General features: G+C 32.9%; 3 protein-coding genes across 3 annotated transcripts; all 3 read right to left on the bottom strand.

Moving 5' to 3' along the window:
• Positions 1–21,571: 21,571 nt before the first annotated feature.
• LOC139887608 (uncharacterized) lies at positions 21,572–28,722 on the bottom strand. Its single transcript, XM_071870684.1, has 10 exons — positions 28,666–28,722; positions 27,654–28,580; positions 26,484–27,452; positions 24,470–25,300; positions 24,169–24,315; positions 23,435–23,541; positions 22,831–23,203; positions 22,682–22,753; positions 22,398–22,513; positions 21,572–22,280 (listed from the first exon to the last, which is right to left on the bottom strand). Exons 1-10 carry the CDS (start codon positions 28,720–28,722, stop codon positions 21,878–21,880), a joined length of 4,002 nt encoding a protein of 1,333 aa, XP_071726785.1. The 3' UTR covers positions 21,572–21,877.
• A 1,143-nt stretch (positions 28,723–29,865) lies between these two features.
• Positions 29,866–30,825, bottom strand: LOC139887609 (receptor-like protein kinase HERK 1). The gene has a single exon (XM_071870685.1). It carries the CDS (start codon positions 30,823–30,825, stop codon positions 29,866–29,868), a length of 960 nt encoding a protein of 319 aa, XP_071726786.1.
• A 22,414-nt stretch (positions 30,826–53,239) lies between these two features.
• LOC139887610 (topless-related protein 4-like) lies at positions 53,240–54,919 on the bottom strand (the record flags this gene model as incomplete). The annotated part of the gene is made up of 5 exons (XM_071870686.1): positions 53,240–53,444; positions 53,577–53,743; positions 53,989–54,177; positions 54,677–54,772; positions 54,860–54,919. Coding segments are annotated over 5 exons (717 nt in total), but the record flags the coding sequence as incomplete, so codon positions are not given.
• Positions 54,920–72,089: the final 17,170 nt, after the last annotated feature.

The following is a 72,089-nucleotide window of genomic DNA, read 5'->3' on the forward strand; positions in this document are numbered from 1 at the left end:
TATAATATAATATATAATTAATTCTTAAAATTAATATATATATATATATATATATATATATTATATTTAAAAACCGTCGGCATAAAAAAACAAAGACTTTTGAGTCTCCCCAGCTGGCCATGCGATCGCATGGCCTTGAAGGGCAAAGCCCATGCGATCGCATGAGCCCTTTTTCCAGGCCTGTCCTATAAAGTTCGCGAGTTTTGGACGCAAAAACACACATCTTTTTCTTTTCCTCATTCAACGTATAATATTTATATTTATATTATAAATTTTAATTTTAATTTTAATTTATAATAATAAGGGTGTGTTAGCGAATGTTGTAAGGGTGTAAGTCGAAATTCTGTCCGTGTAACGCTACGCTATTTTTAATCATTGTAAGTTATGTTCAACCTTTTTAATTTAATGTCTCGTAGCTAAGTTATTATTATGCTTATTTAAAATGAAGTAATTATGATGTTGGGCTAATTACTAAAATTGGGTAATTGGACTTTGTACCATAATTGGGGTTTGGACAAAAGAACGACACTTGTGGAAATTAGACTATGGGCTATTAATGGGCTTTATATTTGTTTAACTAAATGATAGTTTGTTAATTTTAATATAAAGATTTACAATTGAACGTCCCTATAAATAACCATATACACTCGATCGAACACGATGGGCGGGATATTTATATGTACGAATAATCGTTCATTTAACCGGACACGGGAATGGATTAATAGCCACTAGAATTATTAAAACAGGGGTGAAATTATGTACAAGGACACTTGGCATAATTGATAACAAATTATTAAAACCTTGGGTTACACTCAGTCGACATCCTGGTGTAATTATTAAACAAAGTATTAAAATCTTGTTACAGTTTAAGTCCCCAATTAGTTGGAATATTTAACTTCGGGTATAAGGATAATTTGACGAGGACACTCGCACTTTATATTTATGACTGATGGACTGTTATGGGCAAAAACCAGACGGACATATTAAATAATCCAGGACAAAGGACAATTAATCCATGGGCATAAAACTAAAATCAACACGTCAAACATCATGATTACGGAAGTTTAAATAAGCATAATTCTTTTATTTCATATTTAATTTCCTTTATTTTATATTTAATTACACTTCTAATTATCGCACTTTTATTTATTGTTATTGTATTTAATTGCAATTTTAATTATCGTACTTTTTAATTATCGCAAGTTTATTTTATCGCACTTTTATTTATCGCAATTTCATTATCGTTATTTACTTTACGCTTTAAATTAAGTCTTTTATTTATTTAATATTTTACATTTTGTTTTAACTACAACTAAAGTTTTAAATTCGACAAACCGGTCATTAAACGGTAAAAACCCCCCTTTATAATAATAATATTACTTATATATATATATTTGTATTTTTATAAAATAAAACTAATATAGCGTTAAGCTTTGATTAAAAGCTTTTCCCTGTGGAACGAACCGGACTTACTAAAAACTATACTACTGTACGATTAGGTACACTGCCTATAAGTGTTGTAGCAAGGTTTAAGTATATCCATTCTATAAATAAATAAATATCTTGTGTAAAATTGTATCGTATTTAATAGTATTTCCTGCTAAAATTTAATAGTATTTTATACCCCTTAGCTTTAACATCAACCGCTTATTTTACATAAAGCATGAAATATAGCACACAATAACTTTGATACAAGATAGTTGTGAAGATAATTCTAGCTAGTACACAAGTCGTTCAGCAAAGGCAATAAAGACACGTAATTCATACGTCCAGAAACAAGTCATGCATTCTGGTTTTACTAGGACTACTTCCCATCCTTGGTCTTGTGGAACATAACCGTTATGGCCGTTGATAAGATAGCGTGTTGTAACGTCGTCAAAGGGATGAGGGTTACGTAATGTCCAACAGTCCCGTAACAATCTAAAAACCTTGTTTCTCACCCCAACTACTGACTCCGTTACTTGTGGAAATGTTTTGTTTAATAGTTGTAGCCCGATGTTCTTGTTCTCACTTTGGTGAGAAGCGAACATTACTAACCCGTAAGCATAACATGCTTCTTTATGTTGCATGTTAGCCGCTTTTTCTAAATCATGAAGTCCTATGTTCGGATACATTGAGTCAAAATAATTTCTTAACCCATTGCGTAAAATAGCACTTGGGTTCCCCGCAATATATGCGTCAAAGTAAACACATCGTAACTTATGGGTTTCCCAATGTGATATCCCTCATCTTTCAAACGAAAGTCTCTTATAAACCAAGGCATTCTTGGAACGTTCTTCGAATGTCTTACAAACTGATTTCGCCGTAAATAGTTGTGCCGAAGAATTCTGACCGACTCTAGACAAGATTTCATCAATCATGTCTCCGGGTAGGTCTCTTAAAATATTGGGTTGTCTACCCATTTTGTGTTTTTATACTGTAAAATAGACAAGAGTTAGATTCATAGAAAAAAATACTTATTAATACAAGCAATTTTTACATATATCATAAAGCATAAGCACACTATATTACATATATTACACCATACGAATACAACTATCCTATTCCGACTCGCTCGTTTCTTCTTCTTCGGTTTTGGTTCGTTTTGCCAAGTTTCTAGGGATATATGATGTTCCCCTAATACTAGCTGTTGTTTTCCACAACGGTTTAGAAAAACCTGGTGGTTTAGAGGTTCCCGGGTCATTGTTACAACTTAAGGACTTCGGGGGTTGACGATACATATAAAGTTCATCGGGGTTGGATTTAGATTTCTCTATTTTTATGCTCTTTCCCTTATTATTTTCTTTTGCCTTTTTAAATTCAGTTGGGGTAATTTCTATAACATCATCGGAATTCTCGTCGGAATCCGATTCATCGGAGAATTGGTAATCCTCCCAATATTTTGCTTCCTTGGCGGAAACACCATTGACCATAATTAACCTTGGTCGGTTGGTTGAGGATTTTCTTTTACTTAACCGTTTTATTATTTCCCCCACCGGTTCTATTTCCTCCTCCGGTTCCTCCTCTTCCGGTTCTGATTCTTCTTCCGGTTCCTCTTCGGGAACTTGTGAATCAGTCCAATATATATTTGACTCTTCGTTATTATTAGGTGAGTCAATGGGATTTGTGCTAAAGGTAGACATCTATCACACAATTTCAAACATGTTAAGAGATTAATATATCACATAATATTCACATGTTAAAAATATATAGTTTCCAACAAAATTTGTTAAGCAATCATTTTTCAAGTAAACACGGTCGAAGTCCAGACTCACTAATGCATCCTAACAAACTCGATAAGACACACTAATGCAAAATTCTGGTTCTCTAAGACCAATGCTCGGATACCAACTGAAATGTCCCGTTCTTATTGATTAAAAACGTTCCATATTAATTGATTTCGTTGCGAGGTTTTGACCTCTATATGAGACGTTTTTCAAAGACTGCATTCATTTTAAAACAAACCATAACCTTTATTTCATAAATAAAGGTTTAAAAAGCTTTATGTATATTATCAAATAATGATAATCTAAAATATCCTGTTTACACACGACCATTACATAATGGTTTACAGTACAAATATATTACATCGAAATCAGTTTCTTGAATGCAGTTTTTACACAATATCATACAAACATGGACTCCAAATCTTGTCCTTATTTTAGTATGCAACAGCGGAAGCTCTTAGTATTCACCTGAGAATAAACATGCTTTAAACGTCAACAAAAATGTTGGTGAGTTATAGGTTTAACCTATATATATCAAATCGTAACAATAGACCACAAGATTTCATATTTCAATACACATCCCATACATAGAGATAAAAATCATTCATATGGTGAACACCTGGTAACCAACATTAACAAGATGCATATATAAGAATATCCCCATCATTCTGGGACACCCTTCGGATATGATATAAATTTCGAAGTACTAAAGCATCCGGTACTTTGGATGGGGTTTGTTAGGCCCAATAGATCTATCTTTAGGATTCGCGTCAATTAGGGTGTCTGTTCCCTAATTCTTAGATTATCAGACTTAATAAAAAGGGGCATATTCGATTTCAATAATTCAACCATATAATGTAGTTTCACGTACTTGTGTCTATTTTGTAAATCATTTATAAAACCTGCATGTATTCTCATCCCAAAAATATTAGATTTTAAAAGTGGGACTATAACTCACTTTCACAGATTTTTACTTCGTCGGGAAGTAAGACTTGGCCACTGGTTGATCCACGAACCTATAACAATATATACATATATATCAAAGTATGTTCAAAATATATTTACAATACTTTTAATACATTTTGATGTTTTAAGTTTATTAAGTCAGCTGTCCTCGTTAGTAACCTACAACAAGTTGTCCACAGTTAGATGTACAGAAATAAATCGATAAATATTATCTTGAATCAATCCACGACCCAGTGTATACGTATCTCAGTATTGATCACAACTCAAACTATATATATATTTTGGAATCAACCTCAACCCTGTATAGCTAACTCCAACATTCACATATAGAGTGTCTATGGTTGTTCCGCAATATATATATAGATGGGTCGACATGATAGGTCGAAACATTGTATACGTGTCTATGGTATCTCAAGATTACATAATATACAATATAAGTTGATTAGGTTATGGTTGGAATAGATTTATTACTAACTTTCACGTAGGTAAAATGAGTAGTTTTTATCAATCTTGTTTTACTCGCCATTTCTTCGTTTCTAATCCGTTTTGAGTGATTCCAGTGGCCACGATTTCGTATTGAACTTAACTTTATGAATCTAAATAGAAAAAGTATAAGTTTGTAGTCGGAAATACAAGTTACAAGTCATTTTTGAAAGAGGTAGTCATTTCCATCGAAAGACGACATCTTGATGACCATTTTGAAAAACATACTTTCACTTTGAGTTTAACCATGATTTTTGGATATAGTTTCATGTTCATAAAAAAAAATCATTTTTCCAGAAGTATAGCTTTTAAATCAAAGTTCTTCTTAGCTTTTAATTATCCCAACCAAAACAGCCCTCGGTTTTACTACGACGGCGTATATCCAGTTTTATGGTGTTTATCGTGTTTCCGGATTTTAAATCATTAAGTTATCATATCATATAGATATAGAATATGTATTTAGTTGATTTTAAAAGTCTAGTTAGAAGGATTAACTTTATTTGCGAACAAGTTTAGAATTAACTAAACTATGTTCTAGTGATTACAAGTTTATAACGTTGAATAAGACAACTTTTTATGTATGAATCGAATGATGTTATGAACATCATTACTACCTCAAGTTCCTTGGATAAACCTACTGGAAATGAGAAAAATGGATCTAGCTTCAAAGGATCCTTGGATGGCTTGAAAGTTCTTGAAGCAGAATCATGACACGAAAACAATTTCAAGTAAGATTTTCACTCGAAATAAGATTGTTATAGTTATAGAAATTGAATTAAAGTTTGAATATGATTATTACCTTGTATTAGAAAGATAACCTACTGTAAGTAACAAAGGTTTCTTGATCTTGGATGATTACCTGGAATGGATTTAGAAAACTTGGAAGTAAACTTGCAATCTTGGAAGTATTCTTGATTTTATGAAACTAGAACTTTTGGAATTTATGAAGAACACTTAGAACTTGAAGATAGAACTTGAGAGAGATCAATTAGATGAAGAAAATTGAAGAATGAAAGTGTTTGTAGGTGTTTTTGGTCATTGGTGTATGGATTAGATATAAAGGATATGTAATTTTGTTTTCATGTAAATAAGTCATGAATGATTACTCATATTTTTGTAATTTTATGAGATATTTCATGCTAGTTGCCAAATGATGGTTCTCACATGTGTTAGGTGACTCACATGGACTGCTAAGAGCTGATCATTGGAGTGTATATACCAATAGTACATACATCTAAAAGTTGTGTATTGTACGAGTACGAATACGGGTGCATACGAGTAGAATTATTGATGAAACTGAACGAGGATGTAATTGTAAGCATTTTTGTTAAGTAGAAGTATTTTGATAAGTGTCTTGAAGTCTTTCAAAAGTGTATGAATACATATTAAAACACTACATGTATATACATTTTAGCCGAGTCGTTAAGTCATCGTTAGTCGTTACATGTAAGTGTTGTTTTGAAACCTTTAGGTTAACGATCTTGTTAAGTGTTGTTAACCCAATGTTTATAATATCAAATGAGATTTTAAATTATTATATTATCATGATATTATGATGTATAAATATCTCTTAATATGATATATATACATTAAATGTCGTTACAACGATAATCGTTACATATATGTCTCGTTTCAAAATCATTAAGTTAGTAGTCTTGTTTTTACATATGTAGTTCATTGTTAATATACTTAATGATATGTTTACTTATCATAATATCATGTTAACTATATATATATATATATATATATATATATATATATATATATATATATATATGTCATCATATAGTTTTTACTAGTTTTAACGTTCGTGAATCACCGTTCAACTTGGGTGGTCAATTGTCTATATGAAACCTATTTCAATTAATCAAGTCTTAACAAGTTTGATTGCTTAACATGTTGGAAACACTTAATCATGTAAATAACAATTTCATTTAATATATATATATATATATATATAAACATGGAAAAGTTCGGGTCACTACATTCGATACCACATTACACGTGACAGGTGGGTTTAAAGTTCGGGCGTTCGATACCACTCTGGGGTTGGTGCTATACTTCATTGTACACTAACGGTTGTTGGGAACACCGATGGGAAATTTGAAGTACCATTCCCTTGTACTATTGGTTAACCATGGTTATGTGTTGTAGTGTAGCATATTATATTGTTCGAATTGTATATGATATTGTTTGTGCTAGCTTGTGGTCTTGGAGATTTAGCGTTATACTTTGCGTTGGTATGCCATATAAATTGCTAGCGTGTATGAGGTAATTGTGTATGTGATTGCAAGTAAGTAGGTTATATATGTATGTGTATAATTATTGCATTCACTAAGCGTTAGCTTACCTCTCGTTGTTTACCTTTTTAGGATCCGGATTGGATAAGGGCAAAGGTATTCGCTTGGATTAGTGGCTCTCGGGGGTTTTAGCTTTTGGAAGTTCAACCAAAATTTGGGTAGTTTAACCCCAAACACCATGCTCTAGGTGTCGTTTGGTACTTAAACTTTTGTGGTCGGAACTTGTATTTTTGAACGAAATTTGTGAAACGGGTCGTTTTGGGCCCGATGTTGTAAAACTAGTTTTTATTGTGGAAATCTATTAGTTTTACTTATATTGATGTATTATGAAAATTGGTTTCGTTGAAAAGTGTCGGGAAGCGGGTTTTCGCTCGTGTGTAAATGAAAACTGATCAGTCCAATTTAGTTCATTTGGACGCCGTCCAAAAGCTTGGGACGCCGTCCTGGTCTTCAATACTGGACGTCGTCCAGATACGCCGTCCAGATACACTGTTTTTTGATCGTGTCTTCAGTACTAGAGAACCCAAATTTAAACCCCCCAACCCGTAAGGTAAAAGTGTATGTTCCCATTTGACCCAAGAAATAAATTTTTTACCCGAACCGCCCCAAAAAAATGAACGTCTTACACTCTTAAGCTTTTTGATCACACATGGCGGGGCACGGAAGAGCGAGAAAAAATACAATGGAAGACTATTCAAAACCGATTTCACAAGTGTCACACGTCCACCATAAGACAACGATCTTGCTTTCCAATCCGAAAGATGAAATGTCCCGTTCATATTGATTATAAACGTTCCATATTAATTGATTTCGTTGCGAGGTTTTGACCTCTATATGAGACGTTTTTCAAAGACTGCATTCATTTTTAAAACAACCATAACCTTTATTTTATCAATAAAGGTTTTAAAAACATTACGTAGATTATCAAATAATGATAATCTAAAATATACTGTTTACACACGACCATTACATAATAGTTTACAATAGAAATATATTACATCGACATATGTTTATTGAATGCAGTTTTTACACAATATCATACAAACATGGACTCCAAATCTTGTCCTTATTTTAGTATGCAACAGCGGAAGCTCTTAGTATTCACCTGAGAATAAACATGCTTTAAACGTCAACAAAAATGTTGGTGAGTTATAGGTTTAACCTATATATATCAAATCGTAACAATAGACCACAAGATTTCATATTTCAATACACATCCCATACATAGAGATAAAAATCATTCATATGGTGAACACCTGGTAACCGACATTAACAAGATGCATATATAAGAATATCCCCATCATTCCGGGACACCCTTCGGATATGATATAAATTTCGAAGTACTAAAGCATCCGGTACTTTGGATGGGGTTTGTTAGGCCCAATAGATCTATCTTTAGGATTCGCGTCAATTAGGGTGTCTGTTCCCTAATTCTTAGATTACCAGACTTAATAAAAAGGGGCATATTCGATTTCGATAATTCAACCATAGAATGTAGTTTCACGTACTTGTGTCTATTTTGTAAATCATTTATAAAACCTGCATGTATTCTCATCCCAAAAATATTAGATTTTAAAAGTGGGACTATAACTCACTTTCACAGATATTTCCTTCCTCGGAAATAAGACTTGGCCACGGATCGATTCACGAACCTATACAAATATGTACATATATATTAAAGTATGATCAAAATATAATTACAACTATTTTTATTATGTTTTAAAGATTTGAGTGTATTAAGTCAGCTGTCCTCGTTAATAACCTACAACTAGTTGTCCACAGTTAGATGTACAGAAATAAATCGATATATATTATCTTGAATCAATCCACGACCCAGTGTATACACGTCTCAGGTTAGATCACAACTCAAAGTATATATATTTTTTGGAATCAACCTCAACCCTGTATAGCTAACTCCAACATTACTGCATATAGAGTGTCTATGGTTGTTCCAAATAATATATATACATGGGTCGATATGATATGTCAAAACATTTGCATACGTGTCTATAGTATCCCAAGATTATATAATATATTAGAATACATGTATAATACAATATAAGTTAGCTAGGATATGATTTGTATAGATTTGTTAAACATTTCCCGTAGCTAAAAAGATCAAAAATATCCAATCTTGTTTTACCCATAACTTCTTCATTTTAAATCCGTTTTGAGTGAATCAAATTGCTATGGTTTCATATTGAACTCTATTTTATGAATCTAAACAGAAAAAGTATAGGTTTATACTCGGAAATATTAGTTACAAGTCGTTTTTGTAAAGGTAGTCATTTCAGTCGAAAGAACAACGTCTAGATGACCATTTTAGAAAACATACTTCCACTTTGAGTTTAACCTTGATATTTTGGATATAGTTTCATGTTCATATGAAAAATTATTTTCCCAGAAGAACAACTTTTAAATCAAAGTTTATCATAGTTTTTAATTATCCAAACCAAAACAGCCCCCGGTTTCACTATGATGGCGTATATCCGATTTTATGGTGTTCATCGTGTTTCCAGGTTTTAAATCATTAAGTTAGCATATCATATAGATATAGAACATGCGTTTAGTTGATTTTAAAAGTCAAGTTAGAAGGATTAACTTTTGTTTGCGAACAAGTTTAGAATTTACTAAACTATGTTCTAGTGATTACAAGTTTAAACCTTCGAATAAGATAGCTTTATATGTATGAATCGAATGATGTTATGGACATCATTACTACCTCAAGTTTTCTGGACAAAACTACTGGAAATGAGAAAAATGGATCTAGCTTCAAAGGATCCTTGGATGGCTTGAAAGTTCTTGAAACAGAATCATGACACGAAAACAGTTCAAGTAAGATTTTCACTCGAAATAAGATTGTTATAGTTGTAGAAATTGAATCAAAGTTTGAATATGAATATTACCTTGAATTAGAAAGATAACCTACTGTAACTAACAAAGGTTCCTTGATCTTAGATGATTACTTGGAATGGATTAGAAAGCTTGGAAGTAGACTTGCAAACTTGGAAGTATTCTTGATTTTTATGAAACTATACTTATGGAATTTATGAAGAACACTTAGAACTTGAAGATGGAACTTAAGAGAGATCAATTAGATGAAGAAAATTGAAGAATGAAAGTGTTTGTAGGTGTTTTTGGTCGTTGGTATATGGATTAGATATAAAGGATATGTAATTTTGTTTTCATGTAAATAAGTCATGAATGATTACTCATATTTTTGTAATTTTATGAGATATTTCATGCTAGTTTCCAAATGATGGTTCTCACATGTTTTAGGTGACTCACATGGGCTGCTAATAGCTGATCATTGGAGTGTATATACCAATAGTACATACATCTAAAAGCTGTGTATTGTACGAGTACGAACACGGGTGCATACGAGTAGAATTGTTGATGAAACTGAACGAGGATGTAATTGTAAGCATTTTTGTTAAGTAGAAGTATTTTGATAAGTGTCTTGAAGTCTTTAAAAAGTGTATGAATACATATTAAAACACTACATGTATATACATTTTAACTAAGTCGTTAAGTCATCGTTAGTCGTTACATGTAAATGTTGTTTTGAAACCTTTAGGTTAACGATCTTGTTAAATGTTGTTAACCCATTGTTTATTATATCAAATGAGATGTTAAATTGTTACATTATCATGATATTATGATATATAATATATCTTATTATGATATATATACAGTTAAATGTCGTTACAACGATAATCGTTACATATATGTCTCGTTTCGAAATCATTAAGTTAGTAGTCTTATTTTTACATATGTAGTTCATTGTTAATACACTTAATGATATATTTACTTATCATTTAACATAATTAACCAAGTGTATCAATATCTTAATATGATTCGTATGTACCTAGTAAGACGTTGTTATAACGATAATCGTTATATATATCGTTTTCGAGTTTCTTAATTTAATAGTCTCATTTTTATGTATATAACTCATTGTTAAAATACCTAATGAGATACTTACTTATAATAAAATCATGTTAACTATATATATAACCATATATATGTCATCGTATAGTTTTTACAAGTTTTAACGTTCGTGAATCACCGGTCAACTTGGGTGGCCAATTGTGTATATGAAACCTATTTCAATTAATCAAGTCTTAACAAGTTTGATTGCTTAACACGTTAGAAACATTTAGTCATGTAAATATCAATCTCAATTAATATATATAAACATGGAAAAGTTCGGGTCACTACAAAAGACGCTTCTCAATTTTGTCTATCACCGATTTCCAACCTTCCATTTTATTCATCTTACCACCAACCGGTAACCCAAGATTGTTAGAAAAAATATTGCAAAAACTCCTCAATCAAACCATTAGCAGAACCATATTAGACCATTCCTAATGGGGCGTCGGTTTATTTAGTCAGATGATGTGGCAGCACATGTGACCAAAACTGACACCAACTGACACTTCTAATGGGGCGTCAGTTTTGACATTTTATGGGCGTTGAAAAAAAAAGCTCACTTTTTTTTTTACCAATCATATTTTAGTAAATTTTATATATTATTAATTTATTTATTTTATCCCCAACTTTCAATCACATTTTACCAAATCACCATACTCAATATTTGACACAAAAAAACTGACACATCGGTTAAAAAATGTCAGTGCCACATTACATCTAGTTTTTACTTTTTGGTCAAAAAGCGTCTAAGTGCCTGTGATATCACAGGAAAGGTTGGGAAGGTCTTACTGTACTTGAGAATTTTTCGTTTTGTTTTCTCATAAGTTTAACATGAACTGATCACGAAATAATAAATCCAAGACTTATTTGCTATGCTTTTATGATCCTTTTGTGATAACAACGTCAAACAAATCCGTGCTACCTATGTGTTTTATTTTTTGATTATATATATTAAAAAAGCGATTAAAACTACCGGCATAGTGTGGGTACAAAATAGAATAATATTTATTTGAAGAAAATTAACTTATTTTATTATTTTTTATCTGAACGCTAGAAATTTTATTAAACAAAAATAGCAAGGAGCTAAGATTACATACAAAGTAAAAGTTTTCAAAGTCACTTAAAAGCCTGAATATGAATGTTTGACTAATGAACTTATTTTATTACTCCGTATTAAAGGTATCAGAAATCACAATATGAATGTTTGGCTCGAGGAGTGATATGTACACAACCCATTTTTGTTATGTAAACAATCATAGTGTTTTACAGTGTTGTACAGTACAACATTGTAAAACATCATGGTTGTGTACATAACAAATGTGAGTTGTGTACATATCATCACCCCTCTTTAAAGCGGAAGAAGTAAAGTCAAACTAGCATAAGTCGTATAAATCTAAATCATGTTTTTCCACACGGCAATATAATTCAAAATTCCATTTCGTAATCAACAGGCCTCATTTATCAAACCTAGACAAGTTAATTTTTTTAGAGGGCAAATAATTTACTAAGATTATTCTGTCTAATTTTGATGCTTGTTTCTGATCATTTTGTCAGTCACCTCAAGATGTATTACTAATGATATTTGAACATGAAAACTCTTAGAATATGATGACTACACTCACTAGGTCATTTTTGAGACTCACATTTGTTAAACTTAAAAGTTATAAACAATATTTTTTTTATTATTATTTTCGTTTTGTTGTGTAGAAAACTATTTGAATAAGATTTTTTTAACACTTTTTCTTTACCTAATTTTTGTACACTTTTTATTTACCTAATCTAAAAACAAAATGAAAAGCCAAAGAGATTTCCATTTGTTAGTTATTATTACAGTAAAAACTAAAATAGAGTAGTTGCTTCCACTCTTGTTTGGGTGAGGTTCCCAATATTAGAAATAAATTTGTATTAGGGAGTTCATATTTTCACTTTAAAGTTTAATAAATCCATTACATTTATGCATTAACAAGTTATACCGTACAATTAGTTAATGCACAAACGTAGTGAATTTATTAAAAATTAAAGTAGATTTATCACTCCCTATTTTAATGTTATTATTATCTCTTCTTTAGCCTTCGACCATTGCCAATACAATAACGAGGAAAATAATCTTGTGTTTCGCTGCGGGGTGGTTTTGATCGGTTAATCGAAGGAGGTGATTTTAGTCAGTTAATGATCGGTTAATCGAACGTAAAAAAAATTAAAGGAATGAAAAAAAGGTTATACATAAAAAAGTATAAAAAACAGTTGTTTCGGATTAATCGGGTCGGGTCAACCTGAGTCAACCTGGTCGGGTTGACCCAACTACTGCTTACAACTCATGATTTATTTTGTATATATGACTATATGAGTAAAAATATATTAATGATAAAAATGTATACATGTTAGGCCACATGCAATCATACTCCCATTTCACTGAAATTCTCTCCTCCACATCAGCGTCACATCAGCACAAACTCTTTAACATTCTTTTCACTAAACACTCACAATCATACACTCCATTTTCAACTTTAACCAATTTTAAATTATTACTTAAATACAATAAATAAATACAAATAACATTTTATTAAATAAAATTAAAACATTATATTATTAAAAATAATAATAAAATAAATAAATTGTTATAATTCAGTAGGCTTATAACTACCTTTAGTGGTTCTTGACTGTAGAAGGTATATAGAGATAGAGATACTGTAAAACGGAGAAAACAAAGGTTGAACAAAAGGTATGAGTAATTGGTTTTTTATTTATAGAAAAATGTACAATGAGAGTTTGGTGGCATTTGGAATCTAGAGAGAGAGAGAGTGTTTTTGTTAACCAAAAAATACATACAATAAACTCTAACTCAACACACCTATTTATACTCAAAAAATATACTATGCAATATATATAATAATAATAAAATTATCATCCAATTATTACTTTTATAACACTCCCCCTTGGATGATAATTTTATTAGTGAATAACTAGTACTGCCTCGTTAAAAACCTTGCTAAAGAAAACCCTTTGGGATAAAACTTTAGCTAAGGGAAAAAGAGTGCAGCATAGAGTTGACTCCCCCTCAAGTAGGCAACGCCTGAGTTGTTACATCTTCTGAACATGCCTCATGCCAATATTATGAACGTGTGTTCTGAAAATAGCAGTTGGAAGTGCTTTGGTGAAAAGGTCAGCAGAGTTTTTGCTGGACTGAACATATCTCATTTTAATCTGGTTGTCCTTAATGAGATTTTGAGTGTATGAGAAGAATCTAGGGGGTATGTGTTTTGTTCGGTCACTTTTGATATACCCTTCTTTCATCTGTGTTATGCAAGCTACATTATCTTCATAGATAGTTGTTGAACTTTTATTGCGTTCTAGTCCACAAGAATCAGTAATGAGTTGTGTCATTGATCTCAACCAAAAACATTCCCGACTGGCTTCATGTAATGCAATTACTTCGGCATGATTTGATGATGTTGCAACAAGTGTTTGTTTTTGAGAACGCCATGATATTGCGGTACCTCCATTTAGGAATACATATCCATTTTGAGATTTAGCTTTATGTGGATCAGATAAATAACCTGCATCTGCATAACCAACCAAATCTTGTTTTGATTCGTTAGAATAAAATAATCCTAAATCAGTAGTTCCTCGAAGGTATCGAAATATGTGTTTGATCCCATTCCAGTGTCTTTTGGTAGGAGCTGAGCTGAACCTTGCCAACAAATTAACTGCAAAAGAAATGTCAGGTCTTGTACAATTTGTAAGATACATAAGAGCTCCAATTGCACTAAGATATGGTACTTCTGGTCCCAGGATATCTTCATGATCTTCACAGGGACGAAATGGATCAGTGTCAACATTAAGTGATCTAACAACCATAGGAGTACTTAATGGTTTTGCCTTGTCCATATTAAAACGTTTTAAAATCTTTTCAGTATATGTTGTTTGATGTACAAGTAAACCATTAGGCATATGTTCAATTTGTAAACCAAGGCAATACTTGGTTTTTCCGAGATCTTTCATTTCAAATTCTTTCTTTAGAAGTTGAATGGCTTCATGGATCTCTTTATTTGTACCTATGATATTAAGATCATCAACATAAACAGCTATGATCACATATCCGGATGTTGTTTTCTTAATGAAAACACATGGGCAAATAAGATTATTGGTATACCCTTTGCTTATCAAGTAATCACTTAATCGTTTATACCACATGCGACCCGATTGTTTCAACCCATATAAAGACCTTTGTAACTTGATTGAGTACATTTCTTTGGGTTTTGCATTGGTTGCTTCTGATACCTTAAATCCTTCAGGTATCTTCATATATATATCACTATCAAGTGATCCATAAAGATAAGCAGTCACAACATCCATGAGATGCATTTCTAAATTTTCAGAAACTGCCAGGCTGATTAAGTATCTAAAAGTAATTGCATCCATAACAGGAGAATAAGTTTCCTCATAATCAATTCCCGGTCTTTGAGAAAAACCTTGAGCTACAAGTCTAGCTTTATACCTTGTAACTTCATTTTTCTCATTTCTTTTTCGCACAAAAACCCATCTATATCCCACAGGTTTCACATCTTTAGGTGTGAGAATGATAGATCCGAAAACTTTTCATTTATTGAGTGATTCAAATTCAGCTCGTATTGCTCCTTTCCAATGATCCCAATCATGTCTATTTTGACATTCCATGACAGATTTTGGTTCTGGATCATCATCATCATTCATGATGTCATATGCAACATTATATGAAAATATCTCATCAAGATTTTTCATTTCATTTCGGTTCCATAATATTTTTGAATGTGCGTAATTGATTGAAAATTCCGTATTGACATCATCAATCTCCTCTGTAGAAGGAGTATTGATTTGTAGTTCTTCTTGAACACTTTCTTTTACCTCATTATCAGCTGATTTTCTTTTCCGAGGATTTTTATCTTTGGAACCAATTGGTCTCCCACGTTTCTGGCGTGGCAAAGACTCAAGAATAACATTATTGCCAGTTTTTGGAATTTCAATTCGAGCTGGAGCATTTGCTGCTGGTATATATGATTTAGTCACTCTTTTTGTATCTGTAAATGCATCAGGCAATTTATTTGCAAGTTCTTGCATATGCATTATTTTTTGAACTTCGATCTCGCATTCTTTTGTGCGAGGATCAAGATACATTAATTGAGGTTCACACCATGAAACATCATTTTCTTTATTTTTTATTTCTCCCCCTAATCTAGGGAATAATGTTTCATTAAAGTGACAATCAGCAAAACGTGCTGTAAAAACGTCACCCGTCATGGGTTCAATATATCTTATTATTGAAGATGTTTCATATCCAACATATATTCCCATCCTTCTTTGAGGACCCATTTTAGTGCGTTGTGGTGGTGCGATAGGGACATAAACCGCATAACCAAATGTTCTAAGGTGGGAAATATTTGGCTGATGACCAAAAGCAAGTTGCAAAGGAGAATATGTATGACTTGCGCTTGGTCTAATGCGAATCAATGATGCAGCATGCAAAATTGCATGGCCCCATACAGATACTGGGAGTTTTGTTCGCATTATCAATGGTCTAGCTATTAACTGCAATCGTTTAATTAATGATTCAGCTAAACCATTTTGTGTATGCACATGGGCAACGGGATGTTCAACAATAATCCCAATAGACATGCAAAAGTTATTAAATGCTTGAGACGTAAACTCACCGGCATTATCTAGTCTCACCCTTTTAATAGTATAATCAGGGAAATGTGCTCTCAATTTAATAATTTGAGCAAGAAATTTTGCAAATGCCATATTTCGACTTGATAATAGACAAACATGAGACCATCTACTAGATGCGTCTATTAGAACCATAAAATATCTAAATGGTCCACATGGTGGATGAATTGGTCCACATATATCACCTTGAATTCTTTCAAGAAACATTGGTGATTCTTTTTCAACCTTAAGAGGTGATGGTCTTATTATCAACTTTCCAAGTGAGCATGATGTACATGGGATAAGTGCATCATGAGGGATCCTTTGATCCGCCAATGGATGTCCATGTGTATTTTGTATTATTCTTTTCATCATTGTTGATCCTCGGTGACCTAATCTCTCATGCCACAAACTGATCATTACAGGATCACATAATTTTTCTTTAACTACCACATTTACTTCAGGTACATTTATATGTGTATAATGTAAACCAGAATGAAGTCTTGGTAGTTTTTCAATTACACGATTCTTATCAGTGATACTTAAATATTTTTCATTTTCTGTTGTCACTGACTGATAATCATATCCATTTTGGTATATGTCAGAGAAACTTAACAAATTTCTCTTTGACATGGGAGAAAATAAGGCATTATTTATCAGAAAATTCGTACCATTTGGTAACATGAATTTTGCCTTTTCCATTCCTTTTATTAAGTCCACAGGACCTGATATAGTATGTATAGTTCCTTTCGTTGCTTTCAAGTCTGTGAAATATTTTTTAGATTTGAGTATGGTGTGAGTGGCACCACTGTCTGCAATACAAATATCTCCACCATTTGACTGATTTTTTACTCCAGCAGTATACATCATGAACTTCAAAAAAAAATATGAGAAACAAATAATGAGTATATAATTCATCAATATATTACATTCAAAACATGTTACAAACGATAGCACATAATAAGGAAATATGTAGTAAACTAGATATGGTGTAGATTGAAAATCTACAACCATTTATTTAACGAGAACATATAATAGGATATCTATATATATATATATATATATATATATATATATATATATATATATATATATATATATATATATATATATATATATATATATATAGATATTAGAAATTTATTCATTAAAGTAGTCACAAGTTGGCTCAGTGATTTTTGTATCAAGGTCATCCACAAGATTTGCTTCTTTTCCTTTTTCCTTTAGGGATTCTTGATACCGATTAACAGAATGCTGATTTGTTCGGCAGTTTTTAGACCAGTGGCCAATTTTACCACATCGGTAACAAGAATCTTCAACATTCTTTGAAGAGCCTTCTTCAACATTGTGATTTGTGGGATTGTATGGTGTTTGGATTTTATAATTTTGTGAATTATTATTTCTTTGTCCACAACCACGACCACCACGACCACGACCACCACCACGACCATTACCATAAGGGTGATTTCGAACATAGTTATGATTTTTATTATTGTTATGGTAATTTCCATGATGATGGTTTTGGCCAATATGGCTACGACCTCTTCCACGCCCTCGTCCATGTGCATTTCTTCTTTTATTATTATTATTATTATTATTGTTAATAGCATTAGCTTCGGGAAATGCTAGCGCACCGGTAGGACGAGATTCTTGATTTTTCATCAGTAATTCTTTATTAACTTCTGCAACTAAGAGATAAGTTTGAAGTTTGGAAAAAGTTTTATAATTCTGCAATCTTAAATTTTCTTGCACAGTTATATTTGCAGAATGCATTGTGGAGAAAGTTTTCTCCATCATATCAGCATCACTTATTTCTTGACCACAGAATTGAAGCTTTGAACGGATCTTGAACATGGCCGAGCTGTATTCACTTACCTTTTTGAAATCTTGGAACCTTAGATTTCTCCATTCTTCCCTCGCAGCTGGAAGTAATATCTCCTTTTGATTATCGAATCTACTCTTGATACTTTCCTATAAAACATGTGGATCTTTGATAGTGAGAAACATATGTTTTAAGGTGGTATCAATATGTTTGCGAATAAAAGCAATTGATTTTAATTTATCTTGATCGGAACAAGTATTATTTTCTTTTAAAGTTTCTAGAATACCCAATGATCCAAGATTTATTTCTACGTCCATAACCCATGATGTGTAGTTTGTTCCCGATACGTCTAAGGCATCAAACTCAAGCTTTGATAAGTTTGACATTTTCTATTTTCAGAAAGATGAACAACATAAATCATAATCATAATCATAATATTTTTTTTTCGTAGATAAATAACAACATGCAATTAGAATTAGTTTAGATTCATAAGTAGTAAACAAAGGAATAATGATATGATTACAAATAATAAAATCATAAGGGAATATAGGTTCATATTATATTATATTATTAATGATATTATTATAATATATATTAAGTTATAATATATATTATTATAATATATTTTTCTTATTTTAACCTTTAAGATTTATTTTTAATAAAAATACAAACTACTTTTCTTATTTTAACTTTTAAGATTTACTTTTAATAAAAATACAAACTACTTTTTTATTTTAACTTTTAAGATTTACTTTTAATAAAAAATACAAACTACTTTTTTTATTTTAACTTTTAAGATTATAAATTTAAGAATAAACATTAGTATGCATGAAATAAATAATGATTAATTGCATAAGTAATCATAAATGTTAGATAACATATAAAGACCCCATCGTATTCGTATTGATCGGAATTAATCTCGACCCATGGTACCGTGTTGTCAAATGACGTGTTGCGTACATAAAGTACCGTGTTGTCAAATGACGTGTTGCGTACAATCATGAGGTCTTATTAACATAAATATAAATGTTAGTGAAGTTAATAAGAGTTAGATTACAGAAAATATAATTCAGGTGGTATAACCGACCATATATAACTTAAATAACATAAATATAAATGTTAGTGAACATAACTGTAAATGTTAGTATACATAAATAAATGTTAGATAACATAAATGTAAATGTTAGTATACATAAATAAATGTTAGATAACATAAATGTAAATGTTAGTATACATAAATAAATGTTAGATAACATAAATGTAAATGTTAGTATACATAAATAAATGTTAGATAACATAAATGTAAATTAGGCGACAGTGTCGACCATATATCATTTAGGTGGTATAACCGACCATATATTAGTTAGGTGGCAGAGCCAACCATATTTAGTATAAATGTTGAGATAATCGTGCTGATAACGTGTTATAATTCAGTAGGCTTATAACTACCTTTAGTGGTTCTTGACTGTAGAAGGTATATAGAGATAGAGATACTGTAAAACGGAGAAAACAAAGGTTGAACAAAAGGTATGAGTAATTGGTTTTTTATTTATAGAAAAATGTACAATGAGAGTTTGGTGGCATTTGGAATCTAGAGAGAGAGAGTGTTTTTGTTAACCAAAAAATACATACAATAAACTCTAACTCAACACACCTATTTATACTCAAAAAATATACTATGCAATATATATAATAATAATAAAATTATCATCAAATTATTACTTTTATAACATAAATCAAATAAACACTCATGAGTAACATAAAAAAAATCTGGAATAAAAACTTGAAATATTCAACTACCTTTTATAATGGGGTCCCACATATATTATATAAATATTATTATTAATTATTAATTAAATATATATAAATAAATAAAAACACACCACCCACTTCATCTTATTCTCCTTTTTAACTCACTTCTTCAACCCTCCATTTTTCTTAAAAAAAAATTCAATTGCAGGTTGCAAGTGTTAAAATAATTGGAAATACAAAAAAAAATTATATGTAAAAGAAAAAAAAAAAACCCCAAAATGATTCGGTAGGCGTTGGGGAAAAAAATAGTGGGCCCCACAAAGAGCCGTTAGAAGAGGGTGAGAGGAATGGCTGGCGGGTTAGGTGGTGATTTGGTGGTGGTGGGGGTGAGAGGGGTGGCGGGTTGGGTGGCGGACCACTGGCCTTACCCAACATAAAATAATATTCCACTAATTACCATTAGTGTTGTGAATAAATAGTACTCATGTAAGTACCATTATTATTATTTTATTATTTATTAGTATATAATAATATAATTAAAACACCACTTTTGCCCGTTCGTAAAATTTACACCATAACAAAATAACTCTTTTTACCCCTCAGTCTAATATCATGTCTAAATATTCATTACTATAATTTTGCGTGTGCGTCTAAACTAATTTCAAATGGATCATCCTATCCTCTGCAAGCTACTGTACCCAATTCTTTCGCATCTTTCAACAAAAAGTTGATGTTACCTCGGTGCTTGATCTGTTGTAGTTGCGGCAGCAGGAGCAGGATTGCTTGGTCCGGCACCATTTTCCAGCGGAGGTGGAGTCCCCCATTTCCCTTCCGACTCCAGTGGCTCGATAATACAAACACCACCATCGCTAAGTCCCAGTGTAAATTGATCAACTTCAAATGGATGTGCAGCAATCATATGGTATCAGAATACTAGTAGTGTCGAATCGAACCCATTACTTGACTTGATCGATCTGAGTTCTTACATGCAGGTACTTACTACAATACCAGAAGGTTTCGAAATACTACTAGTTTACTAATCAACCACCAAAATTTGGATTTTATAACTCTAAAACAACCATTAACCGTCAAGAAAGCACAAGAACGATCTAATCTCTGATTCATAGACTAGATCTACACCAGAAAGTGTAAAGCCCCAAATGTAACCGAGATGAAAGCACGAACCCTAAATCAAGGTTCCACTATTAAATAACCAAAATTGAAGATACCCTGAAGAATATTATAAACGAGTGCAAGAACACAAAGTAATCTAACAAATCTTTTTAAATATAACTGCACACAGAGTAAGCGGAAGAAACTCCCGAAAACAAGACCACAAAATCTCACCACATGAAAACTTTCCACACACCTAAAACTAATCAGTCAATAACAATTATACTTATATTATAGAAATTAATATGGCACAAACCCTAATCGGATGAAGATAATCAGAGAGGAAACGTTTACAAAATGAATGTAATAATAATGAAACACGACAACAAAATCGCATATTAGAACCAAACCTATATTTACATAACCAGTAACTTAAGTCTTCAACTTTACAAACTGGATACAAACATTAACCACAAAGAAACTAACCTTTATTTATTTTTATTTTTTTACCACATAATGTACATTACACAAATATATATAACACACAGGTCCCTTCATCATATATTTCATGATTAGATCACCACACTCTTCAACACATACTACAACTATTCTGCAGTTATCTATCCTTCCATTGGTCGAAACTCAAGGCCACGTATAATAAGGCCAGACATAGTTCCTTCGTAAGTTGTGAATTTCAACTTCACATGAAGTGAATCATTACGAAGCTTATAATTCGAGTCATATATCCACGCAATAACCTCCATCCATCCATCTCTCCTCTCCTTTGGAATTCGATCAGTTTCATGTACATTCCACGGACTTGGGCGTCTAAAATAAATCGTTTCTTTACTCTTCCAGCGGTACTTATCTCGTACTAACACGGGACAATGCAAGCCGCTACAATTTTCAGAAAGCTTGAATACAAGGTAACACACATTGTCTGTATTATGTGAAACCATTTGACTACCGATCTTCCACTTGATACTAAATGTTGTCTTTCGTAGAAACTCTATCCCTTCTAATCTGCATTATGATATATCACGTTCTACATAGTGTGCGTATACAGACATTAAATGAATTTATAAAAGAAAAGTGAGGGTTTGGATGAGAATGCAATGAAATTAGAAACAGCACATTAACCTGCATTGGAATGAGCCGTTTGAATAAAGTAGCTTTGCATCATTATCATTATAGTTCTTGAAAAGCAACATTGCATGAACCGTCTGTCTCATACTTGCCATTTCACTTCCTGGGAACTGTTCATCGAAGAAATAACATAACTAACCATCAAAGCATAAAAAGAAAAGAAAAAAAAAATAAATTATTGTTACATGTATAACGGTTCTAAGGAAAATAGAACACATTTTTCCCATGTCATCGTTTACAGAAATTTGAATACATATTCTTATTAGCAATCATCCCACCTTAGTGATTTCTGAGTTGGAATTTAAAATTGGTTGTTGGATTTCGTCAGACACTTCAATTTCTTGTTTCACCTGCACAAAATTTCAAAGTTCCCCAACCATTGGTTTTAAAATATTGCCAAAATTTTAAAGTGAGAATTAGAAATTACTTTCAAACTTGCATCGTCAACGGCTCGAAACTCGATGCCTTCAATAAAGATGGCACGACTATCACAATAGCATCTTGAAAAGCTCTCCAGTGTAACCTTAATATCCGTTTTATCATTGTTGTTTAGAAATCGACCCAGTTCAATCATCATCCATCCGTCTTCTCTCCATGTAGCAAAATATGAATTTGAATTTTCATTACCTAATTTGTACTTAAGGTTCACATACATTCGTTTAGCATGAGATTTTCTTGGACAACAAAATTTGAAGACTAGATGAACGCTGTAATTGACGTTCGGAAGTAAAAGCTGAGGTCCTCTCTTAATTTGGATATTAAGATTCGAAACATCTAACATCTCTGCTACTTTCTTAAACCTGCAGTAGGTATAGGTACATTATATTATATTTAAGAGATAAGATATTACACTTTATACCTTATTTTTCCACAATTACCCTTACATTCATGGAGATTGTTACATATTTCAACTGTAATAAAACAAAAATGAACTGATTTGTTTGACAAGATTGAGCTCGTGTAGTTCAATTTGGAAAACAAATTTTAAACAGCACATGAAGAGACTTTGAAAGTTGGAACTATAGAGGTACCTTGAATCTTGAATAGTTTGCCACCTACGAAACCGACGGTTTTTGTATGAAAAGGTTTGTGCTGAAATCATCTCATATCTTTCTCCATTACCACCAATTGAAAACCACTGTCACATACAACAAGTTAAACAACTCATACCTCACATTCGTGAGTTTGTGATAAAAAGGTAAAGTAATTATGCCAATCTTGTTTGTTTAGGTCTGAATTTAATTGACTTGGTTAGTGCAAGACTCCAAGACCTGCTGCTGCAGTGTAAAGTTTATTGGTATGAAAAGACTTAGAGACGTAACAGTTAAGTGTAGAAGTGTACATTAATAAATACAATTTCTTCTTCTATAGTTTCATTTATGTTGTTTAAGACTTTTTATTCTTCGTTGTAAAGTTACTGTGATATATATCAATTGATTGTTCTCGATAGATTCTAGTTGTAAGATCTACAGTTTTGAAGAGATTGGGTACTTGTAAAGTTTGGACTCTTCACAATATTTGTTTTAACCAAAATACTTTGCAACTAAAAGTTATTTTGGGGTGTTTGACTGTTTTTAATTACTTATTTTAAGTGCTTATCTATTAATAATTGCTTATTTATATAATTATAAACACTTTTATGAAAGTATCTGCTTGTAGAGTATTTCTTAAGGAATATGTACTTAAAAATAAGCATAATCTCAAACACACCCTTAACATAAAAGAATGAGAATTAAGAATAATAACATATGGATATGTTAAGTACCAGTTTGCCCTCCTGAAGGAGGATTCCGCTGAAAAGTTTGTTGTAGATATCATTTTTTCCCATTTTGGAGTAAATCTCAGGGGACTCTGAATACTCGAGTATTTGTTTATAGTTTGTAGGCAATTTGGCCTCCCATATGCCAGCCTCCTGCAAACAGTACAATTTAATTTCAATTTCAATTTAATTTATAAAAATATATAAAATATAAATATTTCTGTTTTTGACGAGTACATGATATCGTTGACATACAAATCAGAGTGTATTCATATAATATGTACAATTTAACAGTATGATAACTTACCTGCAATTTCAATGCTTGTTTAAGTTGTACTAACACCATGGCTGCTGTAGGCCGTATATTTCTGTCATCATGTAAGCATCGAAAGGCAATCTTTTTAAATTTAACCAATGACTCCAGTACAATTTGTTCTCTTATAAGCTCGAACACCAACTTATCTGGTCTTTCTATTTCATACTGGCCTTTAACGAAACTGTCAAAAAACTGATCACGATCTGTGCTGGCCAATCTCCCACACAAAAGCTCAAATAAAATCACACCCAACGAGTAAATGTCATAGCCTCTGATTACGTCATTAACGTAGTGAATATTCATATTTTTTGGAAATATTAAGGGTCTATCAAATCCACAAATCTTTGTTGTCCAATCTCCAGTTAGTAAGATATTGGAACTTTTTAGGTCTTTATGTATCACTACATCTTGTCCCCCATCCCTTCCATGAAGGAATTCCAAACCTTTGGCGATATCAATGGCTATCCTTAGTCTTTTGATCCATGTAAGTGTAGCATTTCCCACGTGCATATCGAGACTTTGGTTAATCGCATACTCATAAACAATGAATTTTTCATTCATTTTCTTACAGTAGCCTATGAGACCAATCACAAATTCATGCTTATACTTGTAAGGAATTTCAAATTCTCTCCAATTGCCAGGTGTTTTTTGGCCACATTTGCTCATACGCTTTACGGTAACGGGCTTAGTTTCATTATTGTATTGAATTTCTCCATTGTGCATACCATATCCCTCTTCTATAATACAGTTGGTATCACTCAAGGTTTTCCCCCCCAATCTTATGTCTTCAAGGGAAATTTCCAGCGTGTCATTGCGGTGTTTCTGTAAATCATGAGACATTTAATATTAAATAAAAAGAAAAATGTTTGATATGTCTTGACTCTTGAGTATATGTCTAAACATATCTCTAACAAACTCATTACCAAATGGTGATAAATGAGAGAAAAAAATATATACATTTAAACTTATATGTTATACAATTAGCATTACTCGATAAAGAACCATCTAAAATTTTTATATAACATACCCCAATAAATTGCTATATATGAAGTTCTAAGGTTTCTCCCAGTTCGGGTTACCTGGGAGGGTGAGTAATCTAACTCCATACTCTACACTACGCAAGTACGCAGCCAATAATCCCTGGCTGTTTCCAATTAGCCACCACAAGACTCGAACATGAGACCTCTTACAAGGATGTCAGGGCCCGACCACAGGCTATATATCTTGATCAGTATTTATTGCTCGATCTCCAAGACCACAAGTTTGTTAAAATGGTATGGTTGTTATCGTCCAACCTTCTCTTTAAATTGCATATGCTTGCTCTTGTTATTTTGTGTGCAGGTTTTGGGTGTATGGCTAATTGGGTTTATAGAAGTTAAGGGGCGTAGATGCAAACAAATGTGTGATCAAATATGATAAAGCTTTAATGAGGGGGATGGATGTTATCAATAATATGATTTTCCCAAATACTCAAAAACTAATTATCATATTATTGCATTATCAAACATCATATTGACCTAAATGACATTTTAAAACAGCTGATTATAATTATCTTAAACGTATAATTAATTTTAAAAACACAAATCTAAACACCCCCTTAATAATTGAGTGGCTTTTGTATTAAAAAAACACACCCCTTAATAGTCGAGTGACTTCTGTATTATTATTAAAAAAAAAAAAAAAAAAAAAAAAGTAGAGGTACTTAATCAAAGCTTATAATAAAAATAAAAATAAAAGTAGAGGTACTTAATCAAAGCTTATAATAGTTAGGTGACTTTTTCAATAAAAATAGTAGACGTGTCACGTAGTTAATCTAATGCTCCCTCCCATCTCAATAATTATGTTTTTCTAAGATTGTGTGTTTTTAGTCCGGGAACAATCAACTTGGGACAAATGAGTATTGACTAAAAGTATGCTGCACTTTTTATACAATTTCCTTGTATCCCTGATGCTCTAGGATGAAGCATATGAAACGAAAAGATGTTGTTTTGAAACATGGACTTACTTGAAAATCTATAGCTTTCTTAAGTCCGTCGATGACTTCTTTCATTTTTGGACGACCCGCTTGAACTTCCGCCACACATTTACATGCGACCTCAAAAAATTCATCCAAAGAATCTTGACTTGGTCCTATTTTTATTGTAGAACTAAGTTCATGAGCTTCTTTCATAATTTTAGTATCTACCATTTCCATTAACTTCCCATCTTTGAAACGCTGTCGTGCGATAGGTGCAATCCCATTCCCATTTTCCTTTGTGAAAATTCGATCATAGGCTACCTTTCCCGATAGGATTTCGAATAAAACAACTCCAAACGAGTATACATCCGATGCTATTTTCAACTTACCTTCCTGATATTCTGGATCTAGATACACATGTGTGCCTGCACAATGTTCTGTGTTGATAGTGCTGGACGGGTGATTCTTTGGGTGAAAGATCGAGAGCCCAAAATCAGCAATCTTGACCTCTAAATTCTCGCCCAACAGAATATTCCCACTTTTGATATCACGGTGTATTATACATTTCTTGTCTCGATCAGGTGTGTGAAGGTAACTTAGTGCGTACGCAATATCAAGGCACATCTTTAGACGCCGATCCCATGGAAGTTTACTCAGTTTGCCCGTTTCCAAATATTCATCGAGACTTCCGTTAGCAGCATACTCAGAAACAAGAATATTTTCAGAATCTTCAAAGCAAAATCCAAGAAGAGAGATTATGTTGGGATGTACACATTTATGAACTATTTCAAGTTCGTCAACGAACCCTATGTTTCGTAGCTCACTTTTTTTCCCCGCAATGCGTTTTATAGCTACGGTGCGTTTCTGTTTCCTACGGTGCATTTTATCAAAAACATCGAGTTGTGCTTTGTACACCACTCCATATCCGCCTTTTCCAATACATGTTTCAGTAAAATTATTGGTGGCCGCCTTTATGTAACTAAGTGGAATCTTCATATGCTCCAAGGAGGTTTTTTCCTGCATGCAATGTACATTGTGCATGTGTTAAAGGAAGCGAAGAGTGTTGTATACTATATATTATATTCTATCAAAAATGATAATTAGTAAGTTTTTAAAAATTTGACTCTAATACTTTGTCAATTCTCTTTGGAAAAGTTTAGGAATTCAAAAAACACACGTATAATTTGTGCAAACATTGGTATCAAAAGATGGACTTACTTGAAAGGTTAAAGCAGTATTAAGGGAGTTGATGATATGTCTCAGTGTTGGGCGCCAGGTTTCAGATATTGACAAACATTGGTATGCGATATTTACATATGCGTCCAAAGAACGTTGATCGGGTCCTATTATATAACTGTCTTCACGAGCTTCCATTATATTAGGATCAACCATATTCTTTAGTGTTCCATCTTCGAAGCACCTTCGTGCGATGGGTGCAAGCCCCTCCTTATTTTCCTTGGTGTAAATTGGATCATTGGCCAACCTCCCAAATAGGATCTCAAATAAAACTACTCCAAAGGAATAAATATCTTTTTGATACTGGTCATAATTTCCATGTATGTAGTCATCTGTGTAATATACGAACCTAAAGGTAGCTATCTTAGCATTCCACTTTTCATCCAACATAACATTTGCGCTCTGCAAGCCTTGATATAGTTTGATTGGTCCATCAGCCTCAATGTTTTCGTGAAAGAAGTCCAATCCTTGTGCAATATCTATGCATATTCGTATTCGTCGCTTCCATGTAAGCTTGGTTTTTTCCTTGATGGATCTCAGATGATCAGCAAGACTTTTGTAAAGAGTGCATGATTCAAAGATACGAATCATCTCATAACCTTCCCAGGAATAGCCAAGAAGAGAGACTATATTGGGATGCTTACGACTAGCAAGCATTTTAATATCTGCAATGAAATCTTTTACTACTTGTTCGTAGTTCTGACTCATGTTGCGTCTTATAGTTACTGGACCACACATCTTAGGAAATTCACCTTCACTATTCCCTTCAGTTTTAATATCAAGATGGTTAAGGTCTGCTTTGTACACCATATAATCTATGTGTGACCTGATGCAGTATGCTGGGGCAAAATTCTTGGTGGCCAACATTATATCATTGAGTGGAATCTTCAAGTATGCATAATCTTTCTCCTGAAACATCGTGTCATGTAATGAGAACATGAGAGTCACATGGTATAGTTGTTTGCAGATATATACAATGAACTAACGAAGCAACCTTTTTACTTTGATAAACGAACTCGTTTAGTTTATCACTTGCATTGAGATACACCATATGGATATAAATCTTTTAAGCTTGATGTTCTAGATATATGTATCATTACTCTTTACGTTAACAGAAATATGTTTAGGTCAGGAACAGGTCTGGATCAGATCTAAATCAGGGATCAAGAACTGGATCAGGTTTCAAGATCTAAAATCTTAAATGGGGCAGGAACCGGTGAACACGAAATAGATTTAGGGCACAAATTTGAAACAGTAATTCTGGAACAGAGAGTCAGGGAGACAGTAAAGTGAAAAATTTGGATACTTAGTAGTAGTATATTATTGAAGTGTGTTTGTAGAACAAGTACGTTGTTCACGAAAATTTGTAAAACAAGTAAACCCAGTGTTGCCAACACCGGGTTTTAACACATACATGACACATCAACAAAACCCGGTGTTGCCAACACAGGGTTAGGGTTTTGATGATGTGTCATGCATGTGTTAAAACCCAGGGGTTACTGGTTTTACAAAATTTCGTGACAAACATCCCTGTTCTCCAAACACGCTTAAATAATATAGTGGGTATCCCAAAAATTCACAATAAAGCATGTGACTATGGTTCCACCAACGATGGTTGCAATCTAGGGTTCCTATAGAACCGCCGCCGTAGGACTACAATCTGGGATGAAAGCTGTATAGATTTCTGGTGGTTGTGGGTAAAACGACTCTAATACCATGTTAACAACTTCGGGAAAAGATAATTCATGTTATTCATTGACAGATTAAGGCCTCTCTATCAGTGTTGCAAAAAACGGTCGAGATGACCGTCGCAACAGATTTACTAGTGTACCGTCGCAACGGGTAAAAAACAGTCAACAATTAAATAACGGTCAACAACGGTAAAAATGTAAAAACGGTCAAAAACCTAAAAACAGTCAACGTTATATAAATATAAAGCTACTTTGAAATATTATGTGCAAGGTATTTGCCTTTAATTTGAAATATTTATATTATTTATGTTTGAAATGTTATATTTGAAATATATGTAAAAATTCAACGTTGGTCAACATCCGTCTCGGCCCCGTCTTGATCATTGCGACGTTCCAACGTCTCGACCCGGTATCGCGTCGTTTTCAACCTTGCTCTCTATATATAGAAGACACATGACTAGGAAAAGGAAGGAAACTTTTTAATTAAACAAGGAGATGGAAAATTATATACTCAGATTAATCCTATCCCTTACAAGCATTTCATGTAACGAATGTAGGTCCGATGCTTCCTTAAGTCTTTCAACGATCAGATCCATAGTGGAGCGTTTCTTGACACAATCATAGGCTAATTCTGAGAAAATGGAAAGTGATTGTGGGTGCATTTGTTTCCTTAGATCATGATTAATCATATCTTCCAGTTTTCCCATTTTATAAAGACTAGTAACCATTGGAACTAGATATTTTTCGTCTACAATCATTGCTTTCTTCCCAAAGAGAACTTCGAACAATATTACGCCAAAAGAGTAAACATCGGACATATGGCTCCACCAACGTTCTCCGGTAGGATCTTTGTAACTAGATGTTGAATGAAAGACAACATCGTATGCTATTGGAAATCCAAAACAAAATAACTTAGCTTCCCAATCTTTATCCAACAAAATTGTTGAGCTATTGATATCATGATAAAAGCCGAGAGCTGAATGGCCTTCGATATCCTTATGAATGTATCTTAATGCACGTGCAGCACCTAGACATGCATTCAATCTTTGGGACCATGTGAGGTTTGAATCACTCAGATATTGATCCAGACTTCCATTATTTTCATATTTGAAAACCATCATCATCTCATCATTATCATCACAAAACCCAACAAAAGACAAGGTATTCGCATGATTCATACGAGAAAGTGTGGCAACCACTCTCAAAAACTCAAAATATGGTAGCCGCGATGAAGGACGAAACCTCCGTATGAAAACATCGTTTACTTCTTTGGAGTGAAGTTTTCCTTTGTAAACATCATCAATTATACCTCGTTTGATGAGATTATCATCCGCAAAGTTATTTGTAGCAGATAAAATATCATTTAACGGGATATGTAGGTTAGCAAGTTTTGGCCTCAAAATAGGCACCACATCATGAGACTCGATGTCCAATAAAGCAGCCAGAGTATCTGAAGAACTCATGCTAAAGATTTGGTAGAATAAATACTTCACGTTTATGACTTTTGCGTTGTTTCTCAAATGGGAAACGACACAGTAAACCTAATTTTTGCCACTTCACCCTCAATAATTCAAAACATTTTCTCCTACGCAGACTGTCTTCCAATGCCTATCTGCCACAAACCTACATGGATATTTAAGATGGGTGTCAATATGTACTGATCAGCTAGGTCCTAAATTATAAAAACATCAACCCAAAACATTATTTATAGACAAACAAATTCCTCTTAATAAAACATCCATTTTCATAAATCAAGTCTTGACCTTTTCAACATTCTTTATTATATATTCTTCTCATTTTTCTACCTAAGTAAGAATATAAAAAAAGTGTGATATATATTATGTATATGTGTTGGACTTTGGATAAAGAATCATAAGTAATATCCGGTTTTAACTCGTGCAGGAAATCTCTTTATGCTAATTGATATTATAGGGTAGATGATAAATTGGGGGAAAATTATAAGCCCTAAAAATATACTAATGGATTTCGATGTGATCCTTACCTGATGCTAGGACGCTGGAACTGAGATACTGTTGAACAGACTGTATGAACACCAATATCAAATCTTTAAATCAAATATTTAATCTTTAATTCTTTGAATTTAGCAGAAAACCCATTTTCGCTTTTTGATTTTTGGAGGGGACGGAATATATCCACGTGGAGCCACCTCAGTGCATAAAGGGTCCCACGCGACGACGACTTGCACTTGAGTTGTACACATTTAATTATATGTCGATTTTGTAGGTTTGCAATTTTAAAAAAGAAAAAATAGATAGATGCGAACAATTTCATGGAAACAGGAGTTGAGTTGCAGAAGGTGAGGAAGATAAACATATGGTGGTCCCACTAATATTTTACATATTTCAAACAAGACCTTTATCTATTTTAAGTTGTTCAAATTAGCCCCAACTTATTTATCTCTTATATCTTATATATCTTATACTAAATATTACTCCGTACCATATATGAAACATGTTTGTTTTTTCAATTGAAAGCATAATTGATTTTCCCTCAGTTTTTCTTGTTGCAGGTTGAAATGGGAGTGGGGGAAGATGATTGTTGAATATGAAAGGGGAGTGGGGAAGAAAAGACTTTATGAGTGTGTATAAAAGAGTTGGTAGGTTTTAATTATTTTAATTATATATTGTATTACTCATTGTTATTGTTATGTATATTTGTAAAAGATGTACTCCCTCATTTATTAATATACAAAGTGGACTATTAAATTGAGACATTCGAAAAGTGAAAAATGCCCTATTAAATCGAGACGAAGGGAGTATTTTATACTCCGTATTATATTTACATTGCTACTGTTTTTGATATTTAATAAATAAATGTATCTATTACGTAGTTATTAACAAATGAAATCATTAATTAATGTCATATTTTAAGTTATTTATTGTATTATTTTAAAGAAGAATGCTGAATGTAGCCCTAACGGCTACATTTAAGCATACGAAATATAGATTAATTCCATATTTTTAACTCATTTCTGTCATGAATAATATTAATATCAAAATTATATAAAGAAAGTCAGTACTAACAAGAAATATTAACAAGAAATATTTACACTTTGTAATAAATTCAACAAAGTTTGTAGACTTAAATAAGGTATGCTTAAACGTAGTTCTAAGGGCTAAGTTTAACAAAACTCTATTTTAAATTGGTTAAAGTTTAAAGTGAAAGTGTAAGATAGAATGAGTTAGTTGAACGGATGTTAAAGTTTTTTATGTTGACTTGATGTCGATGTCGATGTGAAGTAGAGAAATTATTTTAAAGTTTTTTAATATAGGGAGTGACCTTAGTCACTTTACAAATTATTATACCCACTAAATATATACAGTTTTTGTTATCATCGTTATAATTTAATATATTTGTATATTCTAATAGACTTTAACTTTTATTTATTAATTAAAATTAAATTAATTAAATTAATAATTAATTTTTATTTACTTAACTAACTTGTATACAAAATAAATTTCTAAATTAGTTAATATTTTACAAAAAAATTACCGCTAAAGATTTTTCTCAATTTGTTTTAAATTCGACCTCACATTGTGATTTGCTTAGATATAAATGTGTGACTTGCAGTTTGTGTTATTCATTCAAAATTGATCGGGAATTTTCGTGTGACGATCCGTCCAAATCCCTTTGGACGAATACATCAATCATCGATTTCACAGTGAGGTACTGACCTCTACATGATACGTTTTGTAAACATTGCATTCTTTTGAAAAGGCACACCATAACTGAATATCAAATTTCAAGGTTTTTGACGTTTGATGATTTCTACATATAGACAGTCATCGTAATTAATAGTTTACAATACCACATCCGTTGATAATGCAGTCAAAATAAGATACATGGTGATGATTTTGTGAATGCAACTTTTTTCTTGAATAAAGCATGTATGACTCCATGCACATAGCTTGTATCACATATAAGCAAACAACGGAAGACTTCTAGGAACCTGAGAATAAACATGCTTAAAAGTGTCAACACAAAGGTTGGTGAGTTCATAGTTTTAATGTTGCGCATAATCCGTATATAAAGGTGGATCACAAGATTTCAGTTGTTTCATCCAGAAACGTTTATTAAAATATTCTACAAGATTGAGCACTCTGGTAACTAAACTTTAACGTTATAATAAGTACCCCTGTTTTAACATACATGCAACCAACATGTACAATACACGCAATCCAACGTGTACTAACCTCAAATAGCATACGTCTGTTTTATAGTTCAGGCTAGGGTTTCTATACCTGGAACAGACGGGGATGTCAAGCCCTATGGATCCATATATAACTACTCGCGCCCACCAGTTCTTATAACCGGCAGTTACTAGTTACCAAAGCTAAGGGATTTCGGTTCAAACTCAGTGTAAAATTTAGTATGTACTTATGTCCATTACGTTTAAAATAAAGTGCATGTATTCTCAGCCCAAAAATATAGATTGCAAAAGCAATTAAAAAGGGAGGAAATGAAACTCACCTTAGCAGCACATAAGGTCATTCACCGAAATGTGACCGAAACTCGGAATGCAAAATAACCGTAGATCTCAACCTAGAGAACATATGTTGGTCAATACATGTCTAACAAGCTAGGTCAGGTCATAGTGTATCACAATCCTAATGCTCGAGACCAACATGCAAAAGTTAACAAAAGTCATCTCAAAAGTCAACCTGACCCAATATGATCTTTAAATCTATACATATTTATTATTTCACATAGTTTTTCCAATAATTATAAAATCGGATTATAAGGTTTATAAAGCTTTAAAACATGATAAGACAGTCAACTTTGACAATTGTTCAACAAAACGAGTCGTGTCTTATATAAGAGTTCATTTACTCGACTATTAATATCTAAAAATCCAATTTAACAATCTTATAAACAAGTTGTTAAAATATTAATTGCAGATTCAAAAGCAATTTCAATTAAATTCAATTATAATTCAGTTGATCATATCTTTTAATCCGTTCATCGAAATCACGCGATTTTTAAATAAAAAGTTATTAATTTTTCGACAGCTTTCCAATGACATGCATATCATATACCTTTTATCAATAACATATGTATCAAATTCGTGATTCATCATAAACTATCTAATGACAAAATTAAAGCATACAAGCATGTATAAACATATATACTCGAGCACTAGACATGGATACACTATTAATATATAAAAGATAAGATATGAATGCTCACGTATTAATATTATGATTCAATATTGTAGGAAAGTGCGTAGACGCAACGGAAATGATAAACGCTAGGTTGACCTTTGATTCATGATCATAACCCCCAAGCAATACCCATAACCTCCAAAGCTATAACCCATAATTTTCTTAGCTCTTTCCCGCTCGAAAAGCTTGTTTTGAAATCGTTTGGGCATAACCTCGTCGTAATATTTTATGTATAATACTTAATAATAATAATACTACTAATAATAATATTATTAATCTTAATAATAATAATAATAATAATAATAATAATAATAATATTAATATATATATATATATATATATATATATATATATATATATATATATATATATATATATATATATATATATATATATATATATATATATATATATATGTAGTGTAGAGAGATTGAGAGAAAACAGATGGATGAATTAGGCCAGAAACGTCGAGCTTTATAGTACTTGGCCTCAACATCCCAGCCATGCGATGGCATGGCATTATAGGCCATTCCCCATGCGATCGCATGGGGTGCCTTTCCAGCCCACACTCGTTTGTTTTCTTACTTTTCGACATATTAATATATTAATATATAATATATATAATTTATATTAATTAATTATATATTATATTATATTCTCGTGCCTAGTTAACTTGAAATTTTAGTTCCGATGAATTATACATTGAAGCTCGACTTATGTCCCGTTTTCAGTTTTTCGAACGACGTTTCGTACGCTTAGAAAACTAGCACTTTACGTTTCGCGACGTGTACCTTTATTAATAATTAGACTTAATCATCGATGGACTATATTACTCGAAGTATAACTTATACATTTGAGTAATTTGGTCATTTGCTTCTATAAATCAACTCCTCGTTGTTTATTAAAATATATTTAATAATATCGAAATGTTTTATATCTAATTTAATTCTATACATTATCACATTGTAAAATATATATTTTTGTTTAGAAAAATATAAATTTGTATATAATATTTATTTATCAAACGGAACAATAAACGGGTGTTACTATCGTTTACAAAAATAATTTCGAACCTTAATATATATATATATATATATATATATATATATATACACACAATATATATAAACACTTTTTATATACATGTTGCAAGTTATTTATATATTTAATTCAAATACAGTCAAAAAGGAAAGATTTCTTAAATCAAGGTGGATCTCTCAACAAAGACTTATCACAATACTTACGGGATTTATGATTGTTGAAATATCTACTAATCCAATCATTGGTATTATCTTCTAATTCCGTAGATGAATATATTAAGCATATATTGAGACAAATACGTTTAATGTAAAATATTATACATTTAATACTTTGTTAACATTTTCAAGTTATAATATATATATACATATATATATTCATATCCATTTATATATTCGTTCGTTAATCATCGAGCATAGTCAAAAGGGTAATTGAATATATGAACATAGCTCCAAAATTTTCGAGACTCAACATTACAGACTTTGCTTATCGTGTCGGGATCATATAAAGATTAAGTTTAATTTTGGTCGAAAATTTCCGGGTCGTCACATTTCGTGTAACTTTACTCAATTTCAAAAGAAAAAAATTGGTACAAACGTATTTGATGGTTTGCCAAGAGAGATCTCGAAAAATTACTGTATTTCAAAGAAAAAATGTGACTAAATTGGAGCTAAAAGTCAAAAAATAGTGGTCAAATGAGTTTACCGGAAGTTGAAGAGAGTGTATTACCACTATCAAATCTTTGATTCTTTGAATTTTTCTTTGACTTTTGGGAAAAGTTTTTCTAAATTTCTGAAATAACTTTAATTGAAATATATATATAGTTGAAGAACCCTAGAATCACGGGTTAGTTAAAAGGATACAACATGTCAGCTATTTTGTTTTCTTCGAAGGGTGTGGGTGTGTTTTAAGTCTGTAGCTGGAACTTACTATTTTTTATAAGTGTTTGATAAATTAGCTGGAGCTTATTTTTTAATTCATAAGCTCAAGCTCCTATAAGCTGTAGTGACCTGAACTTTTCCATGTTTATATATATTAATTGAGATTGATATTTACATGATTAAATGTTTCCAACATGTTAAGCAATCAAACTTGTTAAGACTTGATTAATTGAAATATGTTTCATATAGACAATTGACCACCCAAATTGACCGGTGATTCACGAACGTTAAAACTTGTAAAAAATATATGATGACATATATATGGATATATATATATTTAACATGATACTATGATAAGTAAACATATCATTAAGTATATTAACAATGAACTACATATGTAAAAATAAGACTACTAACTTAATGATTTTTAAATGAGACATATATGTAACGATTATCGTTGTAAAGACATTTAATGTATATATATCATATTAAGATATATTCATACATGATAATAACATGATAATATAATAATTTAAAATCTCATTTGATATTATAAACATTGGGTTAACAACATTTAACAAGATCGTTAACCTAAAGGTTTCAAAACAACACTTACATGTAACGACTAACGATGACTTAACGACTCAGTTAAAATGTATATACATGTAGTGTTTTAATATGTATTTATACACTTTTGAAAGACTTCAATACACTTATCAAAATACTTCTACTTAACAAAAATGCTTACAATTACATTCTCGTTCAGTTTCATCAACAATTCTACTCGTATGCACCCGTATTCGTACTCGTACAATACACAGCTTTTAGATGTATGTACTATTGGTATATACACTCCAATGATCAGCTCTTAGCAGCCCATGTGAGTCACCTAACACATGTGGGAACCATCATTTGGCAACTAGCATGAAATATCTCATAAAATTACAAAAATATGAGTAATCATTCATGACTTATTTACATGAAAACAAAATTACATATCCTTTATATCTAATCCATACACCAACGACCAAAAACACCTACAAACACTTTCATTCTTCAATTTTCTTCATCTAATTGATCTCTCTCAAGTTCTATCTTCAAGTTCTAAGTGTTCTTCATATATTCTACAAGTTCTAGTTACATAAAATCAAGAATACTTTCAAGTTTGCTAGCTCACTTCCAATCTTGTAAGGTGATCATCCAACCTCGAGAAATCTTTGTTTCTTACAGTAGGTTATCATTCTAATACAAGGTAATAATCATATTCAAACTTTGGTTCAATTTCTATAACTATAACAATCTTATTTCAAGTGATGATCTTACTTGAACTTGTTTTCGTGTCATGATTCTGCTTCAAGAACTTCGAGCCATCCAAGGATTCGTTGAAGCTAGATCCATTTTTCTCTTTTACAGTAGGTTTATCCAAGGAACTTAAGGTAGTAATGATGTTCATAACATCATTAAATTCATACATATAAAGCTATCTTATTCGAAGGTTTAAACTTGTAATCACTAGAACATAGTTTAGTTAATTCTAAACTTGTTCGCAAATAAAAGTTAATCCTTCTAACTTGACTTTTAAAATCAACTAAACACATGTTCTATATCTATATGATATGCTAACTTAATGATTTAAAACCTGGAAACACGAAAAACACCGTAACACCGGATTTACGCCGTCATAGTAACACCGCGGGCTGTTTTGGGTTAGTTAATTAAAAACTATGATAAACTTTGATTTAAAAGTTGTTATTCTGAGAAAATGATTTTTATTATGAACATGAAACTATATCCAAAAATTATGGTTAAACTCAAAGTGGAAGTATGTTTTCTAAAATGGTCATCTCGACGTCGTTCTTTCGACTGAAATGACTACCTTTACAAAAACGACTTGTAACTTATTTTTCCGACTATAAACCTATACTTTTTCTGTTTAGATTCATAAAATAGAGTTCAATATGAAACCATAGCAATTTGATTCACTCAAAACGGATTTAAAATGAAGAAGTTATGGGTAAAACAAGATTGGATAATTTTTCTCATTTTAGCTACGTGAAAATTGGTAATAAATCTATTCCAACCATAACTTAATCAACTTGTATTGTATATTATGAAATCTTGAGATACCATAGACACGTATACAATGTTTCGACCTATCATGTCGACACATCTATATATATTTCGGAACAACCATAGACACTCTATATGTGAATGTTGGAGTTAGCTATACAGGGTTGAGGTTGATTCCAAAATATATATAGTTTGAGTTGTGATCAATACTGAGATACGTATACACTGGGTCGTGGATTGATTCAAGATAATATTTATCGATTTATTTCTGTACATTTAACTGTGGACAACTAGTTGTAGGTTACTAACGAGGACAGCTGACTTAATAAACTTAAAACATCAAAATATATTAAAAGTGTTGTAAATATATTTTGAACATACTTTGATATATACATATATATTGTTATAGGTTCGTGAATCAACCAGTGGCCAAGTCTTACTTCCCGACGAAGTAAAAATCTGTGAAAGTGAGTTATAGTCCCACTTTTAAAATCTAATATTTTTGGGATGAGAATACATGCAAGTTTTATAAATGACTTACAAAATAGACACAAGTACGTGAAACTACATTCTATGGTTGAATTATCGAAATCGAATATGCCCCTTTTTATTAAGTCTGGTAATCTAAGAATTAGGGAACAGACACCCTAATTGACGCGAATCCTAAAGATAGATCTATTGGGCCTAACAAACCCCATCCAAAGTACCGGATGCTTTAGTACTTCGAAATTTATATCATATCCGAAGGGTGTCCCGGAATGATGGGGATATTCTTATATATGCATCTTGTTAATGTCGGTTACCAGGTGTTCACCATATGAATGATTTTTATCTCTATGTATGGGATGTATATTGAAATATGAAATCTTGTGGTCTATTGTTATGATTTGATATATATAGGTTAAACCTATAACTCACCAACATTTTTGTTGATGTTTAAAGCATGTTTATTCTCAGGTGAATATTAAGATCTTCTGCTGTTGCATACTAAAATAAGGATAAGCTTTGGAGTCCATGTTTGTATGATATTATGTAAAAACTGCATTCAAGAAATATATGTCGATGTAATATATTTCTATTGTAAACCATTATGTAATGGTCGTGTGTAAACAGTATATTTTAGATTATCATTATTTGATAATCTACGTAATGCTTTTGAAACCTTTATTGATAAAATAAAGGTTATGGTTGTTTTAAAAATGAATGCAGTCTTTAAAAAAACGTCTCATATAGAGGTCAAAACCTCGCAATGAAATCAATTAATATGGAACGTTTATAATCAATATGAACGGGACATTTCAGTTGGTATCCGAGCATTGGTCTTAGAGAACCAGAATTTTGCATTAGTGTGTCTTATCGAGTTTGTTAGGATGCATTAGTGAGTCTGGACTTCGACCGTGTTTACTTGAAAAATGATTGCTTAACAAATTTTGTTGGAAACTATATATTTTTAACATGTGAATATTATGTGATATATTTATCTCTTAACGCGTTTGATATTATGTGATAGATGTCTACCTCTAGAACAAGTCCCATTGACTCACCTAATAATAATGAAGTGTCAAATGTAAATTGGAATGATTCGTGGACTGATTCACAAGTTCCCGAAGAGGAACCGGAAGAAAAGTCGGAACCGGAAGAAGAATCGGAACCGGAAGAAGAATCGGAACCGGAAGAAGAATCAGAACCGGATGAAGAAATAGAACCGGTGGGGGAAATAATAAAACAGTTAAGTAAAAGAAAATCCTCAACCAACCGACCAAGGTTAATTATGGTCAATGGTGTTTCCGCCAAGGAAGCAAAATATTGGGAGGATTACCAATTCTCCGATGAATCGGATTCCGACGAGAATTCCGATGATGTTATAGAAATTACCCCAACTGAATTTAAAAAGGCAAAAGAAAATAATAAGGGAAAGGGCATAAAAATAGAGAAATCTAATTCCAACCCCGATGAACTTTATATGTATCGTCAACCCCCGAAGTCCTTAAGTTGTAACATGACCCGGGAACCTCTAAACCACCAGGTTTTTCTAAACCAATGTGGAAAACGACGGCTCGTATTAGGGGAACATCATATATCCCTAGAAACTTGGCAAAACGAACCAAAATCGAAGAAGAAGAAACAAGCGAGTCGGAATAAGATAGTTGTATTCGTGTGGTGTAATATATGTAATAAAGTGTGCTTATACTTTATGATATATGTAAAAATTGCTTGTATTAATAAGTATTTTTTTTATGAATCTAACTCTTGTCTATTTTACAGTATAAAAACACAAAATGGATAGACAACCCAATATTTTAAGAGACCTACCCGGAGACATGATTGATGAAATCTTGTCTAGAGTCGGTCAGAATTCTTCGGCACAACTATTTAAGGCGAGATCAGTTTGTAAGACATTCGAAGAACGTTCCAAGAATGCCTTGGTTTATAAAAGGCTTTCGTTCAAAAGATGGGGGATATCACATTGGAAAATCCATAAGTTACGATGTGTTTACTTTGACGCATATATTGCGGGGAACCCAAATGCTATTTTACGCAATGGGTTAAGAAATTATTTTGACTCAATATATCTGAATATTGGACTTCGTGATTTAGAAAAAGCGGCTAACATGCAACATAAAGAAGCATGTTATGCTTAAGGATTAGTAATGTTCGCTTCTCACCAAAGTGAGAACAAGAACATCGGGCTACAACTATTAAACAAAATGTTTCCACAAGTGACGGAGTCGGTAATTGGGGTAAGAAATGAGGTTTTTAGATTGTTACGGGACTGTTGGACATTATGTAACCCTAATCCCTTTGACGACGTTACAACACGCTGTCTTATCAACGGCCATAATGGTTATGTTCCACACGACCAAGGATGGGAAGTAATCCTAGTAAAACCAGAATGCATGACTTGTTTCTGGACGTATGAATTACGTGTCTTTATTGCCTTTGCTGAACGACTTGTGTACTAGCTAGAATTATCTTCACAACCATCTTGTATCAAATTTATTGTGTGCTATATTTCATGCTATATGTAAAATAAGCGGTATTGTAAGTTTGTAAAATATTGTGTAAAAGTTTGAACGCGAAATATTATTATAATCAGTTTTTCATATATAATTGTAGTAGTTGAATTGTATATTAGCTACTAAGTATGAACTTAACGGGTAGGTACTACCCGAATTTAAACTTATAAAACGCTAATATGAAGAAAAAGCTTTTATAAATGAGTTCATATTATGCTACGAAATACTATTAACTACTCTTAATATTCTGTATGATTAACTTGTTCCATTTGACTATTTTGAAAGAAATGGCACCGACTACTCGACACACCGTGAATATGAATGAAGAGGAATTCCGTACTTTTCTAGCTTTAAACATAGCCGCAGTACAGGCTGCGCTACATACCAACAATAACCTTGGATCTAGCAGTACAGGAAATCGTGTAGGATGCACCTACAAAGAATTCACTACCTGCAAACCTTTGGAATTTGATGGAACCGAAGGACCGATCGGATTGAAACGGTGGACCGAGAAGGTCAAATCGGTGTTTGCCATAAGTAAGTGTACTGAAGAGGACAAAGTGAAGTACGCTATGCATTCCTTCACAGGTTCTGCGTTAACATGGTGGAATACCTATCTAGAGCAAGTGGGACAAGACGATGCGTTCAGCATTCAAGCACTTGATGAACGAGAAGTAGCGTCCCAGAACCGAGGTCAATAAGCTCAAGACAGAACTTAGAGGGTTACGAACCCAAGGATTTGATATTACCACGTACGAAAGACGATTCACAGAATTGTGCCTATTGTGTCCGGGAGCATTCGAAGATGAGGAAGAGAAGATCGACGCGTTTGTGAAAGGATTACTGGAAAGAATCCAAGAAGATATAAGTTCACACGAGCCCGCCTCCATACAACAGGCATGTAGAATGGCTCACAAACTAGTGAACCAGATTGAAGAAAGAATTAAAGAACAGACTGCTGAAGAGGCCAATATGAAGCAAGTCAAAAGAAAGTGGGAGGAAAACGGCGATAAGAATCACTAATACAACAACAACAGCAATTACAACAATAATCGCAACAATTATCCCAACAATCGCAACATCAATCGCAACTACAAGAAACGGCCCAACAACAACAACAACAACAACAACTACAACTACAACAATCATCCCAACAACAATAATAACCGCAACAACAACAACAATCAGAAGCAGCTATGCCAAAGGTGTGAAAAGTATCACTTGGGGTTCTGCACCAAATTTTGCAACAAGTGTAAAAGAAATGGTCATAGCGCGGCAAAGTGTGAGGTCTACGGACCAGGGGTTAATAGAACGAAAGGAACAAATGGTGTCGGAATGAGTAATGGTAGAGCAAGTAGTGTCGGAGCAAGTTATGCCAATGTAGTTTGTTATAAATGTGGAAAACCGGGCCACATTATTAGAAATTGCCCGAACCAGGAGAACACGAATGGACAAGGCCGCGGAAGAGTTTTCAATATTAATGCGGCAGAGGCACAGGAAGACCCGGAGCTTGTTACGGGTATGTTTCTTATTGACAATAAATCTGCTTACGTTTTATTTGATTCAGGTGCGGATAGAAGCTATATGAGTAGAGATTTTTGTGCTAAATTAAGTTGTCCATTGACGCCTTTGGATAGTAAATTTTTACTCGAATTAGCAAATGGTAAATTAATTTCAGCAGATAATATATGTCGGAATCGAGAAATTAAACTGGTTAGCGAAACATTTAAGATTGATTTGATACCAGTAGAGTTAGGGAGTTTTGATGTGATAATCGGTATGGACTGGTTGAAAGAAGTGAAAGCAGAGATTGTTTGTTACAAAAATGCAATTCGCATTATACGAGAAAAAGGAAAACCCTTAATGGTGTACGGAGAAAAGGGTAACACGAAGCTACATCTGATTAGTAATTTGAAGGCACAAAAACTAATAAGAAAAGGTTGCTATGCTGTTCTAGCACACGTCGAGAAAGTACAAACTGAAGAAAAGAGCATCAATGATGTTCCCATTGCAAAAGAATTTCCCGATGTATTTTCGAAAGAATTACCGGGATTACCCCCACATCTATCCGTTGAATTTCAAATAGATCTTGTACCAGGAGCTGCACCAATAGCTCGTGCTCCTTACAGACTCGCACCCAGCGAGATGAAAGAACTGCAAAGCCAATTACAAGAACTTTTAGAGCGTGGTTTCATTCGACCAAGCACATCACCGTGGGGAGCTCCTGTTTTGTTTGTCAAGAAGAAAGATGGTACATTCAGGTTGTGTATCGACTACCGAGAGTTGAACAAACTTACCATCAAGAACCGCTACCCACTACCGAGAATTGATGACTTATTTGATCAACTACAAGGCTCGTCTGTTTATTCAAAGATTGACTTACGTTCCGGGTATCATCAAATGCGGGTGAAAGAAGATGATATTCCAAAGACTGCTTTCAGAACACGTTACGGTCATTACGAGTTTATGGTCATGCCGTTTGGTTTAACTAATGCACCAGCTGTGTTCATGGACCTTATGAACCGAGTGTGTGGACCATACCTTGACAAGTTTGTCATTGTTTTCATTGATGACATACTTATTTACTCAAAGAATGACCAAGAACACGGTGAACATTTGAGAAAGGGGTTAGAAGTATTGAGGAAGGAAGAATTGTACGCTAAGTTTTCAAAGTGTGCATTTTGGTTGGAAGAAGTTCAATTCCTCGGTCACATAGTGAACAAAGAAGGTATTAAGGTGGATCCGGCAAAGATAGAAACTGTTGAAAAGTGGGAAACCCCGAAAACTCCGAAACACATACGCCAGTTTTTAGGACTAGCTGGTTACTACAGAAGGTTCATCCAAGACTTTTCCAGAATAGCAAAATCCTTGACTGCATTAACGCATAAAGGGAAGAAATTTGAATGGAATGATGAACAAGAGAAAGCGTTTCAGTTATTGAAGAAAAAGCTAACTACGGCACCTATATTGTCATTGCCTGAAGGGAATGATGATTTTGTGATTTATTGTGACGCATCAAAGCAAGGTCTCGGTTGTGTATTAATGCAACGAACGAAGGTGATTGCTTATGCGTCTAGACAATTGAAGATTCACGAACAAAATTATACGACGCATGATTTGGAATTAGGCGCGGTTGTTTTTGCATTAAAGACTTGGAGGCACTACTTATATGGGGTCAAAAGTATTATATATACCGACCACGAAAGTCTTCAACACATATTTAATCAGAAACAACTGAATATGAGGCAGCGTAGGTGGATTGAATTATTAAATGATTATGACTTTGAGATTCATTACCACCCGGGGAAGGCAAATGTGGTAGCCGACGCCTTGAGCAGAAAGGACAGAGAACCCATTCGAGTAAAATCTATGAATATAATGATTTACACTAACCTTACTACTCAAATAAAGGAGGCGCAATAAGGAGTTTTAAAAGAGGGAAATTTAAAGGATGAAATACCCAAAGGATCGGAGAAGCATCTTAATATTCGGGAAGACAGAACCCGGTATAGGGCTGAAAGAATTTGGGTACCAAAATTTGGAGATATGAGAGAAATGGTATTTAGAGAAGCTCATAAAACCAGATACTCAATACATCCTGGAACGGGGAAGATGTACAAGGATCTTAAGAAACATTTTTGGTGGCTAGGTATGAAAGCCGATATTGCTAAATATGTAGGAGAATGTTTGACGTGTTCTAAGGTCAAAGCTGAACATCAGAAACCATCAGGTCTACTACAACAACCTGAAATCCCGGAATGGAAATGGGAAAACATTACCATGGATTTCATTACTAAATTGCCAAGGACTGCAAGTGGTTATGATACTATTTGGGTAATAGTTGATCGTCTCACCAAGTCAGCACACTTTCTGCCAATAAGAGAAGATGACAAGATGGAGAAGTTAGCACGACCGTATTTGAAGGAAGTCATCTCCAGACATGGAATACCAATCTCTATTATCTCTGATAGGGATGGCAGATTTATTTCAAGATTCTGGCAGACATTACAGCAAGCATTAGGAACTCGTCTAGACATGAGTACTGCCTATCATCCACAAACTGATAGGCAGAGCGAAAGGACGATACAAACGCTTGAAGACATGCTACGAGCATGTGTTATTGATTTCGGAAACAGTTGGGATCGACATCTACCATTAGCAGAATTTTCCTACAACAACAGCTACCATTCAAGCATTGAGATGGCGCCGTTTGAAGCACTTTATGGTAGAAAGTGCAGGTCTCCAATTTGTTGAAGTGAAGTGGGGGATAGACAGATTACGTGTCCGGAGATTATACAAGAAACTACCGAGAAGATCATCCAAATTCAACAACGGTTGAAAACCGCCCAAAGTCGATAAAAGAGCTACGCTGACATTAAAAGAAAAGATATAGAATTTGAAATTGGAGAGATGGTCATGCTTAAAGTTTCACCTTGGAAAGGCGTTGTTCGATTTGGTAAACGAGGGAAATTAAATCCAAGGTATATTGGACCATTCAAGATTATTGATCGTGTCGGACCAGTAGCTTACCGACTTGAGTTACCTCAACAACTCGCGGCTGTACATAACACTTTCCATGTCTCGAATTTGAAGAAATGTTTTGCTAAAGAAGATCTCACTATTTCGTTAGATGAAATCCAAATCAACGAAAAACTTCAATTCATCGAAGAACCCGTCGAAATAATGGATCGTGAGGTTAAAAGACTTAAGAAAAACAAGATACCAATTGTTAAGGTTCGATGGAATGCTCGTAGAGGACCCGAGTTCACCTGGGAGCGTGAAGATCAGATGAAGAAGAAATACCCGCATCTATTTCCAGAAGATTCGTCAACACCTTCAACAGCTTAAAATTTCGGGACGAAATTTATTTAACGGGTAGGTACTGTAGTGACCTGAACTTTTCCATGTTTATATATATTAATTGAGATTGATATTTACATGATTAAATGTTTCCAACATGTTAAGCAATCAAACTTGTTAAGACTTGATTAATTGAAATATTTTTCATATAGACAATTGACCACCCAAGTTGACCGGTGATTCACGAACGTTAAAACTTGTAAAAACTATATGATGACATATATATGGATATATATATATATAGTTAACATGATACTATGATAAGTAAACATATCATTAAGTATATTAACAATGAACTACATATGTAAAAACAAGACTACTAACTTAATAATTTTTAAATGAGACATATATGTAACGATTATCGTTGTAAAGACATTTAATGTATATATATCATATTAAGAGATATTCATACATGATAATATCATGATAATATCATGATAATATAATAATTTAAAATCTCATTTGATATTATAAACATTGGGTTAACAACATTTAACAAGACCGTTAACCTAAAGGTTTCAAAACAACACTTACATGTAACGACTAACGATGACTTAACGACTCAGTTAAAATGTATATACATGTAGTGTTTTAATATGTATTTCTACACTTTTGAAATACTTCAATACACTTATCAAAATACTTCTACTTAACAAAAATGCTTACAATTACATTCTCGTTCAGTTTCATCAACAATTCTACTCGTATGCACCCGTATTCGTACTCGTACAATACACAGCTTTTAGATGTATGTACTATTGTTATATACACTCCAATGATCAGCTCTTAGCAGCCCATGTGAGTCACCTAACACATGTGGGAATCATCATTTGGCAACTAGCATGAAATATCTCATAAAATTACAAAAATATGAGTAATCATTCATGACTTATTTACATGAAAACAAAATTACATATCCTTTATATCTAATCCATACACCAACGACCAAAAACACCTACAAACACTTTCATTCTTCAATTTTCTTCATCTAATTGATCTCTCTCAAGTTCTATCTTCAAGTTCTAAGTGTTCTTCATATATTCTACAAGTTCTAGTTACATAAAATCAAGAATACTTTCAAGTTTGCTAGCTCACTTCCAATCTTGTAAGGTGATCATCCAACCTCAAGAAACTTTGTTTCTTACAGTAGGTTATCATTCTAATACAAGGTAATAATCATATTCAAACTTTGGTTCAATTTCTATAACTATAACAATCTTATTTGAAGTGATGATCTTACTTGAACTTGTTTTCGTGTCATGATTCTGCTTCAAGAACTTCGAGCCATCCAAGGATCCGTTGAAGCTAGATCCATTTTTCTCTTTTACAGTAGGTTTATCCAAGGAACTTAAGGTAGTAATGATGTTCATAACATCATTCAATTCATACATATAAAGCTATCTTATTCGAAGGTTTAAACTTGTAATCACTATAACATAGTTTAGTTAATTCTAAACTTGTTCGCAAACAAAAGTTAATCCTTCTAAATTGACTTTTAAAATCAACTAAACACATGTTCTATATCTATATGATATGCTAACTTAATGATTTAAAACTGGAAACACGAAAAACACCGTAAAACCGGATTTACGCCGTCATAGTAACACCGCGGGCTGTTTTGGGTTAGTTAATTAGAAACTATGATAAACTTTGATTTAAAAGTTGTTATTCTGAGAAAATTATTTTTATTATGAACATGAAACTATATCCAAAAATTATGGTTAAACTCAAAGTGGAAGTATGTTTTCTAAAATGGTCATCTAGACGTCGTTCTTTCGACTGAAATGACTACCTTTACAAAAACGACTTGTAACTTATTTTTTCAACTATAAACCTATACTTTTTCTGTTTAGATTCATAAAATAGAGTTCAATATGAAACCATAGCAATTTGATTCACTCAAAACGGATTTAAAATGAAGAAGTTATGGGTAAAACAAGATTGGATAATTTTTCTCATTTTATCTACGTGAAAATTGGTAACAAATCTATTCCAACCATAACTTAATCAAATTGTATTGTATATTATGAAATCTTGAGATACCATAGACACGTATACAATGTTTCGACCTATCATGTCGACACATCTATATATATATATTTCGGAATAACCATAGACACTCTATATGTGAATGTTGGAGTTAGCTATACAGGGTTGAGGTTGATTCCAAAATATATATAGTTTGAGTTGTGATCAATACTGAGATACGTATACACTGGGTCGTGGATTGATTCAAGATAATATTTATCGATTTATTTCTGTACATTTAACTGTGGACAACTAGTTGTAGGTTACTAACGAGGACAGCTGACTTAATAAACTTAAAACATCAAGATATATTAAAAGTGTTGTAAATATATTTTGAACATACTTTGATATATATGTATATATTGTTATAGGTTCGTGAATCAACCAGTGGCCAAGTCTTACTTCCCGACGAAGTAAAAATCTCTGAAAGTGAGTTATAGTCCCACTTTTAAAATCTAATATTTTTGGGATGAGAATACATGCAGGTTTTATAAATGACTTACAAAATAGACACAAGTACGTGAAACTACATTCTATGGTTGAATTATCGAAATCGAATATGTCCCTTTTTATTAAGTCTGGTAATCTAAGAATTAGGGAACAAACACCCTAATTGACGCGAATCCTAAAGATAGATCTATTGGGCCTAACAAACCCCATCCAAAGTACCGGATGCTTTAGTACTTCGAAATTTATATCATATCCGAAGGGTGTCCCGGAATGATGGGGATATTCTTATATATGCATCTTGTTAATGTCGGTTACCAGGTGTTCACCATATGAATGATTTTTATCTCTATGTATGGGATGTATATTGAAATATGAAATCTTGTGGTCTATTGTTATGATTTGATATATATAGGTTAAACCTATAACTCACCAACATTTTTGTTGACGTTTAAAGCATGTTTATTCTCAGGTGAATATTAAGATCTTTCGCTGTTGCATACTAAAATAAGGATAAGATTTGGAGTCCATGTTTGTATGATATTATGTAAAAACTGCATTCAAGAAACATATGTCGATGTAATATATTTCTATTGTAAACTATTATGTAATGGTCATGTGTAAACAGTATATTTTAGATTATCATTATTTGATAATCTACGTAATGCTTTTGAAACCTTTATTGATAAAATAAAGGTTATGGTTGTTTTAAAAATGAATGCAGTCTTTAAAAAAACGTCTCATATAGAGGTCAAAACCTCGCAATGAAATCAATTAATATGGAACGTTTATAATCAATATGAACAGGACATTTCATAAGCTACCATAAGCTCTCAGCTTATGGTGTGCCAAACACACCCTAAATAATATATTAACATTAATATTAACGTTGACAATTGATATATAAGTTGAAAACACGACTTTAAAGATTCATTGTTCGAGGGGTTTTTTGTTGACTTTTTAGAATTTGAGTAATTTAACTAATTTTTTAACATCCTATTAGTGACACAAATATATTATCAGATAAATCCGGGAAAACAGAAGACCCATTCACACTTTTTAATGTCAAAAAAAGTTAATAGCACTTAAAATTTGGGCCACTTTATTTTTTCAAGGTTAAATTGTTTATGACATCGATTGGTGTGATTTTTTGGAGAAAACAATTTACTCATGTTTTATAGAGTTTAATTGTGTTATATGAAGATTTGGAGTTAAAGATGCTGAAAATACTTAAAAAGTTGACTCCTGCGAGCCGTACTTTTTTAACCATAACTCACTCAGTTTGTTGTACTCGAGTCACTATCCTATCTTTGAATTTAAGAACACTGCTTAGTTTTAGGCTAATTACAAATAATAGTATAAATAACTTTTCATCGACCGTGCATCGTACGAGCTAAAAACCTAGTATCATATATATAAGATTATTTCGACATCATTAAATGCAGATTAATGTGTGGCATGGGAGCACACGTTAAGTAAACCCTTTTTGAATGATATATAATACTCCGCAATACATATTACATGTAATAATTTTATATGAGCTCGAGCTTTTAACGAGTTAAGCTTTGTTTATTAAGTTCGAACGCAGTAAGTCACAAATGCAGTAAATGTTAAAAAAAGATTATTTGGTTTGTAAATTAAATGTTTTTCAATTTCAGTTACTGCGTATATATTTTGGGTGTAATTTGTTTTGGGATGATGAGAAAAGTTAAGATTCGTGAATTTTGGAGAGGATTAAGATAGAAATAATTACGCGTTAAGTTTTTAAGGTTAATCCTTCATGTACAACGCATGTGCCGCCACTTAGGGGGTGTTTGGATTTACGTTTTCAAAATTGATTATGCGTTTTAAATAATTATAATAAGATAATCAGCTATAACAAAACGTGATTTTGATAAACAGTGTTTGGATTTGATTATACTGTTTGATATTGTAATAATCAGATAATCAATTTTTCAAATGTTTGGGAAAATCATATTACTTGATAACTCATTGTGTATAATTACTAAAATGGACAATTTTTTAATGTGTAAAATATATATATGCTTTTTAATGATTTTTAATAAACTGTTCTCAAATAAAGATTTATATATACGAAGTATTAAATTAATTTTTAACTAATAGAAATGGTTCAAGTGTCAGGTAGATCAAAATGAGTTATGTTGATTTTGTTTCATGCTATAATCATTCAAAAGTCACGATCATAATATAATGTTAGAGTTAGACAAATTAATCCGTAGACTGAAAAATAAAGTTTTTATACAAAGAGGGTTAATAAAAGTTTTTATAAGGGTATTATAGTAAAATATAAAGGTGAGAACCTTTATCTAGGGGGTGTTTGGATTAGCGTTTACAAATGGATTTTTTAATTATTGCGATTAGAAATCACAAATAATCAATTTTTGGTGTTTGGCAAACAAATGGAAAAAATTGATTAATTACGTTTTTGAGCTTAGAAATCGTGGAAATCAAGAAGTAGGTGGGAAGTTACTGTTTGCAAATCGTGATTCTGAATAAATGTTTCCAGCCATGTCTTTTCCATTAATACCCTTTTTCCTTCGCTCTCTTTTTTATCTGCCAACTCTATTATTATGTTTAATAGAATAGAATATGGATTCTTAAAAAAATGACACACCTTTCTATTACAACATTCGTATAATATACCATCTGTATCAATTGGATTTTAACTTTATATTTGTTCAAACATATGCAATAGTACCATCTTTCTCAAATACGGAGTATTATATAGATATACTAGGTTTTTGAGCCCGTGCGTTGCACGGGTGTGTAAAAAATCGTGCAAAAAAATGTAATTTTTAGTTCATATTGATATGTAAATCGTGCGTTGCACGGGTAGGTAAATAACAGTGCAAATTCAATTGAATGTATCAAACAGTTAAATAAGTATTTTTGAGTTAATATTTTCAATAAAATGATAATAATTGATAAAATTACTAAAATGCTAACACTTTATAAAATAGTTACTATATAGAGCCCGTTCATTACATGATATTTAAAAAAACTGTTCAAAATTACTTTACAATTTTGCTGTAATAGGTTTTAGCGCACGTGCGATGCACGATGGATAAAATATTGGTGAAGAATTAATTGATTTTTTCAAATAATTATTCTTTTGAGTTTAAGAGCCCGTGATTTTGAGAATTTTAAAAGTTCATTTTTATTAATAATATTAATTAGTAAATAACTAACTTAGTTACTTACTTAGTTTATTTATAATTTTATTATTAAATACTCTTTATTAACTAAGTTAAAAATTAATAATTAGTAGGATAATATAATATATATTTCAATATGTATATATGAACTATAAGATATGATAGCTATAAATAATATGTATATCTTACGGAGCATGACATGTACATTACGGAGCATATTAATTCTACGGAGCATATATTACGGACAAATATTTAATTTTATCTATAAATAATACAATTAATTATATGAAATAATATTGTAAATAATATATATAATCTATACATATAACAATCCATAAATAACTTTCAACCACAATCAAGAAAAACTTTTTGTTTTATATATATGTATAGATATATACACCATAAACTTCAAAGTACGAAAACACCCATATTACATTTTTAATGTTATATACCGTAATTTCTTGTAAATTTATATATATAGGTCTTAAAAGATGTCCATTTTAGTAATTTTAAATGTTAAATTATCAAAAAATTTGATTTTCCCAAACACTAAAATACTGATTATTTGATTATTGCGATATAAAACAGCATAATCATATCCTAACACTGTTCGACTAAATCACATTTTGATACATCTGATTATATCTGATTCTGATTATTTAAAACGCATAATCAATTTTGCAAACGCTAATCTAAACACCCCCTAGAACCACGTTTTTTGTGCAGTAACCCCTTGGTTACTTCTTGATTTCCGCGATTTGAAGACCCAAAAACGCAAATAATCAATTTTTATCATTTATTTGCCAAACACTAAAAAGTGATTATTTATGATTTGTAAACGTAATAACTAAAAAATCAAGTTCCAATCACTTAGCCAAACACCCCCTTAATGGATTTTTGACATATGTTAGGGTTTGGGACTGCACGCAATACGTGCAAACCACAAGGACTGTCCGCATAATTATGTCAAACTAAAACAACACTTTTTGCCCGTTCATATAATTTACACCATAACAAGTTAACAACTCTTTCTACTCCTGAGTATAACATTATGTCTAAAATTCCATTATAATTTTAGTTTAGTGTTTGCGTCTTAAATTAAAATGGTAATGAATCATCCTATCCTCTGCATGCTACTGTACCTAAATCTTTTGCAACTTTCAGCAAAAAGTTGGTGTTACCTCTGTGCTTGATCTGTTGTACTTGGTGCAACAGGAGCATTATTGCTTGGTTCGGCACCATTTTCCTGTGGAGGTGGGGTCCCCCATTTCCTTTCCGACTCCAATGGCTCGATAATACAGACACCACCATCGCTAAGTCCCAATGCAAATTGATCAACTTCAGATGGATGTGCAGCAATCACTAGTGGATGCACCCTTAAACTACTGCAAAATCATATGCTATCAGAAAACTAGTACTAGTAGTGTCAAATTTGCCCGTTTACTTATAAAGTATCCAAGTCGAACAAATTTTTTTATAAAGATAGATAAATACACCAAGGAGTAAAAACTTACTTTGGATTGTTTGGCAGATAAGCAGTTGAACTGATCCGACAACGTAGCCTGAGTGTTGATCCAGTAAGGATACCAACACTTGCATCTTCAAAACCAACAAATATTGAATTGCTATCACATGAATAAGTAGCACTAGTGATCAACCCACTTGTCTCTAGCGGAAACCACTATTTAGAGAACAACAATGACATAGTTGTGTCAGTTCTTTATCACGACTATGAGATAATCTTCTCATTAAACATGTAAGGATTGCGATTATACAGATAAATAACAATTTAGTTTGGAAACACAACTACACGAAAAGCAAGTAGGTATCTTTTCTTTAATAAAAAGGAACTAATAGATGCCTTAACTTCGATATGAAATTGATAATGTAAAATGTGATGATGTTCCCAAAGATATTGAAACATACCTGTTTAGGAGATTCCAATTTAGGAGCTTCATAAACAGCTATCTGAGTTTCATGGACGGCAAGCAAGTGCGTCTGATCTTGGTGGAACTGGACATGGGTATCAGCAAAAGGAGCAGCAACATGTCCAACTGGAATTTGCAACTGTTTGCTTGTTTGCTTCTCCCATCCATTAGTGTTCCAAATACACAACTGCATACAAAGTTAAGTCAGACGCTACACAAAATTTTATCCAAGTGTATCCACATTTTATAGTGTAAGCAACTTCAACCCATTAACAAAGTGGGTCAATTAGGTTATGTTTCTCTCTCTCTCTAGGGGTCAGACATGTTTTAATTAAAGATAGTAGGTTAAAAATAAGTCAAACAAGTACTACGGATAAAATGAGTCACAAGTCACTCGATGTAAAGTTCATTCAGCATTTTATTAAAATAGTATCAACTATAAGTTAAATGATGTAAACTTACATTGTAATAGTAGTTGATACACTATATATATCAAAATTTAAAAAATTTGACAGAGTGATTTGGGTCAACCCAACCTAGGCCAAAAAGTATACATTTTGCTAACTCTATTATACAATGATATACTTGATGTTGACTTTTCCACAGAACATATCAACTATACGATCTATTAACAATTTGATAAAAAAAAAAGATTAACAAACAGGAACAAAGGCATTTTCTGTTACCTGAGAATCAGCACCAGAAGATACAAGCACATTAAACACATTGGAGAAAGCCAGGCCCGTTATTCTTTTACTATGGCCTTTAAGCTTCGTTTTGACCTGCTCATAAAAAATTTTATAAACATCACTTCATGTGTTAAACAAACTTCACTAGACTTAAATTATGAAAAAGGGTTAGTGAACAACCTCATCGACTCTGACGTTATATATTTGGATAGAAGAATCATCCATGCCTATTGCAATTATGTTGTATTAGAAGGATATAATAGAGGAAGAGAGATATTGAACTTGTAAGTTCTGTGCATTTGATATCATTACATAAGCTTCCATTATATAGGAAGAACAATTACAAAATATATCCCTATACTATAACTAGAGTATAACCTTATACAATTATAGTTGTCTAATATTCCCCCGCAAGCTAAGGACGGGTAACAACCTGTAGCTTGGATCGTAACTGGAGAAATCTTGGTGAGGACAATGGCTTGGTTAAGATATTAGCAATCTAATCATCAGTAGTTATAAACTGAACTGAAAGTTTTTGTTGAGCAACTCTTTCTTGAACAAAGTGAAAATCAACTTCTACATGTTTTGTACGTGCATGAAAGACTGGGTTAGTTGAGAGATACGTAGCGCCAAGGTTATCACACCATAAGGTAGGAACCGATTTAACAAGAACACGAAGTTCACGTAATAGATCTTGAAGCCATGTTAGTTCTGCAACCATGTCAGCTAGGGCCTTGTATTCAGATTCTATTGAGGATCGAGAGACAGTCCTTTGTTTTCGGGCAGACCATGATACTAGGTTTGAACCAAGATATATAGCATATCCTCCCGTGGATCGACGGTCATCTGGACAACCTGCCCAGTCAGCATAAGAGAAGCTAGTCAGAGAGTTGTATACTGAATCAGTATAGGCATGAAGCACTATTCCAGAGTCGTGCATAAATCGTAAACCATAATTGGTAGTGCCTTGTAAGTAATGGAGAATTCGTTTAACTACTGACCAATGATTTATCATGGGACAATGCATGTACTGGCATACTTTGTTGACTGCGAAAGTGATGTCCGGTCGAGACAATGTAACGTATTAAAGGGCACCCACAATTTGACGGTATTGAACAGGGTTGTCAAATGTTGCACTATCACCAAGAGCAAGTTTGGCGTTGGTTGTCATTGGAGATGAAACTGGTTTATCATTAGATAAGTCAGCGCGTTCCAAAAGTTCACGGATTTATTTGCGTTGTGATAGAATCATGTCATTACCATTCCCTGTGACTTCAATCCCTAGAAAATAAGATAAGTTACCCATGTCTTTAACAGCAAATGAGTGGCTGAGACTTTGTACCACCCTATCTATTTCCTTTGTATCGTTCCCTGTTAAAATAATGTCATCAACTGTAAACCTAAATTTCGATCAATTCGTGTTCATATGAATGTCAAAGCTTGTATATGTATGTATCAATATATGTATATAATGTATGCATATGTATAATAAGATGATGATGATGATGAATCAGATCAGGACCAGTAGTAATACATCACAAATTGCTGAAATTCAAAGATTGGAAAAGGCAACAAGTTATTAGGGATTAGGGAGAAGTGTGTGAGGGTGAAGGTGTATGTGTATGTGAAAAGTGAGGGAAAAGCTTAAGATCTAAGCTACTTAAGAGGTATTTATACTAAGTCATTACAACAAATCATATCAATAATTTTGGACTTAACAATCTCCCCCTTAGATGTGATTTGTTGTTGATAATCTCTTGTTGTTGATCATCTTCATAATTGAAATGTCCCGTTCATATCGATTATAAACGTTTCATATTAATTGATTTCGTTGCGAGGTTTTGACCTCTATATGAGACGTTTTTCAAAGACTGCATTCGATTTTTAAAAACAAACCATAACTTTTATTTTATCGATAAAGGTTTAAAAACATTACGAAGATTATTAAATAATGATAATCTAAAATATAGCATTCTCACACGACCATTACATAATGGTTTACAATAATATTACACGACAACTTAAGTCTTCGAATGCAGTTTTTAAACAATATTATACAAGCATGCAGACTCTAATCCTGTCTTTATTTAGCATGCAATAGCAGAAGCTCCTAATAATCACCTGAGAATAAACATGCTTAAAACGTCAACAAAGATATTGGTGAGTTATAGGTTTAACCTATACATTTATCAAATCGTAATAATATACCACAAGATTTCATTTATTCAATAATCTTACACTCGCAAGTGTATAAAAATCATTCATATGATGAACACCTGGTAACCGACATTAACTTTAATGCATATAGAATATTCCCCGCATACTCGCAAGTATGTCATAAATTGGCAATCACAATCACCATATAAATCGAAGTACTAAAGCCATTCATAACATGAATGGGGGTTGTTAGGCCCAATAGATCTATCTTTAGGATTCGCGTCAATTAGAGGACATTTCCCTAATTCTTAGGCTACCAGACTTGAAGGGGCAATATTCGGTTTAATAATCCAACCATAGAATGTAGTTTCCCGCACTTGTGTCTATTTTGTAAAACATTTATAAAGCTGCATGTATTCTCATCCCAAAAATATTAGATTTTAAAAGTGGGACTATAACTCACTTTCACAGATTTTCACTTCGTCGGAAAATAAGACTTGGCCACAGGTCGATTCACGAACCTATAACAAATATATATACATATATCAAAGTATAATCGAAATATATTCACAATATATTTTATTATGTTTTAACGATTTAAGTTTGTTAAGTTAACAGTCGAACGTTCGTAGTCCACAATTAGTAGTACAGAAATAAATCAATATATATTATCTTGAATCAATCCACGACCCAGTGTATACAAGTATCAGACTTGATCACAACTCAAAGTATATATAATATTTTGGAATCAACCTCAACCCTGTATAGCTAACTCGATCATTACTGCATATAGAGTGTCTATGGTTGTTCCAAATAATTTATATAGATGACGTCGATATGATATGTCAAAACATTGTATACGTGTCTATGGTCTATCAAGATTACACAATATATATTAGAATACATATATAATACAATATAAGTTAGTTAAGTTATGGTTGGTATAGATTTGTTACAAATTTCACGTAGTTACAACAAGCAAATTTATCCAATTTTGTTTTACCCATAACTTCTGCGTTTTAAATCCGTTTTGAGTGAATCAAGTTGCTATGATTTCATAATGAACTGAAATTTATGAAACTAAACAGAAAAATTATAAGTTTATAGTTGAAAATACAGGTTACAAGTCATTTTTGTAAGAGGTAGTCATTTTTGTCGAAAGAACGACATCTTGATGACCATTTTGAAAAACATACTTTCACTTTGAGTTTAACCATGATTTTTGGATATAGTTTCATGTTAATAAGAAAAATAATTTTCCCAGAAGAATAACTTTTAAATCAAAGTTTATCATAGTTTTTAATTATCTAACCCAAAACAGCCCTCGGTTTCACTACGACGGCGTATGTCCGGTTTTACGGTGTTCTTCGTGTTTCCAGGTTTTAAATCATTAAGTTAGCATATCATATAGAAATAGAACATGTGTTTAGTTGATTTTAAAAGTCAAGTTAGAAGGATTAATTTTGTTTGCGAACAAGTTTAAAATTAACTAAACTATGTTCTAGTTATTACAAGTTTAAATCTTCGAATAAGATAGTTATATATATATATATGAATCGAATGATGTTATGAACATCATTACTACCTCAAGTTTAGTAGGTAAACCTACTGGAAGTGACAAGAAATGATTTAGCTTCAAAGGATCTTGGATGGCTTGAAAGTTCTTGAAGTAGAATCATGACACGAAAACAATTTCAAGTAAGATTCCTACTCGAATTAAGATTGTTATAGTTATAGAAATTGAATCAAAGTTTGAATATGAGTATTATCTTGAATTAGAATAATAACCTACTGTAAATAACAGAGGTTTCTTGATCTTAAATGATTACTTGGAATGGATTAGAAAGCTTGTAAGTAGACTTGCAAACTTGAAAGTGTTCTTGAAGTTTACTTGAGTTGTTGTTTTGAAAGTTGATCTAGGTTAGGATTTATGAACTAGATTGAGCTAGATTTTATTGAAGATGATGAAGAATACTTAGAACACCAAGAGAGAATTTGAGAGAGATAAGTTTGATGCATGAAAGTTGAAAAATGAAAGTGTTATGGTTGGTGAAGAAAAACGTGATCCTACCCTTGAATATAAGGTTCCATTAGTTTGTATTTTTGTTAGATATTTTATGCTAGTTGCCAAATAATGGTTTCCACATGTTTAGGTGACTCATTAAGGCTGCTAAGAGCTGATCATTGAAGTGTATATACCAATAGTATATACATTTAGAAGTTGTGTATTGTACGAGTACGAATACGGATTGAATACGAGCAAATAGTGTTACTGTAGTAAATAGTGTTTACTGTAGTAAATAGTGTTTTACTGTAGCAAGTAGTATTTTACTGTAGCAAATAGTGTTTAATGTAGAAAATTTACTGTAGCAAATAGTGGTTTACTGTAGCAAATAATGTTTCACTGTAGCAAATAGTGTTTTACTGTAGCAAAATAGTGTTTTAGTTGTACAACTTTGATTTATTTATATTTCTTTATATATATATATATATATATATATATATATATATATATATATATATATATATATATAAAATAAAAACTTACATCATAAAAAAATAAAACGATTATATAATTATCAAAAGTTATGACGTTCGTGAATCATTAGGCAAACGGGGTGGTCAATTGTCTACATAAACTCATTTCAATTAATCAAGTCTTAACAAGTTTAATTGCTTAACATGTTGGAAAAATTTAATCATGCAAATATAGTTTTCATTTAATATATAATCATGGAAAAGTTCGGGACACTACAGTACCTACCCGTTAAATAAATTTCGTCCTGAAATTTTAAGCAGTTGGAGGTGTTGACGCATCGTCTGGAATTAAGTGCGGGTATTTCTTCTTCATCTGATCTTCATGCTCCCAGGTGAACTCGGGTCCTCTACAAGCATTCCATCAAACCTTAACGATTGGTATCTTGTTTTGCTTAAGTCCTTTAACCTCACGATCCATTATTTCGACGGGTTCTTCAATGAATTGAAGTTTTTCATTGATTTGGATTTCGCCTAAAGGAATAGTGAGATCTTCTTTGGCTAAGCATTTCTTCAGGTTCGATACGTGAAAAGTATTGTGTACGCCGGCGAGTTGTTGAGGTAATTCAAGTCGGTAAGCTACTGGTCCGACACGATCTATAATCTTGAATGGTCCAATGTATCTTGGATTCAGTTTTCCCCGTTTACCAAATCGAAGAACACCTTTCTAAGGTGATACCTTAAGCATGACCATGTCACCAATTTCAAATTCTACATCTTTTCTTTTACTGTCCGTGTAGCTCTTTTGTCGACTTTGGGCGGTTTTCAACCGTTGTTGAATTTGAATGATTTTCTAGATAGTTTCTTGGATTATCTCTGGACCCGTAATTTGTCTATCCCCCACCTCGTTCCAAAAAATCAGAGACCTGCACTTTCTGCCATAAAGTGCCTCAAACGGTGTCATCTCAATACTCGGGTGGTAACTGTTGTTGTAGGAAAATTCTGCTAACGGTAGATGTCGATCCCAACTGTTTCTAAAATCAATAACACATGCTTGTAGCATGTCTTCAAGAGTCTGTATAGTCCTTTCACTCTGCCCATCAGTTTGTGGATGATAGGCAGTACTCATATCTAGACGAGTTTCCAATGCTTGTTGTAATGTTTGCCAAAACCTTAAAAAAAATCTACCGTCCCTATCAGAGATAATAGAGATTGGTATTCCATGTCTGGAGACAACTTCCTTCAAGTATAGTCGTGCTAACTTCTCCATTTTATCATCTTCTCTCATTGGCAGAAAGTGTGCTGACTTGGTGAGAAAATCGACTATTACCCAAATAGTATCATAACCACTTTCAATCCTTGGCAATTTAGTAATGAAATCCATGGTAATGTTTTCCCATTTCCATTCCGGGATTTCAGGTTGTTGAAGTAGACCTGATGGTTTCTGATGTTCAGCTTTGACCTTAGAACACGTCAAACATTCTCCTATGTATTTAGCAATATCGGCTTTCATACCCGGCCACCAAAAGTATTTCTTGAGATCTTTATACATCTTCCCCGCTCCAGGATATATCGAATATCTGGTTTTATATGCTTCCTTAAGTACCATTTCTCTCACATCTCCAAACTTTGGTACCCAAATTCTTTCAGCCCTATACCGGGTTCCGTCTTCCCGAATATTTAGATGTTTCTCCGATCCTTTGGGTATTTCATTCCTCAACTTTCCTTCTTTTAAAACTCCCTGCTGTGCCTCCTTTATTTGAGTAGTAAGGTTAGTACGAATAATTATATTCATAGCTTTTACCCGCATAGGTTCTCTGTCCTTTCTACTCAAAGCGTCGGCTACGACATTCGCCTTCCCCGGGTGGTAACGAATCTCAAAATCGTAATCATTTAACAATTCAATCCACCTACGCTGCCTCATGTTCAGTTGTTTCTGATTAAATATATGTTGAAGACTTTTGTGGTCTGTATATATAATACTTTTGACCCCATATAAGTAGTGCCTCCAAGTCTTTAATGCAAAAACAACAGCGCCCAATTCCAAATCGTGAGTCGTATGATTTTGCTCGTGAATCTTCAATTGTCTGGACGCATAGGCAATCACCTTCGTTCGTGCATTAATACACAACCTAGGCCTTGCTTTGAGGTGTCACAATATATCACAAAATCATCATTCCCTTCAGGCAATGACAATATAGGTGCCGTAGTTAACTTTTTTTTCAACAACTGAAACGCTTTCTCTTGTTCATTCTTCCATTCAAATTTCTTCCCTTTATGCGTTAATGCAGTCAAGGGTTTTCCTATTTTGGAAAAATCTTGGATGAATCTTCTGTAGTAACCATCTAATCCTAAAAATTGGCGTATCTGCGTAGGAGTTTTCTGTGTTTCCCACTTCTCAACGGTTTCAATCTTTGCCGGATCTACTTGAATACCTTCTTTGCTCACTATATGACCGAGGAATTGAACTTCTTTCAACCAAAATGCACACTTTGAAAATTTTTGAGTACAATTTTTCCTTCCTCAACAATTCTAGCACTTTTCTCAAATGTTCTTCGTGCTCTTGATCATTCTTTGAGTAAATAAGTATGTCATCAATGAAAACAATGACAAACTTGTCAAGATATAGTCCACACACTCGGTTCATAAAGTCCATGAACACAGCTGGTGCGTTAGTCAATCCAAACGGCATAACCATAAACTCATAATGACCATAACGAGTTCTAAAAGCAGTCTTCGAAATATCATCCTCCATCACCCGCATTTGATGATACCCAGAACGTAAATCAATCTTCGAATAAACCGACGAACCTTGTAGTTGATCAAATAAGTCGTCGATTCTCGGTAGTGGATAACGGTTCTTGATGGTAAGTTTGTTCAACTCTCGGTAGTCGATACATAACCTGAATGTACCATCCTTCTTTTTGACAAATAACACCGAAGCTCCCCATGGTGAAGTACTTGGTCGAATGAAACCACGCTCTAAAAGTTCTTGTAATTGACTTTGTAATTCCTTCATTTCGCTAGGTGTGAGTCTGTAAGGAGCACGAGCTATTGGTGCTGCTCCTGGTGTAAGATCTATTTGAAATTCAACAGATCGGTGTGGAGGTAGTCCTGGTAATTCTTTCGGAAATACATCGGGAAATTCTTTTGCGACGGGAACATCATTGATGTTCTTTTCTTCGGGTTTGACTTCTTCGATGTGCGCTAGAACGGCATAGCAAATTTTCTTATTAGCTTTTGCACCTTCAAATTACTAATAAGATTTAACTTCGCGTTGCTTATCTCTCCGTACACCATTAAGGGTTTTCTATTTCGCGCATAATGTGAATCGCATTTTTGTAACAAACGATCTCTACTTTCATCTCTTTCAACCAGTCCATGCCAATTATCACATCAAAACTCCCTAACTCTACTGGTATCAAATCAATCTTAAACGTTTCGTTAACCAGTTTAATTTCTCGATTTCGACATATTTTATCAGCTGTAATTAATTTACCGTTTGCTAATTCGAGTAAAAACTTATTATCCAATGGCGTTAATGAGCAGCTTAATTTAGCACAAAAATCTCTACTCATATAGCTTCTATCCGCCCCCTAATCAAATAAAACATAAGTAAGTTTATCGTCAATAAGAAACGTGACCGTAACAAGCTCCGGGTCTTCCTGTGCTTCTGCCGTATTAATATTGAAAACTCTTCCGCGGCTCTGTCCATTAGTATTCCCCTGATTTGGGCATTCGTTTTTGATATGACCCGGCTTCCCACATCCATAACAAATAATGGCGGTATTATTTGTTCCGACATTATTTGTTCCTTTATTCTTGTTAGCCATTGGTCCGTAAACTTCACACTTCGTCATACCATGACCCTTTCTATTACACTTAGTACACGATGTCGTACAAAGCCCAGTCGGATGGTATCCTTTACACCTCTAGCATAGTTTCTGCCTCTGGTTGTTATTGTTGGGATTGTTGGTGTTGCGGTTGTTGTTATTGTTGGAACGGTTGTTGTAGTTGTTGTTGGGATTGTTATTGTTGTTGCGGTTAAAGTTGCAGTTGTGGTGGTAGTTATTGAGTTTGTAATTGCGATTATTGTTGTTGTTGTTGTTGTATTGGTGACTCTTGTCACTTTTTTCTTCCCACTTCCTCTTGACTTGTTTCGTGTTGGCTTCTTCGGCCACCTGCTATTTAATTCTTCCCTCAATCTGATTTATGAGTTTACGAGCCATTCGACTTGCCTTTTGTATGGTGGCGGGTTCATGTGAACTCACATCTTCTTGAATTCTTTTTGGTAACCCTTTTACAAATGCGTCGATCTTCTCTTCTTCATCTTTGAACGCTCCCGGACACAATAGGCACAACTCTGTGAATCGTCGTTCGTACGTGGTAATATCAAACCCTTGTGTTCGTAACCCTCTAAGCTCTACCTTGAGCTTATTGACCTCATTTCTGGGACGGTACTGCTCGTTCATTAAGTGTTTGAATGCTGACCACGGTAGTGTGTAAGCAGCATCTTGTCCCACCTGCTCGAGATAGGTGTTCCACCATGTTAACGCAGTACCTGTGAAGGTATGTGTAGCGTACTTTACTTCATCTTGTTCAGTGCACTTACTTATGGAAAACACCGATTCGACCTTCTCGGTCAACCGCTTCAATCCGATTGGTCCTTCGGTTCCATCGAATTCTAGAGATTTACAGGCAGTGAATTCTTTGTAGGAGCATCACACACGATTCCTTGTGGAATTAATTCCACTGATAGACCAGAAGTTATTGTTGTTATTTTGCATTGCGGCCTGCACTGCGGCTATGTTCGCAGCAAGAAAAGCACGGAAGTCTTCCTCGATCATGTTTAAGTTCTGACGAGTCATCGGTGCCATTTCCTTCAAAAATAGTCAAAAGAATTGAGTTAATCATATATAATATTAAGAGTAGTCAATAGTATTTTGTAGCATAATATGAACTTATTTATAAAAGCTTTTTCTTCATATTAATGTTTTAAAAGTTTTAATTCGGGTAGTACCTACCCGTTAAGTTCATACTTAGTAGCTAACATACAATTCAACTACTACAACTCTATATGAAAAACTGATTACAATAAATTTCACTTCAAACTTTTATACAATAATTTACAAACGTACAATACCGCTATTTTACATATAGCATGAAATATAGCACACAATAACTTTGATACAAGGCAGTTGTGAAGTCAATTCTAGTTAAGCGCAAGTCGTTCAGCAAAGGCAATAAAGACACGTAATTCATAGGTCCAGAAACAAGTCATGCATTCGGGCTTTACTAGTATTATTTCCCATCCTTGGTCTTGTGGAAAATAACCGTTGTGGTCGTTGGCAAGATAGCATGTTGTAACGTCGTCAAAAGGATGAGGGTTACGTAATACCCAACAGCCCCGTAACAATCTAAAAACCTTATTTCTCACCTCAACTACTGAATTCGTCACTTGTGGGAATGTTTTATTTAAAAGTTGCAACCCGGTGTTCTTTTTCTCGATTTGATGAGAAGCGAACATCACTAACCCGTAAACATAACATGCTTCTTTATATTGCATGTTTGAAGCTCTTTCTAAAGAACGAAGTCCTATGTCGGGATATGTGGAGTCAAAATAGGTTCTCAACCCGTAGCAAAAAATTGCATCTGGGTTTCCCGCATTTAATGCCTTAAAGAAAACACGGCGTAACTTAAAGTCTCCCCAATGTGATATACCCTATCTTTCAAAGGAAAGCCTTTTATAAACTAAGGCATGCCTGGAACGTCTTTCAAATGTTCGGCAAACTAATTTCGCCATAAATAATTGTGTTGACGAATTCTGACCGACTTTAGACAAGATTTCATCAATCATGTCTCCAGGTAGGTCTTCTAAAATATTCGGTTGTCTATCCTTAACGTCCATTGTGTGTTTTTTTTATACTGTAAAATAGACGAGGATTAGATTCGTAAAAGATAATTAACCTACAATACAAGCAATTTTTACATATAACATGAAAATATAAGCACACTACAATACATATATTACACAACATGATTACAACTCTTTATTCCGACTCACTCATTTCTTCTTCTTCGGACTTGGTTCGTTTCGCTAATTTCATAGGGATATATGGTGCTCCCCTAATACGAGCCGTTGTTTTCACAAATGGTTTAGAAAAACCTGGTGGCTTAGATGTCCCCGGGTTATAGTTAAAACTTAAGAAATAAGGTTGTTGACGGTATTTCCCATCGGGATATTTCATATTAACATAAAGTTCATCGGGGTTGGAATTAGGTTTCTCTATTTTGATGCCTTTTCCCTTACTGTTTTCTTTTACTTTTTCAAATTGGGTCGGGGTAATTTCTATAACATCATCGGAATCCTCATCGGGATACGATTCATCAGAAAATTAGTAATTTTCCCAATATTTTTCTTCCTCGGCGGAAACACCATTGACCATTTTTAACTTTGGTCCATTGGTTGAGGATTTTCTTTTATTTAACCTTTTTTCTGTAGTTATTAATATTTCTTCCTCCGGAACCTCTTCTTCTTCCGGTTCCTCTTCTTCCGGTTCCTCTTCTTCCGGTTCCTCCTCTTCCGGTTCCTCTTCGGGAATTTGTGAATCTTCTCAAAATACATTCGACTCTTCATTATTATTGGGTGAGTCGATGGAATTTGTACTAGAGGTAGACATCTATCACATAATAGCAAGCACGTTAAGAGATTAATATATCACATAATATTTACATGTAAAAATATATAGTTTCCAACAAACATGTTAAGCAATCATTTTTTTAAAGAAAACACGGTCGAAGTCCGGACTCACTAATGCATCCTAACAAACTCGATAAGACACACTAATGCAATTTCTGGTTCTCTAAGACCAACGCTGGAATACCAACTGAAATGTCCCGTTCATATTGAAAGGACCGGTCCTAATCCTCCCGGACGAAGTCTTCAACAGTTGGTCCCATTGCGATAATCGACTCCAGATAATATCTTTAATATGAGCTAATGCACAGCGGAAGACTTAATTCGTACCTGAGAATAACATGCTTTAAAACGTCAACATAAAGTTGGTGAGATATATAGGTTTGATGCTAGCAGCGTTATAACTATGGACCACAAGATTTCATATATTTTAACATAGTACACTCGCAAGTGTATGAAAAGCATTCTAAGTTTGTTGAGCACCTGGTAACCAAACTTTACAAGTATAAAACAGCACATATTCCCTTTATATATAATCGCAATACACCGTACCAAGTGTAGCCACCTAAATGAAGTACTGTGCAACCGTTGAAAACTGGTCGTCCAGCCCGATTGGGGATGTCAGCCCGATAGATCTATCAACAGGATTCGCGTTTACACTGGCCCATGTAATTAATAGTTACCAAGTTATAGGGAGATATGCAGTGGTACAACTCAACGTAGAACGTAATTTTGATCACTTGTGTCCATAACGTAAATCATAAAATGCATGTATTCTCATCCCAAAATATTTAGAGTTTAAAAAGGGACTATATACTCACCATACTGTATTTTGTAGTAAAAATACATATAACATCATTGAACAATTGTAGGGTTGGCCTCGGATTCACGAACCTATATTATTCATATATAAATTAAAACATATATTTGTAATCGAACACATTTATGTATATATTTATTAGTTAAATTATTTTTATATTAATAACATATATGTTCATATACTCATTTTGTATATCCACATCATTTGTTTGTTAAGATAGTATTTATAATAATATTTAATAATAATGATAATAATATTAATAATTTAATTAATGACAATAATATTAATAGTTTTAACAATAAAGGTAATCTTATTAAAAATGTTAATTTTAATAAAATAATACTTTTAATAAAAATAGTAGTTTTTAATAAAATGATAAATTTAGTAATAATGATAATGAAAATAATTAGTTTTGATAATAATACTTAATAATAATAATACTAATAGTAACAATAATATTAATAAACTTAATAATAACTAATAATAATAATAATAATAATAATAATAATAATAATAATAATAATAATAATAATAATAATAATAATAATAGGATTGAAAATAAGAATGTATACCCTTTTGATAACTTTTTCTAAAAAGACATGCCCTGAACGGGACTCGAACCCATGACCTCTCGCTTCCCGACACTAAACCTTAACCATTCAGCTGCACTCATTTAATTGATTTAAACTGGACAGAAATATATTAAAACCCGTATCACCATTATCCTTATCGATTGACCCTTCAAAACACTAACAGGCCCTCGGCCCAACAGAAAGAAGTACGGCCCAACTACTGAACAAGCCTCGGTCCAAACTATTACGGCCCACAGAGAAACAGGAGTCCAGCAGTATTAATAATTTATACGGTCCAATTGAGTTTATGTCTGGTTTGATTACTTTACAGCTAATCGATTATAATCATGTACATCTCAACATATAACAAATTGTCCCTACCATTATTAATCATCAAACAACACTTGCCGACACTTTAATAATACCCATGCTTTGCACATTTAAATAAATATTCAAGTATGGTCATAAGCATCATCCTCTTTTATTTGCAACAGGGACGTAATCTTACAGCTGCGATGGTTTGCAGCTATGAAGAAACGGTAACCAGCGGATAGTATCAGTTTTCGTTTCGAAACATAAACATAGCAGGTGGCGATTGTGGGTTTTGTATAGAAACATAAGTGGGTTTCGAGGTGGTTCGTGTATGATTGTCGGATCAGGAAACAACAAAGAAGAAAGAATGGTTATGTGATCATTCGGGTTACAATTGTGCTATAAAATAGAAATGAGAAGGTGGTGGTTATGGGTTTAATGGGTTGGTAAATGAAGATAAAAAAACAGAAAATAAAGTATAGCAGCTGTAGCGAATAATTTATAGTTTGGTGATGATTGAAATATGAAGCGTGAGAGGGAGAGAAAATGCAGGTATAGTAGCAACAACAACAGACACAAATTGGTGGTTTGTTTAGGGTGATGAGGTGATGGTTTTGAAGATTATGGATGGTGTTTGTAAACCGAGAGTGGTGGTGACGGTGAGGGTTGTACCATGTAAGTGATCATGGGTGTATATCTATATTTATATACCATATATATGTATATCTATATGTATAATATAGAGATTAGATTGATAATAGAAAAGAAATAAAGAAGTGGGTGTAAGTGGAGCTCGATGGAGAGGGTGGCGGTTTATATGGTGTCGGGTTGATCTAGCAAACAAAAATAGATATTTGTAGGTGTGGTGGTAGTGTGATGGTGACCGGAGTTGGTGGGGGTTCCAAGATGTTGATGGCCGAATGGTTGTAGGTGATGGTGCTCGTGGTGGAAGAGGTGTAAGGTAGCGATGGTAGTTGTCTTGATGAAATAGCCGATAGTTGATGAAAGAACAATAAGATGGTGGTGGCTCGATGGTGAAGTGGTGAAGATGGTAGCCATCGTGATTTTTGAGTGCTCGTTGATTGAAGGAGATTTTGGGTTCTTGATTCTAAACAATAAAAATGGTGATGGTGTTAAACACAACTCCCATGTATATATATAACTACTTTATAATTTTAATAATAATGATATGATAATTATAATAATAATAATTGTAACATATAATGGAATTTAGACGTGTGAAAGGCAAGTTAATCAAACAGCCTGTAATTTTTATCATATTCCTACCGACAGTTTTGTGGGAATTATTTCGTACTCCGTTGTTCATCAATGACGGATAAAAGTACACAGAAAAATCCTAAATTTTTATATTAATTATCATCATTTAATTTGATCATAAAAACAGTCATTGATTGTATAAAATACTAAATAAAAATTTAAGCAACTGTCTGCACTCGATCCCAGGTAAAATATAAAAAAAAAAAAAAATTTCTAAAATTTAACAAATAGTTCGTAGATATATTTTTAGTAAGCCTAAAATTTATATTACTCATTTTCAGGTCAACGTTTATTTTAAAATCATATAAATTCGAATTAAACTTCTCTAAATAATAATCGAAACGTCAAACGAGTAATACAATCAATAAATTATTATTTTAAGTTATTATATATACATATATTTATATATTTATATTTATATGTATATATACACGCATTTATTAACAAATAATGGTTCGTGAATTGTCGGGATCAGTCAAAGGGTAATTGATTACCTAAATATAGATTTCAAACTTTTCTAGACTCCACATTACAGATTTTACTTATCGTGTCGGAAACACATAAATATTAAGGTTTAAATTTGGTCGGAAATTTCCGGGTCATTACAGTACCTACCCGTTAAAGAAATTTCGTCCCCGAAATTTGATAGAGGTTGTCATGGATAACAATAAGAATGTTTCCATGACGAATATGAGGTGATAAGGGAGTTTTATCATCATTGAGAGATATAGATAAAACGATTCGATCATGTGATGTGTACGAGTGAAGCTATCACAAAAGAGTGAAATGCGTAGATGTATATATTCGTTTCTATCGATGACGTAGTTACTATTGATTTCCAGGATTTAAGGGATTTAAAGAAAATCTTACGTAATAAGATTTGGTTCTTCGGCGATCAGGATCTTCTTTGATTTAATGTGACAACCTGTTTCGATTTCTTTGTCGGATATTTCACTATAAATCCACCCCTTCGTTTTCCTTATTTTCCACAACTCACATCTTCTACTCTTTCTCCTTAATTCCTACTTTAAGACATTCGCTAATATGCTTCATCACATTCTGATCCTTGATATATTATTAATTTTTCACATCTGTCATTCTTCTTTTTCATCTACCACCAGAAGAATCTATTTACTTCTACTATACTCTTGTGTTTATAGTGTTTCTAGTTCTCCCGTGTCTATATATTGCTATCTGCATCGATATACACGGTTTGTGATTTTGGGGTTATTATCGAGATTTATATTCTTCATTATTTTTCGGAGCTTCATGCTTTTGTTTTCTCTTCCCGACTTCGAATCAAGCGAGTAATGGTCCGGAATTCGTAGGTATGAAATTCGAAATGAACATAACTAATGTTCTAAGAAAGAAATGGTAATGGAACGATTTTGATTTGTCAAGTTACCAGAAAATCCTGGAAATGACCGAATCATCAAGAAAAACTATTCCCTTGATATGTTTAGAGATTAGATAGAATGTAAGAGTCGTGTAACATGGCACATGATGATGGTACTGTGAATCATCACATTCCATTAGAAACTCAACATGACTTACTGTAATATAATGACGTTGATCAAGTGTCATTATATTATACTAATTCATGCTTCAGTTCCCAACACCACTTCAAAACATTCATATTTTAAACTCGAAGGTTTCAGAATTTAGAAACTAACACAGTTTCTTTTATGTTGTAAAGCAGATATTACGGAGAGATAAATGATCTTAGATGAGAACAGTGGTGATAATATCTCCAGAAATATGGAGAATATGTATAATGGAAGATACGAAGATATCTTATAATATCTAAGATAAGATGATGATGAAGAATATCATCTGGAAAGGTTTAGAATAAGGAGTAATGTGTTTGCTAACGATTTCAGCAGACACGGAATTATTTGGATTCTTTGAAGTCAAACTTATTCTTTGTGATTTATCTACAGTCTCTTTCATACTTTGCTCAATCCGTTTTCCAGTTCCAAACCTTCTCTTTTTCTGAGCTTTACCAACACACTGTACTTTATCGTCAAACTTTTGACTGTTAAAAGTCGTTTACAGTTTTTGCTGCTTCATTAGCATTTCAAGAACTAGTTAGTAGTTGGGATATTTTTTCAGAAACTTCACATTTGTATTATGAAATTCTTAGGGATAAACGTTATAGATATAACTGGGGAAGTTTTATGAGATTTTCAAAATACTGATTGCGGATTCCGCCAAAGAGATGACGAGCTGCTGGTACATCTGCTGATGATGTCGCGGAATATAAAAGGTTGACGGCGAAAGGACAAAGTATATATATCGAGGTTATAATAAGACTAGTCTTACTGAGAAGTCGAAGTTAACTTGCTGAAGCTGTGACAAAATTGGTTACTTTGAAAAGGAATTGTAAGGTTGTTTTTGCTAATAAATGGTAAAGGATTCAACACAGGTACGTGTTAAACTATGAATTTGGGTTCAAGAGTTTTTCATGTGTATAGATCTTTTCTTCTGTAGATGAAGTGCGGTCGGTTCAACTTCTCAATTGAGGTATTTTCAAGAATCCTGATAGGTTTGTACGCGGATTGTAATCGTCGAGATACGAATGAGGTTTAGGATGAAATCAAGTGGCAAACTTGAAGAATTGTTTAGTTTCATATGTTATAATCAATATTTTAATTCATTTTAGTTGTCCAAAGTTAGCAGTCCAATAGTCCAATTGTCCAATAGTCCAATAAATACATATATAATTTAATATATAATATTCGAGTTAATTAATACGTATCGTGACCCGTGTACCGTTCTCAGTATTGATCACAACTCAAACCATATATATATTTTGGAATCAACTCCAACCCTGTATAGCCAACTCCCACATTCACATATAGAGTGTCTATGGTTGTTCCGAAATATATGTACAGATGGGTCGATATGATAGGTCGAAACCTTGTATACGTGTCCCGTTATTTAAAGTGCGTAAAATAAATAAATATATATATCATGACTCGTGTACAACGTATTGTCTCAGAATTAATCCGACGTATTGTGTACATGTGTCCCGATTTAAAGTGCGTAAAAGTAAATATCAGAAATTAAATGACGATAAATAAAATTGCGAGAATGTAA

The sequence above is a fragment of the Rutidosis leptorrhynchoides genome, chromosome 2, assembly GCF_046630445.1.
Source record: "Rutidosis leptorrhynchoides isolate AG116_Rl617_1_P2 chromosome 2, CSIRO_AGI_Rlap_v1, whole genome shotgun sequence".
In the NCBI taxonomy this organism is placed as follows: domain Eukaryota; kingdom Viridiplantae; phylum Streptophyta; class Magnoliopsida; order Asterales; family Asteraceae; genus Rutidosis; species Rutidosis leptorrhynchoides.

Coding starts and splice junctions, on each gene's coding strand:
- LOC139887608 (XM_071870684.1), bottom strand. CDS start 28,722: ATGGTGTATCTCAATGCAAGTGATAAACTAAACGAGTTCGTTTATCAA. Junction 28,581..28,665: donor TCGTTTATCAAAGTAAAAAG/GTTGCTTCGTTA, acceptor ACGATGTTTCAG/GAGAAAGATTATGCATACTT. Junction 24,316..24,469: donor AACAAGCATTGAAATTGCAG/GTAAGTTATCAT, acceptor TACTGTTTGCAG/GAGGCTGGCATATGGGAGGC.
- LOC139887609 (XM_071870685.1), bottom strand. CDS start 30,825: ATGAGTTCTTCAGATACTCTGGCTGCTTTATTGGACATCGAGTCTCAT.